Source organism: Apium graveolens, chromosome 8, assembly GCF_009905375.1.
Source record: "Apium graveolens cultivar Ventura chromosome 8, ASM990537v1, whole genome shotgun sequence".
In the NCBI taxonomy this organism is placed as follows: Eukaryota; Viridiplantae; Streptophyta; class Magnoliopsida; order Apiales; family Apiaceae; genus Apium; species Apium graveolens.
The window spans coordinates 230414144-230486232 of NC_133654.1; the positions used below are offsets into that span (position 1 = coordinate 230414144).

A 72089-nucleotide genomic window follows, 5' to 3' on the forward strand; every position below is an offset into this window, starting at 1 on the left:
CTGATGAGCCATCACAGTACTTCAAGCACATACTATAAAGTGAGAAGGAAATCACATAAATTAAATTACTACTTTACAAAAAGATAATGTTGGAAATATTTAAAGGGTTGCAACTGAAATACATAGAAGATAATGTTGGAAATATTGACTATTACAACAACATAGAGGCAATTATATAACATATTTAGCAAGCCAAGACCAAGATAACAGTTAACAAAACAAAACATGTAGGTAAACAACATGCAAATCAGAAACTGTAAGAACAAAGAAAAACAAAAGAGCGTACCAGTAACCCTAGCTTTAACACAAAAAGAAAAAACAGAAAACAATGGTGTGCAACAGGTACAATGCAGGAAGTAAAGAAAAAGCTGAGTCGCCAGGCCTTGCTCGAAGCCCTGACTGCTCTTGAAGAGATAGTTGCCCCCACCTATTGCGTTGGGATACTATGCAACAACTCCTCCAGGTTAAAACAGCTCCGAGCTTTGAGTTGACAACACCTCGAAAGCTCAACTTCGACAGGAACCTCACTTCGCCGGAAAAAACACTATCTGAATATGGGAGAGCAGAGAGTATAGAGAGGAGAAGAAGAATGTAGGGTGTGGTGTATAAAACTCGGCACCTTAGTCCTCTATTATAGTATAGGGTAAGTGTAACTGACCACCCCTTTTAATATCAAAATTAAACTGTACAATTAATAGATAAATCAAAACTGATAATTTTGAATTTAAAATAAAATTGTAACAGCTTATTCATTAATCTCTCACATTATATCAGATTTAATTTTAATATATTATCAGTTACAAAGTTATATAACAAATGTCCAGGTTCAATGAATCTGACTAAGCCCACTTACAAAGTGACTCAGCCCAATTCAAAAACCGAACCCAACCCAAACTGATAAATAAATTCTAATTAAAATATTAAATCACAAATAAATAAAATTCTCGCTCAGGTCGCCTTGTGTATGCGAGATATCGAGACATTCGTCCAAATCGCCTTTCGGCCTGATCCGGTGCGTGGCGGGACGGCGGCGCGTGAAGCACACAAGAACACAATGCACCATCACACACCTTGGTAGTTGTACACTACCTGTGTGTGTGATACTATATAAAGCCAATACCCTTTTATTTATTTTCAATGTGAGACAAAACACATTCTCATTTTTCAAACTCTTTCAAGCCACTAAATTTAACTCTAATTCTCTATGAATTTCATTAAAAAAATTCTTAAAACCATAAATGAAGGTTTAAGTTCACATATCATAAAATAACTTACAATCATTAGATTTTAGGATTATCATCAAGAACGTAATAAAACTATTATCTTAACTCCAATTTTTCTAACAGATAAACGGAGTTATTCTTGGTCGTTTATCCTCATGAAAACTAGAAGGCGGATAGGTTTAATTTTATAGAGTTTTATAGAGTTGACACAAATTGAATTATTTCTGCAACAAGTTGGCATACCTCTGTCTCCTGCTAGTCTGGTTCAATAATAATAATTTTCATTTATTAGACATGTTCAGTGGACTAATTTAATGTTTTGCATGAACTATAGTTAGAGGTTAGGATCATAAAATGGTCTAACAATAACCCCAGATTAAAATTGAACACCGAGTATGAGCACATTGCAATTTTGCTGATACTGGTTTAGTTTACACCCCTATACATCTATCTTCACCAAGCACTTATGCGTTACAATGTTGCTCTTTTATCTGCTAAATCTTTGGCCCACGCCGGTAGAAATTTTCTGGTGAATGAAACCTAGATGAATGTTAGCACTTTTGGTGGATAAATTCCTCCTTGTTGAAACCAGGATACATACAGAAAAAGTTAAATATTTTTTTTACTAATTTGGCTTATATGCCTTACAATTGAGTATCTCTTCTAACAAATTTCCGGGTGAGAACCCAGAAATAGATAAGCCCTTAGGCATTAATAACTTGAGCTATCTTATTGCTCAGAAGAGGTGGTCCCTCACCATATATCAATGTAATGTTAATATCAAACATATATTTCAAAATATGTATTCAAAAATTAAAAATTAATTTATGGAGTTTTATATATTTTTATTAATCCTATTACAACCAAATAAATATGTATGAATTATATTATATAAATTCATAACTTTTCATTTGGTTGTAATAGAATTTAAGAAAAATCTTTAGAACTCCATAAAATAAATTTTAATTTTCAAACATCTATTTAATATCTATTACTCCCTCTGTCCCATTCATTTCTATACATTTTCCTTTTTGATGTCTCATTCAATTCTATATATTTCAAACTTACCAAAAATAGTAAAAATTTAATAATATAAAAATTAACCACATCCATTACTTTTTCCCACTACACTCACTTTATTCATTAAATATTGATCGGTTCCACCACTTTACCCAACTGTATACTTTTTCTCACTAAAATACAATATTTCTTTCTCTCTCATCCCACTAATTGTCACATTTGGATTTGTGCTAGTCAAATTGACTTAAGTTTGACCGAAGTTTATTAATAATTTATAATTGAAAAAAAATAAAAAAAATTACATCACCGGAAAGTAGATTTAATCTACTTTAATATATAATTTTTAGTTTTTTAAAATAATATAAGCGTAATGTTTAAACTTTGGTCAAAAATCGGTCAATTTGACTTCTATAAAAGGCAATGTGACACCTAAAATAGAATGGAGAGAGTATTATTTTAATGAATTTCTTGTCCTCCGTGCATAAAGCATTTGTATAGAAATGGTTGGGACGGAGGGAGTATGATTTTAATAATTCAAATGATATTCTATTAAATTTGATAATATGATTTTAATAATTCAAATGATATTCCGTTAAATTTGATAATTAAACTAATATACTTTTAATTGAATGATCAATTTAATATTTAACCCAAGAGTGAGATGTTTAATAAAACTAGTTGTTTGTGATTGTGATTTATTTTGTTGTGTGAATGCTTTCTACATGTGTGTAAATCTACTAAATTATGAGTATTTCCCGGTTGCATGAAAGTAATGCTAATTTGTACAGACCATTCCAATTTTAATATTTCTAGCATTAAAGTAGTGTGTTACTCCTATTTTACATCTTATAGTTATTGGCATGGCTGTGGTTAGAGTTGAAGGTAACTGAATCATTTAATAATTTTTAAACTTACCAATGGAAATTATTTAACAAGTAGTATGGTATGTATAAGTATTAATAGGGTGCACATGAGGTATAGGAGAAAATTATATAAAAAGCAGGGACAGAGTTAGTTAGATGAGAACTAGTTTTCGGATTATATTTATGTGATTTTTTGGGTTGTATAGAAATTTTTATAAATATATTTTAATTTTATAAATATATTTTTATTTTATATAACACTGTCAAAATTTTAATAAATATTGTCATAATTATTATAGAACAATAAATATAGAAATATAATATTTGTGATTTGTGCATAAAATATGTGTATATTCAGTAAAAAAATCCTCATAATTTACTTTGTTTCTGTAATTTTTTTTATATTCATTTACATGACACATGCATTTTGAATAAGATATACAAAAAAAAGGATTAAATATCAGTTTACTCATTGGATATCATTTGGATCACCAAAATCATAATAAATATCAAATAGTTACCTCAAATTAAATATATGTTCGAGAATTAAATTTATTTTATGGAGTTCAAAATATTTTTATTAAATCCTATTACAACCAAATGAAATGTTATGAATTCATAGTATTTTAGATGATATTGGGAGATTTTTAAAAATTTATCTACTAATTATTTTTATTTAAATAAATAAAATGACTATAAAATTAAAAATAAATAGTATAACTTTTTAAAAAATCTTACTATATTATATAAAATACTAGAATTCATATATTTTCATTTGGTTGTAATAGGATTCAAGAAAAATATACAGAACTCCATAAAAAAAATTTAATTCTCGAACACATATTTTGAGGTATATGTTTCATATTTATTATGACTTTAGTCAAATGATACCCATTAAGTTTAATAATTAAACTGATATATGATCACTTTGATATTTAACCATACAAAAAAATATAAAAAATGAAATATTTGTATTCTCCCATTAGGTGTTCTCCATCAAATCCAATCTGTAAAAGGTAATCTAGACGCACAATTATGATATCCAAAATATTTTAGGTTATATGTGTGGAATAACGTACTGACACCCTAATGAAATAGAGAAGAGTAATAATATTTGATGAATATATGCAAGAATTTTTTAAGATTCTTTCATTATTATCACCTAAGTCACCTGGATGTGGCCGGCTAATGTTATCGTATTATTATTTAAATAAATAAACACAATTCAGAGTTTATTTGACCAAATTTTAAAAAAAAATGACATTTAGTAGAATAAAAGAAAGAAATTTGTGAATATTCCACACCATCAAACCATGTGAAACTACATTAATCTAAAATTACTTTTCCAAGTTGCAAAAAATAATTAATTATTTTTAACTTTTCTCTCCTATTAAAATTTTAAAGGATGGTGTTTAGCAAAAACTGAACAGGTTTACTTCCACCACAAAGTATGCAATATAATAGTAAAAGTTAACAAGAATCCAAATTAAAACATGTTTAATGTCATAGACTCATAGTTCATGAAGTAGTTACATACTGTATAACTTTCTCCTTTTTAACTCGTTTTAATAAAAAAGTACGAAAACTATTATAATTCTGATCAAGATGGAGGAAGACCAGAGACATTTTATGATATTGAGCAACTTAAGTTGCCTAACTAGTAAAACAAAGTAAACCTGATTCCGTGTTGCAGATTGTATTCAATAAAAAGAGTGAAAATAATAGATGATAAAACAGGAGCTATAAGTCCATAACTACAATATTAACACTGACCACCAAGCCAACAGACTCATAACAAGTACATTATTCAAAGACATTGCAGATGACTCTGGCAGTGGAGCAGACGGTGCAATTGCAGAATCCGGGCCAAAAGCAGCTACTTCATCAGGGTTCTGACTCGGGTTCGAAGGAATAGTTGGAATGGAAGAGCTGGCTGAAGGTACTAAACCACCAGAAGAAGGTAAAAGAGGTGCAATATCAGGTGGTAAAACAGTAGATGGAGTAAGAGGAGTTGTAGGCAACACTGCTGGTGCTGCTGCTATCGTCTCTAATCTGAGAGGATGAGACGATAGCGAAAATGTAGTTGAAGTCATGAAGACCATGACATTCAGTGTCACTATCATGAGATTTCCAAAAAAGGAAGCCATTTATTTATAAACTATATTGAACTGAAATCTACGAAGCACACTTCTTGGAGAACACAATAAATGTGCAATGAGTAGAGTCTGAGGGGGAAAGAAGGGAAGTTATGATAAAGAGAACAAAACATGGTATGATTATAAAATGATTCAAAGTAGGGACAAGATCAAGTGGATCGCACGGGGGATCCAATATGCTTAGCATGTTTGGAGAAAAGACAAAAGATCCATAGATTTAGTGGTTTTGGGAGAATAAATACACACATGACCATAGGATTCTCTCAACTTTCAATATTGAAAATGGAGAAAAACCTAAACAGTGTACCTCACCAAGAAAAAAACAGCTTAATATTAGTGATGCACTGCTGCTCAGACACATGAAAGATGCTTCCCAAAATGTTTATTATTGCATAGAAAATGGTCAAATTACCAGGCAGAAAGAAGACTTTGCAGAGTTGCAGCACTAAACTAAACTTCATACCTTGTAGTACTAGCTTTCAAAGGGAGGCCCTTATATTGAGTTGGGAAAGAGAGGAACAATTTTATATGTTTCATTGTTCACTTATACTCGGGAATCTGCAAACAATCTGGCGGAAATAACGCTGCAGTCTCATGATCCATGATTATGTAAAGGATGTCATATGTTCATTGAAATAAGTGTAACCACATAATTTACAATATAACATACAAACTTTTTATACATGGTGAAGATTATGCAGGACCAGCTTCTCATTTCTTTGCATATATCATATATGAGGATCTCATCTTCGTCCTTTTTGAAACCTTGATAAACAGGGATAAATAATCTATTTGCTTGATATTGACTACTGTAAGTTACATATAATGCGAGAAAATAATTGGGATCTTGATGAATAACTGATGGCTTTGCAGTTATGGACTCGATAACCCATAGAACATTTACTTTTAAACTCAACATTTACCTGAAATGGAAGTGCTGAAGTAGTGTGTTAAAGAAAAAATGGCGTCACACTACTGAGAGTAGGTTGAATTGGAAAAGGCATTTTAACTAGAGTCCAGGTTGATATTAAGATAATTAATCATGCATGGTCAATGTACATAAGAAATGTAAGCTACTAGTCTACTACTGCTCACAGTACTCTGTAAAATTTTGTCTGAAACCTAAAAGCGGACAAAGTTTTCATTTTTTTGACGTGCAAAAACAAATTAAGAGAAATTAATGAAAGCTGAATTCGACTAATTTTTGTTATATCTTAAATGGTGACTCTGCCAGCTTAATTAGATTTTCCAACTGCTGCAAGACCTGATGAAGTCCTTGCACCTAAAAAGAACAGCTTGCAACCGGATTAACAGAAACTGGATATATTTCTTCTTGGAGTATCTCCACTAGCTGAAACAGATGTTAAAATGCCTTGTCCTCCCCCACATATTATTCCTCAATGTTCAATTTGCTTGACAGGATTCGAGACTTGTGAGCATAATTTTAGTTGATGCACTTTCAGCAGTAGTATAATGAGGGCATGTCCATTACTAGTATCAAACTGGGAGGATTTATTAAGTGGTGTTATACTCTGTGGTACTGCAGATAGCGTGCACAAGGAAAATAGTTGCTTATCTGTTCGTAACGGTAACATTTTATGCTTTATGGACAGAACGCAATACTACTCAACATCATGTTGCTGGTCAGTGGTCACGCTGTAACTTCTACTTGTTTGCTCAGGGATATTCAGATACGAGATTTCTACTTGCGCATCCTGTAAAATGAAAATTCAGAGATATCCCGCCCTGCAATTCTGTCTATCAAATTATGTAGCTGAAGTGCATTTAACTGCTTATTGAAGTTAGTTGGCCAGGTTAGCAGAAGGGAATGCCCCTTGTTTTCACAATTTAGCCTATTTAGAGCATCTCCGACGTTGCTAACAAAATTGTGAAAGACAAATCATTAAATATATTAATTTTAAATTTTCTCTCACATCCATGTCACTCTTGATAACATTTATTAAAATTTTGCTCTGATAGTTAAGTAACTTTAAAGGTTGTCCATGTGTCCCCTCTATATTAATTTTATATTTAATTTAATATAAAAGTGGGTTGAGTAATATACACTTTAGATGATTTTTATGACTTTTTGCTAATCTAGGAAGTTAACAACAGGTTGCCAAATTTTAGCAACCTTAATAGACAACATCCCAATTCCGATAGGTAGGCAACCAAAAATGTCATGTCAGATAAATTTGGTAACCTCCCTCCAACCCTATTTGAAATGCTCTTAGTAAACTTAGTTGACAGGGCCGGTCCATGGCCAGGTCAACCAGGTCATTTGCCCCGGGGCTGGTTTGACAAGGGGCCCAAATTTTGATAAGCTCAGTTAGTAATTTTAGTATACTCCCTAATAATATCAATATGATAGAATATGAAAGTAGGAAAAGATAAAAGATTACCTGCTGCTACTTGTCACCTGAAGAAGACAAAGTGAAGTCTGAAGTGCGTGCGTGTACTGGCAAACAAAAAACAGAACAAAGGTTTTGAAAATATTATATAGTATTAATATTTATAAATATTATAGTCGTAGACATAATATAGTATATTATATACAACTAAAAATAACCCGTATGAGTTACGGGATCAATTTTTTTTATTAAATTTGTTTATAATTATATAATCAGCGAAATATATTGATTTTGTGATATAACCAAAATACGGTAAAATCAAGTAATATATCATTAAAAAGTACAAAGTTCTAAGGGAAATAGAGTTTTATATACATAATTAAAAATAGGATTACAACCTATATCAAAATATTAATAACCCGTACGAAGCACGGGCCTAGATCAAAATATTAATATTAAATAATGAGTATAGAAATTTATTCTAAATTCTAAATAAAATATATAATAAATAAAATTGTACGATTATTACAATTTTTCAATGTTATTGTATATTTATTATTATATAAAACTCAATGTTATTATAGAACAACAAAATCAATGTTATTATATATATGTTGTTCAAAAGACATTACTAATATTTTATAACGAAACTTTAGTCGAGTAATGACCAACACTATTGACGAATAATTTAACAAAAAATTAAATTAACATTATTAAGTAATCTCATATTAAATTTCTTATTGTTAGTTGAATTTGTGTTTTTATAAAATTTGTAATTGCATAATTTTTTCTAATAAAATATTCATTATGTATGTATAAATTTGCATTTTGTGCTAAGATATAATTCTGTAGATATGAATCTGGAAATTACAATGTATATACAATTACGTTTATATAAAAACAATATAAATATGTTGTATATAAAAATCAAAAAATGGTAAAATATTAAATATAGAATTATAAGTCATATAGGAATTAAAAAAAAGAATAAAATGGTATATTTAGAGCTATGCTAAGATTTAAAAAGGGGTGAAACCAAAAGTTCGTCAAACCGAAAAGAGGTGAAATCAAAGTATCTCTAAAAAGATGGCTTCCTTATTAATTAATAATAACAACGTATAAAGGATTCCATTTTATTATTTTAATAAAAACTAAAATAAATCTACGAAAAATAAAAATATCGTAATTATAATATAATTCCAATCTATATTTTTGTTATGGGTTAAAAACTAAGATATATAATTGTTGTATTTATTACTAAGGAACGTGAGTTTCGAGGCTCGATTTAACTGCTCTTATGTTTTGTGACTCAATCTGCCTTAACAAGATACCTACGTACCTTGCTGATTGCCAAGAATCAAGTCAAAAACGTAGTTCTGATTTGTGGGGTGAGACCCCTTATATAGATGTTGGTGGTCCTTGAATTGGACTTGGTATAGGAGACTTGGTAGCCAAGTCTCAGAATTAGAATGGACTTTGGAGTCCTAAATAGTAAGAAACTGATTCCTTATCCTTCTAGGTCCCTTAGAGGCTAATCTGCAAGGATTTATATCCTTATTGGGACTCTTCTCAATAGCTGATTTTTCTCATATTAATTAATTATGAAATTAATTAATATTCAGGATTTTTGGGCCTTCTTTGTTCCATCAGGCCTGATCTGGTCCATCAGGCCTGATCAATGTGTTAACCTTTTTGGTCTGAATGTCATACATCTTCTTATTGGGCCTAGCAGCCCAAATCATGTATAATTATTATAATATTTAATTTACACAATCAGGATTTATTTATCCCTATCATTTGCCCCCCCAACTTTTGAAAAACCGTATAAGATTTCACAAAAGTTAAGTTCATTCATTCCCTTACAGGGTATTGTTTTGCGTAAAGTGTGGAGCGACCTACACGTTTACAATGATTTGCCTTGTACGCGGCTTCAGGGTCGTTTAAAAACTTCCTTTATATTTTCTTACATTTTCCCTATTTTTAAGAATTTTCTGGTATTTTTCAGAAATTTTCCCTTTATTTCTGAGATTTTTCCAAATTTTCTGCAATTTTTCACAAATATTTTTAAATTTTCAGCCCCTTTTCGACCAGGATCCTAGTCGAAATTTCGACTGGATCCTAGTCGAATTTTGGGCCAGCCTTTCAATCCTGGTCGAAGGATTTCGACTAGGATCCACTACCTGGATTTCGACCAGGATCCTCGTCGAATCTTCGACCTGGATTTTGGTCGAAATTTGTGTCTTTCTTTGCTTCCTGGTCGTAAGGCTTCGACTAAGATTCACGACCTGGATTTCGACCAGGATCCTAGTCGAACCTTCGACCTGGATTTTAGTCGAGATTTCTGAGCTTATTTGCTTCCTGGTCGTAAGGTTTCGACTAGGATTCACGACCTGGATTTCGACCAGGATCCTAGTCGAACCTTCGACCTGGAATTTAGTCGAGATTTCTGTGCTTATTCTCGAAAAATATCGTGCTTGATTCAGGAATTCGACCTCAATCCTGGTCTAATTTACCTGGTTTTCGACTTCAATACTGATCTTTTTTACCCGTAATTTTCGGGTGTCTGTTCGAAAGAATTCGAATAGAATTCACGACCTGGAATTCGACCTCAATCCTGGTCTTTTTTACTCATAACTTTTGGGCACCTGTTCGAAAGAATTCGAATAGAATTCACGACATGGAATTCGACCTCAATCCTGATCGGTATTGGGCTTCTTCCTAATTCAATTTAGATTGGGCCTTGTTTGGGCCTTCTCTCTTTAGGGCTTTGATTTGGGCCTTGACTTGGGCCTGTATTTGGGCCTCTATTTTTCCAAATCCTAATTGGATTTGGGCCTTCTATTTTTACAAATCCTAACTGTATTTGGGCCTCCTATTGGGCCTCTTCCATATTAATCTGGACTTTAATATGTTAAAACACCTTCTTTAGAATTCTCGGGAATTTTTATTTATTTCCTTTGAAATTCCTTGTAGTATTCTGGAACGTTCCATTTCTGGGCTTTCTTTTTTGGGCTTTTAATCGTACTGGGATTTTTGTCCCTTCAACTTCACTTTTTCTCCTATATAAAGGAGTGAGTAGAGTCTATTGCTCCTCACTTTCTCATTTCTAACTTCTCCTTCTCTTTTCTTCTGTTAAGGATCTCAGAGAAATAACTGTAAGTCGGAGTTCTTTGAGCCCCAAAGCCTCCATTTAGCAAGCCAGCCTCTTTTAGCAGCATTACTTCAGGTAAACACTTTTCCCTTTTTTCTTCTTGTGCTTGTTTTTGCATAATTTGAGTTTAAAGTTGTCTTCTTATGTGCCCCCCCTTTTTTCAGATGGCTGATAAGAAAATGGCTCGTTTGGCCAAGATGAACGTGGCCAGAAAGTCCAATAAATTCTCCATTCGATCAAGGTACACTTCCTTGATTGATATGATCAACACCCCAGGGGATGAGTACCCGTCTGATGCGCATTTAGACGCGCACGACCACATCAGTGTTTTGCAGGATCCAAAGGAGCTGGACAAGTTGAGTGCTTGCTTCAAAATCAAGAAAACCTTTCAAGCTAGTTCTTGCGGGTCCGGCCGACAGGGCCTGTCAATGGAGGAAGGACGCACTATGTGTCTACAGGGACACTCTAAGGGCAGGTATCAGACTCCCCTTTCACCCATTTGTCCCAGTTTTTCTAGCTGATGTGGGCATCAACCCTTGCCAACTCCCTCCAAACTCTTGGAGGTTGATTCTGTGCTACTTGTCGCAATGCGCCAAGCACAACGTCCCTACTTTCGTTGCCGTTTTTAGAAAGATTTTTTAGTTCAAGAATAGTCCCGACAAGAATTCGGGGTGGGTTTCTTTGAATCAGCGCCCAACCGTTCCCCACATAGTGAATGGGAAGTCCATCCCTGACAATAATTTGGGGTGGAAGAAATATTTTCTATACGTTCTTTGGGAGGGCGGCGATTGGGGCACCCTCTTCCGTTCGTCTTTTGGGCTAGCTGTAGATGGGAGCCCTAACGATATAGTTTTGTCTGAGGAGGAGACCAGAGCTTTCATCCTCCTTACTCAAGATAATGGGACTTCCCACTCCTGGGATCTCATCAGGGAGACCGTTCTTGTAGAACGTGGCCTTTCTCCCGTTCCTAGAAAGAGTATGTTTCCTTCCTTCTCTAGTTGTCTTCATTTCTTCCATCTTTTACTTTGCTAATTTCTCAACTCACTTATCTTATTTGTTGCAGTGGCTGAGAAGATTGACGAGGCTACAAGGCCTAAAGACTTGGAGACAACCAGGATGAAACGTGCTGGGAAGGTCTTCAAAGACCCGCGCCTCGGGGATCATTTCTCGGAGTTCCTACTCCAGGCGAAGGAACCAGGAGAGTAAGGCCCCAACCAACCTTTACGTACTAAACAAAAACCAGGGGCTTTCTTCCAACCCGCTTGGGGAATCCGGGGCAAGGATTTGATTGTTGGCAACACAGCGCTTGCCAAGGAATGGTCTATGCATTCCATTTCCCTGGTTGACTATCATGACCTTGTCCTTCAACAGGACTTGGAGGCTAACGAGCTTTTCGGAGCTCGGGCTTTGGCGACGGTACGTCTTTTTATTTTGGCATTCATAGCTTTTTGCCGTAATTTTTCTCATTTCTCACTTTTGCTTTGTATCTTGTAGGCGAACGTCCATTTTCATTGGGCGATTCACCAAGGCAAGCTTGGAAAGTTGGCCGAGAGGATGCAAACAAGAAGCTGGAGGAGGCCAACCAGAGGATAGAGGCCCTTGAAGCCCAACTCGCCTCATCAACTTCTGACCTTGAAACGGCCCGGGTTGAGAATGTTATCCTCAAGGCTCAAAAAGACAAAACTTTTGATGGCTGGATGGATACTCAGGAATTCAAGGATTTAATGGTGGAGCATGACGCCCTCCTACATCCAGTCAGCTACAAGGAAGGCCGGGACGCTGCTGTGGAGGCTATCCAGGAAGAATTTCCTGAAGTTCTTAGACAATCTTCTTTCCCCTGCCCTGTGAAAGTTCCTGCACTTGGGGGCGTTGCAGATAAGTTTGTCGATCTGATTAAGGACGGCCCATCGGGGAGTCAAGGCCAAGGCCAAAAAAGGAAGGAGCTTGAATCCAGCTCTGAAGAGGAGGAATCTTCTTCTGAGGAGGAGCCTGAGCCCGTTATAAAGAAGGCCAGGGTAGAAGAGTCTCCAAAACCAGCATCCCCTAAGCCAGCGTCTCCTGCGATATCCAAAGCGTCCGAGGATAGTTCCGAGGGAACCTCTGCGGGGACTTCCGAAGAGACTTCCGAGGGACCGACTGAAGAGACATCTGAGGAGACTTCGGATAGTGGTTCCGAAGAGTCTGAGCCTTCCAAGGCCTAAGTTTTATGTATTTCTTCTTTCTTAGACAATATTGAACTTTGTAATTGACATTTTTATTATTTTCAGTTGTATTGCCCAAGTTATAATAAAAAGCGTTCGACTTAATCTTAGCCTATTAGATTGATTCATTGTATAAAATCTAAACATATCTTCTATATAAAAAATCCTGAGCAAGCAAAGCTTCAAGGTGCTTTTAAACCTACTTGTCACTCTGACAGGTGAGAATCGTACTTTAACTGTTCTACACATAGTAAACCTTCAGGTTTTGGGCATGCCAAGTTCTCGGGACTTCAAAACCATCCATAGTCTCCAGCTTGTAGGTTCCTCTACCCTGAACGCTCTTGACTTTGTATGGCCCTTCCCAATTTGGGGCAAGTTTCCCTTTTTGTCCTACACCAGAAGCTTCCACTTTCCTCAAGACTAAGTCACCTTGTTTGAAGAACCTTTCTTTAACCCTTAGGTTGTAGTAGAACGAAGCTTTTTTCTGATATTCCACTATCTTCGCATGTGCCTCATCTCGTACTTCATCAATTAGATCCAGGGCTAACCTTTGCCCTTCTTCATTTTCCTCAGCATTGAAAGCTTGAATCACGGGGGAGGAATGTGATATATCTACAGGAACAACTGCTTCTGCACCATATGCTAACATGAAGGGAGTTGCTCCAGTCGTGACTCTACATGTAGTCCTATAGGCCCATAGTATTGGGAGTATTTCATCCACCCAGTTATTCCTTGACTTCTCGATCCTCTTCTTTAGTCCATCCAGGACTATTCGATTCGCCACTTCCGCTTGCCCATTGGCTTGCGGGTGAGCCACAGAGGTGAATCGTAACTCAATTTCATTCTCCTCACAATACTTCTTGAATTCCTCATTGTTGAATTGTGTTCCATTGTCAGTGACTAGGATGCGGGGAATTCTATACCGGTACATGATATTTTCCCACAGGAATTGTGCAACTTGCTTAGTTGTGATTTTGGCCAAAGGCTTGGCTTCAATCCACTTAGTAAAATAATCAATGGCTATAATCAGGAACTTCCTTTGTGTCGTGGCCATGGGGAAAGACCCCAGTATATCCATTCCCCACATAGCAAAGGGGATGGGCGAGTTGATGGAGGTCAGCATCTCGGGGGTTGTCTAACGACTGGTGCGTGCTTCTGACAGCGATCACACTTTTTCATATATTCTTTGGCATCAGCCATCATTTATGTCCAATAGAAGCCTAAACGGGTTATCTTAGGAGCTAAGGCCCTGCCCCCAAGTGTTGCCCACATATGCCTTCATGTACTTCTTCAAGAGCCAACCGTGCCTCATCGTGCCTGAGACACCTCAAATAGGGAACCACGAAAGATCTTTTATACGGAATTCCATCTATCAAAGAGTATCTTAGTGCTCGAACAACCAATTTTCGTGCTTCAGTAGCATCGTTCGGCAACCAACCGGTTTGAATATGAGTCTTAATGGGATCTATCCACGATGTCCCCAGGCCTATAGGAGCTACAAGCTTAACATCAATGTTTCGTGTCTTCAGGATGTGGAAGTACACACTTCCTGAACTTTCCTCTATCTCAGATGAAGCAAACTTTGATAATGCATCTGCCTTAGCATTTTCCTCCCTTGGAATGTGCTCAACATGGCATTCATCGAATTGGGTCATTACGGCCCTTACTAGGCGGACATACTTAGCCATCGTATCATCCCTTGCCTCAAACTCTCCCTTCACCTGGGATATGACCAGCTTTGAGTCTCCACAGACTTTTAAGTTCTTGACTCTAAGTGTCCCCGCTAAGCCAAGACCAGCTATCAGAGCTTCATATTCTGCCTCATTGTTTGTGGTTGGGAAGTCTAACTTCATGGCATACTCAATCAAGAACCCATCAGGGCTTTGTAAAACCAAACCTGGCCCACTTGTATTTATTTTTGATGCTTCATCAAAATAGAGAACCCAATATTCTTTCTCCTTATCATCCTTTTCTTTGTCCCCCTTATCAACTTTCTTGTCCTGGGGTATGGTATCTTCCTGCCCCCCGACTTCTTGGTTGGGTATGGTACATTCCACCACGAAGTCAGCCAATTCCTGGGCTTTTATTATCGTTAGTGACTTATACTTGATGTCGAATTCTCCCAACTCTATTGCCCATTTGATCAGTCTCCCACTAGCCTTAGGACTATGGATTATATTTCTCAAGGGTTAATTTGTTAGAACCTCAATTTGATGAGCTTGAAAGTAAGGACGGAGCTTTCTTGAAGCCATTACCAGAGCTAAAGCAAACTTCTCAATGGTTGAATAATTCAACTCAACTCTATGCAGAATCTTGCTGACATAGTATACATGTTTCTGGATTTTCAGTTCCTCCTTAACCAACACAGCGCTCAAGGCACTCTCTGAAATGGCCAAGTACAAGTATAAGACTTCATTCAAAGTTGGCTTGGCCAACAACGGGGCCTGGGCCATATATTTCTTTAATTCCTCCAATGCCTTCTGGCTTTCCTCACCCCATTGAAAATCTTTGACCTTCTTTAAGGACTTGAAGAACGACAGGCACTTGTCTCCTGACTTGGAGATGAATCGTCCCAGCGCAGCAACCCTTCCTGTGAGCTTCTGAATATCTTTGACAGTTTTTGGTGGCTCCATGTCCAGGATTACCTTTATTTTATCGGGGTTGGCCTCGATCCCTCTCTTGGAGACCATCAATCCCAAAAAATTTCCAGATCCTAGTCCGAAAGCACACTTCGTATAATTTAACATCATCTTGTGGTACCTCAGGACCTCGAAAGCTTCCCTCAAATGGGTTATATGATCAGTCTTTACTAGATTCTTGACTAACATGTCATCAACATAGACTTCCATAGTCTTGCCAATAAGATCCTTAAAAAATTTATTTACCAACCTTTGATAGGTGGCTCCTGCATTCTTGAGACTAAATGCCATAACAAGAAAACAATAAATACCAAAGTCAGTGATGAATGATACCTTTGGAATGTCGTCTTTATGCATCTTGATCTGATTGTATCCACTAAATCCATCCATGAAGCTCAGCATCTCATGCCCAGCAGTGGCATCTGTCAAAGTATCGATCCTTGGTGACGGGAAACAATCCTTAGGACAAGCATCATTTAGATTAGTGAAGTCCACACACATCCTCCATTTTCCGTTAGCCTTCTTCACCATTACAGGGTTTGCTAACCACTCCGAAAATTAAATCTCCTCAATGAAACCAGCCTCTAAGAGCTTCTCCACTTCCTTTTTATAGCTTCTTGCCTTTCTGGAGCAAAATTCTTTTCTTTTATTTCACTGTCTTTCGATTTGGGTCCACATTCAGCTTGTGAGTAATCAGTTCCGGGTCTATGCCAGGCATATCAGCTGCTGACCATGCAAATACGTCATTATTTTCTTGCAAAAATTTCACCAACTTCCCTGTAAGGGGCTCCTCGAGCGTGGCTCCAATAAAGGTCATCTTCTCAGGATCTTCGGGGGCTAAAGGAATTGAAACCAAGTCTTCTGCTGGCTTTCCTCTTTTCTCATCATTCTCTCGGATATCCAGATCTTCAATAGGAAGAACCTTCCCCCCAACTCCATCTGCCCTCAAAGAGGCCACATAACAGCTTCTAGCCATTTTTTGATCTCCTCTCTCTTCTCCGATCCCATCCCGGGTGGGAAACTTCATAACTGAATGGTAGGAAGAAGGGACTGCCTTGAAGGCGTGTATCCCTGTTCTTCCCATGATAGCGTTGTAAGTCGAACTAGCCTTCACCACCACGAAGTCAAACATCTAAGTTGCTTGCCTTGGTTCCTGTCTTATGGTTGTTGGCAACTTGATTATCCCTTCTACGGGTCACTCCACTCCCACAAATCCATATATTGGCATGTCGGTTGGGGTCAATTGGGAGTCGTTATATCCCATCCTCAAAAAGGTGTCATGGAGCAAGATATCCACTGAAGCACCATTATCCACAAGGCCGGGATGTTCCCTATTATCGGGGTTATAACCAACGGGTCGTCATGGGGAAATTTCACACCCTCCATATCAGAATCATCAAAAGACATTGTTACTCCTATCCTGGCCCTCTTTGGGGCTTCCCCAACAATATGCATAACTTCTCGGGCATACGTTTTCCTAGAGTTCTTGGATAACCCAACAACAGTTGGTCCTCCAAAAATTGTGTTTATCACAGGCCCTCGAGGTCGTGGTCCTCCGAAGATTGTATTTATCACCGGTCCCCTAGGCTGGGGATTCCGTCCCTGATCGTCTTGGTCCCTCCTACGATCTTCAAAGTTCTTTCTTCCATTGTTATTTCTTTCCCCTCCATCTCCAGTGTACTTGTTCAACCTCCCTTTTCTAATAAGGAATTCAATCTCATCTTTCAGTTGCCTACACTCATCGGTGTCATGACCAATATCTTTGTAAAATCTACAATACTTGCTCTTATCTAATTTGGCAGGGTCGGCCTTCAAGGGCTTAGGCCAGCGAATATCTTGATCTTTCTCGATTTCCATTAGAATTTGGCTCCTTGGAGCATTCAGCTTAGCATACTCGGTAAATTTTTGTCCAGGTCCTCCTCTCTTGGGAGTTGAGTCAGGATTTTGCTCAGTTCTAGGATACTTGTCCTTAGCGATGTATTCCAGATCGGTCTTCCGCTTCTTGCCTCCAGCGGGCTCATTGCTCACGACTGTTTTTCTTATACTCTATTCGACCTTGATATATTTCCCTGCCCTATCTTGGAGCTGCAACATGCTTTCAGGGGGGCGTTTGGCCAAGGACATCTTGAAAAACTCATCGCTAGTTCCCTGTTGCAGTGCTATCATGGCTACCTTGTCATCAAGGTCCGGGACTTTTAAAGCTTCCTTTGTGAAATGATTCAGGTAGTCTCTCAAGGATTCCTTCGCTCCCTGCATAATGCTCATGAGGGATGCTGAGCTTTTCTCATGCACTCTCCCACTGATGAACTGTTTGTAAAAAAAGCCTGACTTAATTCTCTGAACGACCCAATAGAGTTTGGGGGAAAATGACTATACCACCTTTGAGCCATACCCGACAGGGTTTGAGGAAAGGCTCGACACTTAATAGCATCATTCACGGGCTGCAACAGCAGTGCATTAGAGAATGTCCTAACATGATTAGCGGGATCTCCCGTTCCATCATAAGCTTTGATAGTTGGCATCTTGAACTTCCTTGAGATATGGACATTCATTATTTCTTCAGTGAAGGGAGGAGTAGAATCATCAGGATCTCCAAGGGGAAGAAGATTGCTTGGATCAACCCTTGGGACAACAGACTCTCATCATAGCTTCTAGCATTATAGCTTTTACTTCTCAATACCCATTCTTTTACAGTTCGTAGTCATTACTATCTTCCGTACATAATACTATACTGGTTACACTTTTGCTCGTTAGCATTCTATAACCTTTTAATAATTGCGTCAACCTTAGTATCACGAACGCGTTAGATTCGGAATACCACTGCACTGATACTACTCCCTTCTAGCTGCTTCTATCTTTGAAAGCTTGATCCATCGTATAGAAGTAAAAGAATTTATTGAGAGATCACTATGATCATGAACACTTGTTATATCGCATAGTTAGTACAGAAGGTGACCAGCCTTTAGTACTTGACAAGCAATTAAACAACATGCGGTATCCTACTAGGCTTCTATCACACAGATAGATAGTCATTCGGCAATACCTCCCCTTCTGGAAGGGTTGTTCTTCTCAGCATACATGAAATGAAAAGAAGATAAAAGAACGAATTGAAGAGAATTATATATATATAGAATGATAAGTCATAAAGGAATGGGTAAAAAATAAAAATAATACACTTAAAGTTATAACATAAATCATAAAAGGTGAAACTAAAATGGTAGAACCAAAAAATAAGTGAAAACAAAGTAACACTTAAAAAGTTTATTAGTAAAAAAACGGGTAATATATATATATATATAGAGAGAGACAGAGAGAGGGAGAGAATTATAAGTCATATAGGAATCAAAAAGGATAAAAATAATATAATTAGAGTTATAACATGAATCATAAAAAGTGAAACCAAAAGGTGGTGTTACCAAAGAATAAGTAAAACCAAAATACCACTTAAAAAGAGGTTTCGTTATTAATAAAGAAAAATGGGAAAAAATAATATATATATATATAGAATTATAAGTCATATAGGAATCAAAAAGGATAAAATAAACTAAAATGGTAGATCAGAAACCAAAATACCACTAAAAAATTTTATTAATAAAAAACGGGTAAAAATAATATATATGGAATTATAAGTCATATAGGAATCAAAAATAATAAAAATAATATAATTAGAGTTATAACATGAATCATAAAAAGTGAAACCAAAATGTGGTGGTACCAAAGAATAAGTGAAACTAAAATACCACTTAAAAAGAAGTTTCATTATTAATAAAGAAAAACGGGTAAAAATAATATATATAAAATTATAAGTCATGTAGGAATCAAAAACGATAAAAATAATATAATTAGATTTATAATATGAATCATAAAAACTGAAACCAAAAGGTTGTGTACCAAAAAACAAGTGAAACCAAAGTATCATTTAAAAAGAGGATAAAAATAATACAATTAGAATTATAATATGAATCCTAAAAAGTGAAATCAAAAGTGGTGGTATCAAAAAATAAATAAAAACCAAAGTATTATTTAAAAAAAGGTTTTACTTATTAATAAAGTTATTAGGCCATCTCCAACCGTTGTGATCCAAAAATCCAAATTTGGATCACCAACTGATCTAAATCGTGATCCAAATTTCTGACCAATTCCAACAGTGTGATCCAAATTACTTTTTACATATAATAATATATAAATATCATATTAAGCAATTTTATCTTGAATTTATCATTTAATCATTATTAACAATTTATATAACATTTCATAAATTAATTAAATCAAAAAAATAAATATACATAAAAATATTAAAATTATGCACTTAATTTACGAAAAACACATTTATTGCAATAATTAATATACAAAATATCATTGATACACAGTAATTTTCCGAATTAGTATATTCATCTCACAAATGCTCAATTAATGTATCTATAAGTGCTATGTGCCTCTTTGTTTCATTATTTTTTATTTTTAATAAAATTATGTTTTCTCATTATTTTAAGTTTTATTTTAAAAATAAATTTTATTAACTATTAATTATATTTTGTTATTAATTATATAATTAAATAATCAAAAATCAATTTAAAATCTCATAAACTACAAATAACAAATTCATTATTTTATATTAAACCAAGTAATTGAAATTTGGATCACTAATGATCCAAATTTGGATTACCGTTGAAATGAAATTTGGGGTAATCTCCCCAAATTTGAATTTGTCCTTAATGCCTATTAATGCTAAGAGGATGAATCGCACAAAAGTTTAGCCTGTTTTTAAACTAGGCAATCAAGCCGATGAGTTTCGTTAATTAGTATTATATCAGTGTGCAGAATGGTAGATGTCCGACCGATGAGTTTGGTTAATTGGTATTATGTCAGTTTGCAGAAATTTAAAAGGAAATGGATCTTGTACTCTCTCTCATCAACACAATTAAATTTTACTGTTATATTAGTCCTATCACTACATTTTATAACAATATTTTATACATCTAGTGTTGCTCAATTTAATGGTCAAATTTTATATAAGACCTGTGTTGTAGCATGAAGTTTTGTGACCATTAAAGTAAAATTAATAGGCACAAAGTGAAATTGACCATCTGTTCCAATTTAAAAGTGTCCAAATAAATTTGATTATAACAATAATACTTATTTAGTGGGGTTAAATTTGAATTTCTGTATTATAAATAAATTTATATATATAAATATTCTAATTTCTAAAATTTTAAAGGGTCCATTGCACCCGTGGCCAAATGGGTGGGGTAAGGTTGGGTGTTGTTTGTAAAAATCTTACGGGTGAATTGATAGGCGATATTACGTAAACGACGAGTATTAACGACAATTAGAAAATTATTATGCATGAGCCGTTAGTCCATCTCACTTGAACGACAAGATTTATTAGGCTTAAACGATACTCAAGTGATCCCACCCACCCATTTCACTTACCAACGGGCAGCCCCACTACCAAACCATCTCATCACAGTACACACGTATTATGCCCGCTTTCGGCCATGGGCCCTAAACAGGTCCCTGTGGGTGCATTAAATAGCTGGACTCTTGTGTGTGGGCTAGAACCATGGATTTATATGACTTGGGCCAGCACATGCGGGCTGGGCTCGCAACATGCGAGCTGGGTTCACATGCGGGCTGGGCTCGTAACATGCGAGCTGGGCTCATGACATGAGAGCTGAGCTCAAACATGCGAGCTGGGCTCAAGTGAGGACATGCGAGCTGGGCTCACACATGTAAGGTGAGCTCATATTTGTCATTTGGGCTCTCATATGCGAGCCGAGCTCGGTTGTGCCCACGCGAGGTGGGCTCAGGTGCCTTCATGCGAGGTGGGCTTAGCTGCCCATACGCGGGCTGAGCTCATGAGCCCACATCTTATAGAAACAGAGGTAACATTATATTTATTATTTGAAGGCGGTGCGGGACGAGGTGACCAGGCCGGGTCGCATCGAAAGACTTTGTGTACAACATGGAAAGTGACTCATAAATGACTGAGTTGCTCGTAGATTTCGGGGTCGACACGGGTTGTTCCTACGATCACGGGAAGGATTGCGGAGATGCCGCGAGATTGTAGGAAGCGTGTGGAGCCGATCGAGATTTACGTGATTAATTGGCTGAAGGCCTGACTTTATCGTGGGCTTGGGCTGCACGGGCTGAAGAGTCCTAACCCTAGCCTACGTGACTTGTTCCCCAAGAACTACGTAAGGCTTGATCCCTATAAATAGGGTACGTAGGCACTTGTATGGGACATGAGTCGACACTTGACAGAGAATAACAAACCCTATTCTTTCTTAAGGAGTCCACATACAAGCTCAGCCACCACCAAACAACCTTCCTCCGCCCTCAAACACCGTCCTTGATCTTTGTTCCGCCCATTAACCTCCACAACATTGTTATACGAAATTCTCCCTATAACATTTGGCGCTAGAAGGAGGGGGTACGTTCATCTTAGGGAGAAAGATGACCAAAGAAAGCAAGCAAGCAACGACACCAGGGAGCGGAGGCAAGAAGGACCCTACTTTCGAACACACGCCCCCAGAGAATCAGGCGCCACCTCCACCAATTGCAACCGTGGACGGGCAGGCTGTGATGACGTATCTCGAAGGGCTGGCCGATCAGATGAATCAGATCAACGCCCGAATGTCAAAGGTAGAAAGAAGCTCGGTCCGGAACGCCAAGCGTAAGGCACGCCGCCTCAAGGTCTCACAGCGTAGCTGGAAGGGCAGAGGCCCTCAGAAGAAGCTGATCCACGATTTTGATGACGTGGCAACCGAGACCAAACAGAAGAAAGAAACATCACGCGAAAAGGAAGATATACCCCGAGGCCATGATGAGCGGGGCAGCCAGATCTCTACGAGATCGGGGCCGAAGCCAGCTTCATCTGAGGCAAGGTCAACTAGCGTGCTAGACCGAGTGGGTAGAAAACTAAGTGAACATGACCTCAGGCTCAAATTGGAGAATAGTAAGAAGGAGAGAGAAGAGAAAGAGCCCGTGGATAAAAGAGGCTCGAAAAGGGAACGGGCAACGACCCCTCCGGAAAGACGTCAACGCACCTCACCCAGAAGGGAGGAGCGACATAGACGCAGATACAATCGTGAAGAGGAGTCGCAGGACCGAGCTGGAGGAGGGGAACGCCGCGAACGACCTCAGGGCTCACATCATTCGAGTAATGCGGGAGGTGACAGAGAAGGAGAAGTTGTTAGAGTAAGGGACCTGAGAAGGATCTTAGATGAGATGGAGCAAGAGAAGAGAGGGCCCCCTGCTTCGGCTGCCCCCTCTCCGTTTACGGCTGCTATCCGATCATCCCCCCTACCTCGGGTGTTTAGGCACAACCCCGACCTTCTATTCAACGGCGAAGCCGACCCGGCGGAGTACCTTATTCAATTTAACACTGAGATGGAAGTCTATCAGGTGCCGGAGATGACCCGTTGCAGACTCTTCGCGGCGTCACTTAGAGGTAGTGCCCAACAATGGTTCTCCAAGTTGGGACCGGCTAGCATAAGAACGTGGAGGCAATTGGAGGACTTGTTCGTCAGACAATTTCAGTCGACCCTCCACTATTCGCCTCATGTGGCCACGTTAGCCAACATCAAGCAAAGGGAGGGGGAGCCCTTGGCAGAATACTTTCGTCGGTTCAACGCCGAGGTCCCCAAGGTGAGAGGAGCCAGTGAGGAGACCATCAAAAATTTCTTGATAGCAGGGCTGAAAGAAGGATCGAAATTTTGGAAGAGCCTCCAAGCGAGTGAGCCGAGGACCTTGGCCGAGTTCTATGAGCAAGCCGAACCCTTCAAGAGGGTAGAGAAATCGACGAGAGAGCTGAAAATCAGCGAAAGCTATCGAGACAAGAGGGACCGATCCTCAAGCCCTGACGAAAGGAGGAAGATATATCGGCGTAGTTCGAGCCCGAAAAAGTCTGCCCGTGGCAAAGAGACCACAAAAGATTCGGGGAGGCCTTATACAAGCAAATGGCAGACACACACTCCTCTGGTAGCCTCTATCGACCACATATATGCTACATATGTGGGGAAGGGGGTATTCAGGAAGGCAACTCCTCTCACAGACTACAATAAAAGAGACACTTCAAAGTATTGTGCATACCATGAGGCCACCGGACACGATACAGCTGATTGTAGACAACTAAAGGATGAGATCGAGACTTTGATTAGACAAGGGAAGCTTACGGAGTGGGTTGTCAAGGAGGTTCGAAGACACAGGACGGATTATCATACCGTCCCTCCTCCACCCCCAGAAGACAAAGAAAGGGTCCCTCGGGCTGGTAGTATTCATATTATTCTAGGCGGGTCTCACATTGGTGGAGACAGCCGGAAGGCGATGGACAGATATGCCCGGGAAGCAAAGGACAAGCCGCTCACCAACGTCAATCATCTAAGCCAAAGGCCCCCGGAGCTCTTTGAAAGGGAGGTCGATGATATCGTATTTAAAGAGAATGATGCAAAATGGGTGCATTACCCTCATACCGATGCCCTAGTCATAAAAATGAAGATTGGGACGGTGAATGTTCACCGAGCAATGGTGGACACCGGGAGTTCGGCTGATGTTTTGACTTATGATGCCTACAAAAAACTGGGATTATTGGATAGAGAATTAACCTCAACAGGTGGGCACCTGTACGGGTTCACGGGAGACTCGATCGGAGTGAAAGGGACAATTCGGCTCCCGGTGACCATAGGAGAGGAGCCTCATGTGGCCACCCAGATCGCTATGTTTACAGTCGTAGACCAGCCTTGTGCCTACAATGTTATAGTGGGCAGACCCCTTATGAGGGCAATGAGGATGGTGACCTCGATCCATCATATGACGATAAAATTCCCAACCCCCACGGGGGTAGGCATCTTGAAGAGCTGTCAATACGAATCCAGGGTCTGCTACAACCAGGCACTCAAAGCGGCCGAGTCAAGAAATGCCTCAAGGGAGGTAGCTGAAGCAGGTGAGTGCGACATCCCCATGGAAGAGGCAGAGGGCAGGAAAAGAATACGTCCTGAGGGCCACGAGACTTGTAATTTGATCTCAATTGAGGAGTTGCCCAAGAACTACTTCGAGCACATGGGAATTCATGTGGAACCACGCCCAGGGGCCTTACTAATGGAAGCATCTCAGCCCATCATGTTGATACAAGAGGGGATTGTAGAGGAAGCAAGTGATGAAGAAGAGAGCCCAGAACAAATCACTGCATCACTTAGGAGAGGGAAGTGGGCACGCAAAGAAACAACAATCACTATGGACCCATCCGACGGAATCACTCGAACTGTAACTGCGACCTTTGAACGCTTGATAAACCCGACCCAAGCTCACCAAACCGAGCTCAAGGATGCGGAAGGTTTAGCAATCACGGAAATGGAAAAAACTAGCGAAGCTTGAGCAGATCTAGACCCGAGAATGCCCTCAATGGTCGAAAGGGCCGGGGCCGCAGATGACACAATCCCGATCTTGGTAGACCCAAATGATCCCTCCAAGGTACTCAGAATAGGCTCTAACCTAAGTCCTGACTTGAGAGAGGATCTAGCCCGCTTCCTAAGGGAGAATTTGGATGTCTTTGCATGGTCACACTCCGATATGATAGGGATAAACCCAAATGACATATGCCACCGGCTCAACTTGGACCCGAAAAAGAAGGGGGTTAGGCAAAAGAGACGGCCGATTAGTGGAGAGTGGGCAGAGGCCCTCAGAGAAGAAGTGGATAGATTAATGGAGGCAGGACTTGTGAGAGAAGCCTTCTACCCCGTGTGGCTGGCCAATCCTGTGCTTGTCAAGAAGCCCAATGGCAAGTGGAGGACATGTGTAGACTTCACCGACCTGAACAAAGCTTGCCCGAAGGACAGCTTTCCTCTACCCCGAATCGACCAGCTGGTTGATTCCACGGCTGGGCACGCGCTGCTTAGTTTTATGGATGCTTATTCGGGATATAACCAAATCCCCATGTATGGGCCAGATCAGGAGCACACCTCCTTTATTACTGATCGGGGCCTTTACTGTTACATCGGGATGCCCTTCGGGCTCCTTAATGCGGAGGCAACCTATCAGAGGCTGGTGAATAAGATGTTCAAACATCAATTGGGGAAGACTATGGAGGCCTATGTAGACGACATGCTGGTGAAATCGAAAGAAGCGAGGGATCATGTCCGCCACCTGGCAGAAATGTTCCAGATCCTAAGGGAGTACAGAATGAAACTCAACCCCCAGAAATGCGTGTTTGGGGTTGAATCGGGGAAGTTTTTGGGATTTATTGTCAACCATAGAGGCATTGAGGCCAACCCAGCCAAGATACAAGCACTACTCGAGATGAGATCCCCTCGACGGGTGAAGGATGTTCAAAGCTTAACAGGACGAGTGGCTGCCTTAAACCGCTTCGTCTCAAAATCCTCCGATAAATGCCAAGAGTTCTTCAAAGCAATCAAAGGAGTGGGGAGGAACTTTAAGTGGACCGAAGAATGTGAGGAAGCCTTTCAGAACATAAAGAAGCATCTCAGTAGCCCTCCCATGTTGACCAACCCAAAAGCAGGAGAAACTTTGATCCTATACTTGGCCGTCTCCGACTTTGCAATAAGTGCAGTATTAGTCCGAGAGGAGGATGGTGTCCAGCTCCCGGTATATTATGTGAGTAAAAGGCTAGCCGATGCCGAGACTCGATACACAAGCCTCGAAAAGCTAGCGTATGCTCTGATTCTGGCCTCCCGAAAACTCAGGCCCTATTTTCAGGCACATAAGATAGAAGTGCGAACCTCCTACCCCCTCAGACAAGTGATGCATAGACCAGAATCTTCTGGTCGAATGTTGAAGTGGACGGTTGAGCTCGGCCAATTCGAGGTGGATTATAAGCCAAGGACTGCGATCAAAGGCCAAGCCCTGGCCGATTTTGTGCTAGAATTTCCCCCACATCAAGAAGTGGAGCCGGGAGCCCTTGTTGTTATACCTAGCACAGAAGAAGTTGGACTGGAGAGACAAAATAGTGCCCCATGGTGGAGCCTATATGTGGATGGTGCCTCTAACGGTGATGGAGCAGGAGCTGGAATCGAGCTAATCAGCCCAGAGGCTCACAAAATCAGACATGCGACCCATCTGGCCTTTCATGCAACCAACAATGATGCCGAGTATGAGGCCCTGATCAACGGTCTCAAGCTAGCTTTGGAAATGAAGGTCGAGAATTTGAATGTGTTTAGTGACTCCATGATTGTGGTCTATCAGGTAAATGGGGGGTATCAAGCTAAGGGGCCGAGAACAGAGCTTTACCTGAAGTGCGCACAGAGGATAATCGCAAGATTCAACGAGGTGAGGCTGGAACTAATCCCGCGTGGGCAGAATGAAGGCGCGGACGAGCTAGCTAAGCTCGGTTCACGCCGCGAGAGCACTTTTCTAGGGACCGTGCCCCTTGATATACAGAGGCAACCTAGTGTGCCCGAGCACGAGGTGGGCAGCCTCAATAATGAGCTCGGCCCCACGTGGATGACATCTATTCTAGCATACATAAGAGAAGGTTCACTTCCGGATGAAAAGAACGAGGCAAGGAGAATAAAATACAAAGCAGCCCGCTATGTGATATACGACGAGATTCTATACAGAAGGGGGTTCAGTGTTCCTCTTCTGAAATGCATACATGGGGAGGAATGCAACTACATCCTAAGGGAAGTACACGAGGGTATTTGTGGCAATCACTCGGGGGGTAGCTCTCTAGCTCAGAAAATCCTCCGTCAAGGCTACTACTGGCCAACGCTGAAAAAAGACGCCTTTGAATTCTCCCGAGCTTGTGATAAGTGTCAGCGATATGCCAATTATTACAACAACCCCGTGGCCTCTCTCACATCCCTCATGAGCCCCTGGCCCTTCTCCATGTGGGGAATTGATCTGATTGGGGAACTCCCGAAGGCCAGGGGAGGCGTCAAGTATGCGGTAGTTGCGGTAGACTATTTCACTAAGTGGGCAGAGGCCGAGCCCCTAGCCACTATCACAGCGAGAAAGCTCCGGGAGTTTGTATACAGGGCTATTGTATGTCGCTATGGCATCCCCTACAAGCTGATATCTGACAATGGGAAACAATTTGATAGCAAGGAGATGCGAGAGTTTTGTGAGCAGCTGGGGATTCAGAAGAGCTTTAGCGCAGTCTGCCACCCCAGAGTAACGGGCAGACAGAGGCTGTTAATAAAATCATTAAGCATACCTTAAAGGCAAAGCTTGAAGAGAAGAAAGGAGCATGGCCAGAAGAACTCGCCCAGGTCCTATGGTCTTATAACACTACACCCCGAACCACAACTGGAGAGACCCCTTTCTCTCTGGTGTATGGGTGTGAAGCTATGGTGCCCGTTGAAGTGGGAGCAGGATCTTTTCGAAGGGACAACTATGACTCAGAGGCAAACGAGGTCAATCATCGGCTCTATTTGGATATGATCGAAGAAACTCGAGAAGAGGCTCAGATCAGGATTGCGGCATATCAGCAGAGGACAGCTAGGCATTACAACAGTAAGGTTCGAGCCCGATCTTTCAAGGTGGGAGATTTAGTTCTGCGCCGGGTCATGCCAAATACCAAGGTGGTGAGTCACGGAGTCTTGGGAGCAAATTGGGAAGGCCCTTACAAGATAAAATCGGTGCTCTGGGAGGGAACCTACCACCTCAATGATATGCAAGACAAGTTGATCCCAAGAGCCTGGAACGCGGAACACCTTCGCAAGTATAATCAGTAATATTATTCTTTTCAGACTTAGTATTATCTTCAAATATTCCTAAGTCTCGGGGGGTAGTGCCATATAGGTGCCTCCCTGAGACCACAAGCATGTATTCCTTTCACTTCCCATTATCTATGAATAAACGATTGATCTCTATTTGTGCACTTGATATTTTAACTTCTGTTAATAGATTAAATACCCAGCAGGGGACCCCATCCTTGGGAACCCATGCGAGGACAGAACAGTTGTTTTATTAACATGTTAAATCAAGCTGGGCCCCGACCCGCTTGATGCCAAGAACATGAAACGAGCCGGGCCACGGCCCGCTTAGACAAATACGAACACATAGTAGATAAAAGATGTGGATAGAGATATAGGCCCGCGATGCGAGCTCATACCCTGGCCCTCAAAACCATAAATGCGACCCAGGGGGCCCAGCCCTCCATCAAACATACTCAAAATCGCATGATGTGAGGAGAAGACACATGCGAGCTCCTAGTGCGAGCACACCTACAACACCTGCGAGTCGATGCGGGCTTGTTCCACTTGGCATTCTCTTTCAATGGTTGTTTGATTTAAAGATAAAAAAAAAACCAGCTAGCACTGTAAAGACATACGCGGGCACAAAAAACTTAGACATTTTATACAAACAAAAGTTAAATAAGTTATGCCCCGAGGCAGAATATTTTAAATACAAACGCGAGGCGAGAGGGGTGCCCGCTTACCCAGTCAAAAGTCTAGTTCTAATCAAAATTACATTAAGGGTTATCAGCCTCTGCTCCCTCACGATTTTCACCAGCGACCTGGGCCTTCTCGGCCGCGAGCCGAGCCTCCTCAGCAATTTGGGCATCCCTCTCCATCTCCAGCTTCAACTTGTCAGCATGCCTCGCTGTGCTCGCACCCAGAGCCGCCCAATCGAAGTCAGGAACCTTCTTCATAAAGACTTTCATGAAATTCCTGGCCCCCAGGTTCCTAGCATCAGCGAGGGCGGCCTCATGGCCCTCGGTCAGGGCAGAAACTGATCCCTCCAGCTCAAGCACCCTCTCCTCGAGGGCATCCTTCTCCTTCTTACATGCCTCAGTAGCCAGGTCATGAGCCTCCTTCTGCTCCCTTAGGGCCTTGTCGTGAGCAGCATTCAGGTTAACTATCTTCTGATTATAGTTGTTCACCAGCGTAACTTTCTCTTGCCCGTGCTCAGCGACCTTACTCTGAAGGGACTTGACTTTAGCCTCGAGCTTTGTGTTGGTCTGGCTGAGGGCTCGCATCTCTCGAGCCTTAGATAACTGACGATAGTATACTTCGGCCGCGGCTCGGGAGAGTGCATCCTGGTTAACCTCGAGCGCAGAGGAAGACCAATCCTTTAAATCCTGCTCGCTGATGTGACCTTGGGCGAGCCGGCCGAATGTGGTCGCAACCGCATTGGCAGAAGAAGAAGAAGGAAGAGGAGCATCAAAGGGAGCAGCTTTCTTTGGCTCAGGCTCGCCAGTTTTTCCTTCTTTACCTCTGTGCCTCTTTAGTCGAGGAGAGGGCCCTGAATCCTTGAGGTGCTCAGAGAGAGTAGTCATGCGGGCCGGAGGATTGGCCTGAGAGCGAGCCCTTATGCTCGCAGCTGCGGGCTGAGCTGGGCCCGAGGCCGCAGCCTGCTCAGCCTCTTCCATGAAGGGGATAGGAGAGATGGCCATTTCTGAAAAAGAAAACAACAAAGCAATAGATTAGTCACAGCAAGATGCAAAGGAAAGAAGTAATGCGAGCAGGTGAAAAATACAGAGAATTAAAGTGCGATGTAAAACGAGATGCATGCAGGAAAATAAACGCGAGCACACAAGCTCGCGCATGCGAGCAGCCAGGCCCGGACGTGCGGGCCCGATATTCTTACCCTTTCTGGATCTCTTCCTAGATTTCTTCTGAGGAGTCAGCCTCACTCCTTCCTTCAAAAACCCACATGCGACCAGATTGGTGGTCGTTATGAGTTTTCGGATGTCCCGGTCCGCCTTAGGAAGGTTTAGAAGACTGTCCGCGTTTATCTTTTCCTGTCCCACAAGGACAGTGCGAGGCGGGGTGGCTGGAGATAAAAGAAATTTTTGTTAAAAGGAAAGAGCTATGGTAGAAGAGACGAGAGCGGGCAGGAGAAAACTTACATGGATTATAATAAAAATGAGTCTGGACTCGAGGCACCTCGTGGATATAGAAGTAAGGGCTTTTCCACTTCCCTGAGTTGCTCGGCCCGTTGTGGATGAGGTTCTTCTTGTTGAAGCACGGCCAGACAGAGAAGTAGAAATATCCAAAGTCGTTAGGAGAATGCTTCAAATGGAGGAAGTAACCCAGCTGCCTCGCGGTTAGAGAAGGGTACCCGCATTTGTGGTACATGATGTACAATGCGAGGGCGGCCCGGTATCCGTTTGGATTGATCTGAAGGGGTGCGAGCTGGAAGTACTCGCAAACATCTTTAATGAAGGGATGGAGAGGAGAGGAGATTCCCAGCCTTAATAGGAAGGTGGACAAGACCATGTGAGGCACCCTACCTCCATTCTCCGAGTGATTGAATCTATAGCATCTCATATGAGGTAGGGGCAAGACAATATGGCCCTCGAGCTGAAACTGCTCAATGTGCTCGGCCAGATGTTTCTGAGTCAGCGAGGTAGGCAGGTCGCGACAAGCGAGCACCTTAACCTCCTCGTTTGCAGTTGAGCTCTCCTCCCCATCAGGAATGATCTGCCTTTTGAAAACAATCTCACCCTCGAGCTCGGGCTGGGCAGGAGGCACATAAGGCTCAGGAGAGGCCGCGGGGACATAATTATAGTTACAAATCTTGTACTGACTTGTAACATCTGCCACCTCCTCGCTCTGAGGAGAGTCATAGGACCAATGCGAGCCGTCCTCTTCACCCTCGAGTCCCAGGATGGGATATTCAGCAGCTACAGGCTCTTTTCCTTTCTTCCTGGTGTCATAGTATGCACTCCCCAGGTCGCTGTCAGTTGATTCTGAGTCAAGGTGAATGTGGTCGAGGTGGTTAGCTGCTGCTTGCCTCAGACGAGCTGCCCTCTCTTCAGCCATTTCTCTTAAAATCTCCTCGGCTCGGTCTTTATCCAAGGGAGCAGGCTCGCGGTTTAGCAGCTCTTCTACCCCAAGGGAGGCTGGAATATGAGAGAGGTCCACGGGCCTATTTCTCCAATTATATATATTCTTCTCCCTGGTAAAATCCTCAGGGTTCGGGTCGAGGTGAATATCAAGCGAGCCGGATCCAGCTGCTCGCATCGAGTTCTCAACTCTGGCAATGTTCAAAGCCCCTTGAGGGGTGATAGCTGAGCCGGGAGAGATAGGTTGGCTAAGACGACCAGAAAGAGAGGTCAGCTCGCGTTGGAAGTCCTTGGAGCCTCGCTGCTCAGGAGGGTATTGGTTTAATGGAGATGGAGTAGCTGAAGAGCAAGTCGGGCTAGCAGAGGTGCGAGCCGGGCTCGAGGAAGAGCGAGATGATCCATAGGAGCGGGCTGAAGACGCACTCGACATCTGTAAAAGATGGTGAAAATTAGTGTGTGGCCCTAAAAAAAAAAAAAAAAAAAAACAAGTATGGGATCGCACCTAAGTGTCCTCACATCTCACACGGGATCGCACCTAAGTATCTAAACGAGCAAAAGGACTCGCATCGCGCGTTGTGGTTGTGTGTGAACTCGCATCGAACAGGTGGTGTGTGCTCGCATGGTGTGCGTGAATAAAGCATGAATAAAAAACGGGCTCGAATCGAAGAGTACCTGTGGGAGAGGTGTATGAAGATCCTGATGAATCTGGTCCTGGAGAATATCGCCGCCGGTAAACGGTTCTTGTTGAAATGATAATCTTCGCCGTGGTAGATCCTTGAGCAAATTGAGCAGCAATTCAGGAAGTGTTCTTGGAAATGTGAGAAATGAATTGAAATCTCACATATTTATAGGGGATAGGAGAGAGAAAGGAGGAGGCGACACGTGTCGTCATCTCATAAGATGACACGAATCCCCACGCCAGCTGTTCAACGGCTGTCAAAATGAATGCAAAGATGAAAGGCATGCGAGGCGAGACACGCGAGGCGGCTTGGTGCGGCCTGGTGGGCTCACACTTGCGAGGCCATAAAAAGATTAGAAAATACCTAGCCTCAAGATGCGACCAGGAATTTTGGGGGGTAGTTGTTATGCCCGCTTTCGGTCATGGGCCCTAAACAGGTCCCTGTGGGTGCATTAAATAGCTGGACTCTTGTGTGTGGGCTAGAACCATGGATTTATATGACTTGGGCCAGCACATGCGGGCTGGGCTCGCAACATGCGAGCTGGGTTCACATGCGGGCTGGGCTCGTAACATGCGAGCTGGGCTCATGACATGAGAGCTGGGCTCAAACATGCGAGCTGGGCTCAAGTGAGGACATGCGAGCTGGGCTCACACATGTAAGGTGAGCTCATATTTGTCATTTGGGCTCTCATATGCGAGCCGAGCTCGGTTGTGCCCACGCGAGGTGGGCTCAGGTGCCTTCATGCGAGGTGGGCTTAGCTGCCCATACGCGGGCTGAGCTCATGAGCCCACATCTTATAGAAACAGAGGTAACATTATATTTATTATTTGAAGACGGTGCGGGCCGAGGTGACCAGGCCGGGTCGCATCGAAAGACTTTGTGTGCAACATGGAAAGTGACTCATAGATGACTGAGTTGCTCGTAGATTTCGGGGTCGACACGGGTTGTTCCTACGATCACGGGAAGGATTACGGAGATGCCGCGAGATTGTAGGAAGCGTGTGGAGCCGATCGAGATTTACGTGATTAATTGGCTGAAGACCTGACTTTATCGTGGGCTTGGGCTGCACGGGCTGAAGAGTCCTAACCCTAGCCTACGTGACTTGTTCCCAAGAACTACGTAAGGCTTGATCCCTATAAATAGGGTACGTAGGCACTTGTATGGGACATGAGTCGACACTTGACAGAGAATAACAAACCCTATTCTTTCTTAAGGAGTCCACATACAAGCTCAGCCACCACCAAACAACCTTACTCCGCCCTCAAACACCGTCCTTGATCTTTGTTCCGCCCATTAACCTCCACAACATTGTTATACGAAATTCTCCCTATAACAACACGTATATGAATACAATAGATGGAGTACTAGATGATGAAATGTCTGCATGTATTACCCTACTAGGAAGGTAGGATTTTTGACATTTAATTTGGATTTTAGTTGAGGATAATTAAACTTTTAATACTTTTTAACTTTTTATATTTTTCTTATACTTATGTTTTGTATAAGATAAAATTTGTAATTTATGCCTAATATATTTCGATTTAAGTTACAAATATATAAGGGGTCGTTTAATCTAAAATATGATATCAGGTTATAATCAGATCAGTTTAGAGTTGAATGTGAATAAACTAACAAATCTAATATCATGTATTTGATCAAGGGTTTAAATTAATATTTTTAATTTCATGACCTTTTTTTCTAAATTATATTTTGGGGTTTGAGCAACAAATATCAAATTTGTTCCAAGACAAATGTAGGTATAAGATATGAATGAGATAACTTCATACCTAGTTTCAGAATTTGCCATCCAAACAATTTCATAACGAATTGAGAGTTCAAAGTAGATTAGGTAAAATTATTCATCAATTATCTACGAATTCTTGAGTTCGAGTCTCACCAGTATAAAAATACATACTAAAATTGGCGAACCAAAAGATTTCATAATGAATTGAGACTTTAACCCCTTACTTCCGAGTTTTAAAAGGGAACGAAAGCAATTAAAATGTAAGTAAATTAGTTTCACTTCTCTTTATAATCATGCTCCCGAATTTTTAAAAGGAGCGAAAGCAAGTGTTTATGAATATATATTTAACAATCTTTCGCTCCAAAACTTTCACTACAAAAATGGAATGAAAGTAATTTATCTCCAAAACACTTCCTTCCTTCCCATTAAAAAACTCGGTAGCAAGCACTAAAAGTAGATTGAATAAAGTTATTATCAATTGTCTAGGAAGGTTTTGGTTCGAAATACATAAGTATTTTGACACTTAAAATAAAATAAAAATATATAAGAGTATTTTTGGACATAAAAAGAGATCAAGGATATATTAAAAGGTAACTTTTTTCTTATTTAGCAAAGAAGAAGATGAAAAAGGTAACATTTTCCATTTAAAAAAAAATATTCAATTATCCAAATAGTATATTATTTAAACCGAAAAATAAATCCAACTGAATATTAGCGGGCCTACTGTGCATATCCATATACACTGTATGTATGTGTATATATCTCACCTCCACTGCTACACACCTACAATGCTGGCGTGCGGAAAAAACAAGAGAAAAAGAAACCACTTTCTTTACCAGTCAATCACTATGGAGCTGGTAAACTCTCTTTCATATAATTCACATTATATACTTACATAAATATTATTGTTCTTTTTATTTGCTTAATTATATACTAATTGTTCAAATACCCACCTACCCTAAAGAACTAAACTAGTTTTCACCAACTTTTTCTGCTCAATTTTCCCATTTTTTACTTTTTATTGACCTTAATTCGTGGCCTTTTATTTGCATTTCAAGACCCTTGTTGAAATTAGCTTAAAGTTTTGATCTTTACCCATTTTCTTGATTCTTGATTTGATTTGTTAGGCTGTTGAGGCTGTGAAGATGGGAAGTGATGGAATTAGAAAGAATTCAACCCTGATTTGTGCACCATTGATGGCTGATTCTGTTAATGAAATTGTGGTTCAGATGAATAGGGCTAAGTCTAGTGGTGCTGATCTTGTCGAGATTCGATTAGATAGTTTGAAGAATTTTAATCATGTAGTGGATGTTCCTTCTTTGATTAAGCAATGCCCTTTGCCTACCCTTTTTACCTATAGGTTTGTGACTTAATTCTTGATTATATTTTTGAATGCTGCATATTTTTTATTCTACATGTTGTGTATTCATTTGTGTTCATTGATGTTGCGTATCGGATTATTTGAATGTAAGTAGGATGTTGCATTGATGTGAAATGTGTTTAGAGTATTGTTTGGATTGTTTTACATGGAATTTAGTTGTCTCCTGGGGGACAAAGTACTTCTATTATGTTTTAGTTATTGGAGGATTTTGAGGTGAATACAAAATGCTTAAGTATCATGATCATTTAGTGATATAATTGCTGATTGGATATCGGGTTTAGGCTTGCTTGCACTAGAAAAGTAATACAAATGCCTACATTGCAATCATCCTCCACACAGCTTACATAATATACATACAAGTAGAAGTCCATAATAATCAACCAAGGTTGATAGCGTTCTAGCATATATGAAACCTATCTTTTTGTCATGTAATGCTGGTTCTATATTTTATATTTTTAGGGGGTCCTGATGACTAATATGCTACCCCACCAGTAAATCAGTTTGTAGTTAGTAAACCTTGATTCACCAGGTTAATTGTCTACGAGGTGCATTTATGTGTTTATTATACTGTAGTACCCATCTTGCAAATATCAACACAAGCATACTGTTTTCTTGCTTCTTACAAGTTACAACTATCCTCTTAATTCCCGATAAGAATTTTATATGAAGATACATGATATCTGTATACAACAAAATTTTCACTTATTGTAGCTCGCTATTAAGTACCAACTTTAGAATAACGCAGAAACAGGGATAACAACTTGCTTCTTTGTTTTCATTGGATCATCTTCGACAAGTTTTCTATGCAGATGGTTTATGTTTTAACTTCATTATCTGTTGTTTGATAAGTTGATTTATCGTTTGTTTTTATTATTTATTTCATTATTTTTTATGACTACATATTATTTGTGCTACCCCAGTTAGATTGGATGAAAGGCATTTCTGACTCAAAACTAACTATGAGCTTGTTAAATGATTGTCTTTATAGACCTACATGGGAAGGTGGTCAATATGATGGTGATGAAGAAAGTCGATTGAACGTGCTTCATTTTGTCATGGAATCAGGAGCAGATTACATTGATGTTGAACTAAAGGTTACTTTCTTCTTAATGTAGTAATTATTTTGCAGTTTCGCAGACTAGCACACCTTTCACTGCAAAGCAATCGAAAGGAAAGAAAAAAGATATTTATGTAATCATGATATAGTATCAGTTCAAGAGGAGGAGTGCAATAATCTCAATTCTGGTGGAAGATTGATGAGAATAGACAAACCTACAACAGTTTAAGATCCCAAAAAGTTGTGTGAATAGTTCTTTTCCTTTCAAATTAATAATGTGCATTTTGTCTCAAAATTATGGTCTCATTTTGAAATATTGACCCAGAGTGTTTTATTTTCTATCAATTTGGTTAGTATCAGTGTTGTTAAAGGCGCGCCGAGGCGCACCATTAGCGCATAATTCTTACCGAGGCGCAGCGCCTTCAATGATGAGCGCGCCTAGACCCCTGAGGCGAGAGGCGCAAAAACAGTCAAAATATTAAAAAACAGCCCTAAAACCCAACTTTTTTTGAGCCCATAAGTGTTTAGAAATCCATGTTATCAATAATAACAAACATGAAGACATTTCCTTACATATACATGTATATTCTACTTCGTTTCTTCTCCGTAAAGCTGCGTGTGTATCATGTATTTATATATTGTGTGTGTGTATACAATTATATATATATATATATATTCTTACGGTTATAGTGTTATACATATTAATATACCATGTATATGCTTGTTCTTTTGTGTTTCCAGTTACATAATGATATATGTATGATTTACACCGTAAATGAGCAATGGCTACCGAAAAAAGTTATAGTAAGAAAACTTATACAACATGAAAGTTCCTTTAAGTTTCATATTCCTATTTGTGGTGTTTTTGCAGAATTCTATAATGAATAATTCTTTTTCTAAGTAAATTCGTTTCACCTCGATGAGGCGCGCGCCTCGCCTCGCGCCTCATCGCCTAGGCTCCAAGGGACCCTAGCGCCTCGGTGCGCATCTCGCCTTTAATAACAGTGGTTAGTATATAATTTTAAAACATTAGGTGGCAGTATGCTAGTATGCGTTTAAATGATTTTTATAGAGTCCCATCATGTGTGAACTTTACCTAATTTGGTGCATTCGAATTGCTCGAAGGTTAGACTTATTAATTTACCATTTTGACATGAAGGCCGCTGAGAGGTTTAACAACTCAATGCGTGGAAAGAAGCCTGCAAAGTGCAAAGTCATCGTTTCTTCTCACAACTATCAATATACTCCATCCATTGAAGATCTTGGAAACCTTGTTGCTGCTATACAAGCAAGTGGTGCTGACATAGTGAAAATTGCCACTACTGCAGTAGAAATTACCGACGTGGCTCGTGTTTTCCAAATAACTGTCCATTCTCAAGTAAGCGGCGTAAGTCGAATGTCCAATTTTTCTTGGGAAACACCAATTTTTGTTCTTACTTTGACTTTAGTAATTATATTTTTTATGTTATCCATAGTAGAGTAACCTATAGTATTTATGGGGACATACTGTACATTGAGATTAAAGCTTGTTAGAGTTATCTAATATTCGTCAAAGGGACTTCTTTTAAACATGTCACATTGCATATAAAGATTATTTGGTATTTGAATCAACCTCATTAAGCTGAAGTCACTAGTATAACAAGGTTTTTAGAAGATATAATCAATTATCTTACGTATGATAATTGAACACCATTACACCAGTATTTCTTTGTTGAAGCTGACTTATTAAATGAACACAGAGTGTTTGCAAGTGTTTATTTATTGTTAATCTAGTTGATTATCAGAGTATTCTGTATGGCTAATGCAGAGGATATGTCATTGTTTTAGGCGGGTTAATAGTAGCTACATTAGCTTGACTGACAAGATGAAATCATTCAGTGAAGTGAGGGTTATTAAAATAAGATTATAAGAATAAGCTCTGGGTAGGTTATTTCCACCAACAAATACTTTTCTATGTGAAGATTAAATCTGCTGTACCATCTGAATGTTAATTTCTTCATAAATAACATAATTATACTCTCGTATAAAGTATTTGCCTGTCCTAGAAATTAATACCAGATACTATAATCAAACCTTCTGTCATAGGGTTTCATCTCATATTTGTCAGAGAGAATATCCTTGCGTTTTCTTAGATTACTAACAAATACAAAACCCGAACATGTCTCTGTAATTAATGCATGCTTACAATTTAAGTATTGACATTCATACCTCTCTTTTTACATGTTATGAAAGTATATTAATTTATTATTTTTGACCTTATATTGTTCTATCCAGACTATACATTTTTCAGATATTTTTAAATGTATATGAATGTTTCGACTGCATTTTTTGTAAAACCCATGTATTTCCACTATATAGTTTATATATTTTGCAACAGGCTCCAATAATTGCAATGGTCATGGGTGAGAGAGGATTGATGTCACGGATACTTTGCCCGAAGTTTGGTGGATATTTAACTTTTGGTGCTCTTGATTCTGGGATAGTATCAGCACCTGGACAGCCTACAATTGCAGATTTACTGAATCTGTACAATTTTAGGCAAATAGGGCCTGATACGAAAATATTTGGTATTATTGGGAAGCCTGTTAGCCACAGCAAATCACCAATTTTATATAATGAAGCATTTAGAGAAGTTGGTTTTAATGGAATTTATGTACATTTGCTGGTGGATGACGTAGCTAGTTTTTTCCAAACTTATTCGTCCACAGATTTTTCTGGTTTCAGGTTAGTCTGAAGAAGTATAGTATTTGTTTTTTCTTGGAAAGTAATCCCTTTATATTTCGAATCTTAAAAAATTGATTTGCTTATCTTCTTTTTTGGTCTTTTCTGGTGCTTAAAATTTCACTACTGCTCATTTTGGGTTCAGTGATCATCTTCGTGTCTTTCATTTATAATTATTGGTTAGTGAGCCTTCTTTATAATATGATTAATTAAAACTTATTCTGTCAGTTGTACAATTCCTCACAAGGAGTCTGCACTAAAATGCTGTGACGAGGTTGATCCAGTTGCAGAGGTAGTATATCAATGAATTTCTAGTCTATGGGATGGAGCTGATATCAGTATCTATTCTATGTACTACTGGATCTTTTTCTTCTCTAGTTCCATTTAAGTGTAAATTTATTGTTCAAGTTTTCTGTCACAGTCGATTGGAGCTGTTAATTGCATCATTAGGAGGAACAATGGGAAGTTATTTGGCTGCAACACAGACTATGTTGGTGCTATTTCTGCTATTGAGGATGGCCTTCAAGGTTTATTTACTTCTCGAGCTATAGAAAAAATAATTATCTTTAAATTAAATACTCAATTGTTGGACTCCACTCAAAATTTTCTCAGATTCACAGCATACAAATAAGGCAACTGGATCACCCTTGGCGGGAAAACTTTTTGTTGTCATTGGTGCTGGTGGTGCTGGCAAGGCACTTGCATACGGAGCTAAAGAAAAGGGAGCCAGGGTCGTGATTGCAAATCGCACTTATGGTTAGATTCTATGCTCTCTGACTTGCACATTGCATCATTAAAAATATGTTATTACGAGTAAACTAATATGTGGCTCTCTTCTTCTGCTACTTGTAGTTGCAAGTTTTTTTTTTCAATTCTTTTGTATGCTATAATGATAATTTGAGAATTAGTGTTCTGAGTTTCCCCCATTTATTTCTGCAAGAACGAGCTAAAGAACTTGCCGATACAATTGGAGGACATGCTTTATCTATTTCTGAATTGGATAATTTCCGGCCAGAGAGTCATATGATTCTTGCCAACACTACCTCCATTGGGATGCAACCAAATATTGATGAAACACCTATCTCTAAGGTCTGCATTACTTTCAGATTCCTTCTCCTTTTAAACTCTTTAAAATTGTACTTGCTCGACATAGTTAGCTTGATAGAGGTAATCGCTTCGGCACATGGCACATTAATAGGAAGGTGTTATTAATAGTTTGTAATGAACTTCCTAACAACATTCCTGCTATGGCAACCACCTGCATTATTAGTTTTTTCGGTTTTTCTAGTGTATGCCCATGGACATATGCTAAGAGTTAGTGCTTGATGAGGTGTCCACAAAATATTGGTGGAGAGCTCATTAATAATGATGGACCCCCCCTGCATGCACAAAAATCTCCACCAATAAAATTTTTACAACTCATCAATCACACTTTCTTAGCATGTGTTCATGGACACACACTAGACAAACCCTAATTTTTTTTGTCATCATTGTTAATTAGTTGTGCAAAAACCTGAACAGTAACTAGTGTAATGTTGGATACCTTAATATTCATAAACTAAAATCATGTCGGGTTTTCATGATTGTAGACATGGATATGACTAGCTCTCTTCTTCTGCAGGAAGCTCTGAAATCATATGAACTAGTATTTGATGCTATCTACACCCCCAAAATCACAAGATTATTACGTGAAGCAGATGAATGTGGAGCAAAAATTGTTACTGGGGTGGAGATGTTCATTGGGCAGGCATATGAGCAGTATGAGAGATTTACCGGGCTACGTGGTAAGTCAAAAAAAATCATACGGTTTAATTCATGTATTGACAGTTTCATTGTATCATTGGCCTAACTAATGTTTCACCTGCCTTGGTTTAATGTAATCCTCATTCACAGCACCAAAGGAACTATTTAACAAGATTATGTCGAATTACTGATACAGGTTTGTTTGGCCGAACCCTTTCGGCAACACCTATATTTTGTCGACCATTTTGATTATCATTTTTCTTCCTGACTGAACTCAGTCATCTGGCACTTAACTTGTTACAAAGTTAATCTGCTGGTCATGTGTTGAGCAAGTATAGCTTATGATCCTTAATTGGTTTCCATAATTTTATGCAGAATACAGAGTATTGTTAACCCATGTGGAAGCACAGTTCGCTTCGTTTTGTTCCAGAAATGCAATCAACAGTGAGCCCCTTATTCCATGATAAGCATAGAGACACCAGTTGTAAACTTCAGCTGTCGATAATACAGCCTCTAGTTTCGATAATCATTCTTTTGACCACAACCAAGTGTAGAGTTATACATCTACTACTTAGTAGTGGAAGCTATTTGTTGACATTATAATAGTGTACAATGTATTTACTTATATGATTATATCACAAGTTTGGGCTAATTTCAGGACTGCTCCCCCCCCCTTCTATGCTCTTTTTACTTCTTAATTCTTATGGTGTGTGCCAATAATCTAGCTCTGCTACTACATGCCCTTTCTCATTTTAAAGAAAACTGGACGCATATTCAAAACTTAAAAAAATATACAATTATATGATTGTAAAACTTATAATTTGTAATTATTTTTTTATACATGTATCATGTATGAATGGGTTTAAAAGAATCAATTTTTTTAGTCAAAAAAAGAATCAATTTTTCAAAATTATTGAATTTTTTTAATGTAAAGAAAATAATGAATGTCCACTTCCACATATGCCTTTGTTAATAACACTCAAATTTTGTTTTTTATTTCTGCCATTATATATAAGTTGTGTACTTTTGAATTATGTAATATTGTAAAATAAGAAATATTTTACGCATATTATTGTAAAATTATATATCATTATTTATTTTTAATTTATTGTTTTTGAAAGAAATTTTAATTTAATTGTTAAAATTAAATTGATCTCATCACATCTATTCACATCTCAATTAATTATGTGTAGACTTATGCAAGTACTTTGGGAACCAGTTGAACTTGTCCGAATTTTAACATTTCCTAAACATTGATGGGTTTGTATGAATCAATTTTATTAATTTCATGCAATCCTATCTGGTTCAAATTACAACTAGGCTCAAGAGTCTTGCAAGAGCAGGCCACATTGTCCACGCACGCAAGGTGTTTGATGAAATGCCTTACAGAGACTTGGTTGCCTGGAACTCAATGCTAAGCAGTTATTCTCATCTGGGTCTTTATAAAGATGCTCTTTCATTGTTCCACTATATGAGAATCACCAACATTAGGCCTGACCACTTCACATTCACCTCAACTCTGAGTGCTTGTGCAGGCGCGGACGAGCTTCGTTACGGACAAAAGGTTCATGCATTGGTAGTTGTTTTGGGATATTCTCAGTCATTGCCTGTTAATAATGCACTTATTGATATGTATGGCAAGTGTTTGAGCCCGTTGAGTGCCGGGAGAGTTTTTGAGGAGTTGGGGTTAAGGAATGAAGTGTCGTGGTGTTCATTAGTGTTTGCTTATGTCAATGCTGATGATATTAGTGCTGCGTATAGTGTTTTGAATAGTATGCCGAAGAAGGTGGATATTGCTTGGAACAGTATGATTGCTGGTTGCGCTAGAATAGGTGACATTAAGTTATGTTTTTCTTTGTTTAAAGATATGCTAGGGGATTTATGTTACCCGGATCAATGGACACTGAGTGCTCTAATGAGCGTTTGTGGCGAGGCTCGAGAATTTCTTTTAGGATGTGTGGTGCATGGGTATATTGTTAAGAGTGGGTGGGCATTGGCTGTGGAAGCTAACAATTCCATTCTTAGTTTTTTTGCAAGGTTAAGTCATCATGATGGTGTTCTCAAGATGTTAGAGTCTGTTGAATATCGTACTCAAGTCTCGTGGAATGCAATGATAGATGCTTATATGAAAATAGGAGACACACAGAAAGCTTTTTATGCATTTCAAGAGGCACCTGACAAGAATATTGTATCGTGGACATCTATGATAAGCGGTTATTCTAGAAATGGACTTGGAGTAGAAGCTGTATGCTTTTTTCGTGACATGATTAGAAATAGCCTCCAACCGAATAATTTTTCATTAGGAGCTGTTTTACATGCATGTTCTATATTGGCAACACATGGGCATGGTAGTATGGTTCATTGTTGTTCTTTTCGCATTGGTATGCACACTACTGCTTATGTAGGAAATGGTCTAGTTAACATGTATGCTAAGTGTGGTGACATAGAGGGTTCTAACAAGGCATTTGATGATATTTTTGTGAAGGACATAATCTCTTGGAATACAATTTTGCTTGCTTGTGGAATGAATGGATGGGCCAGTAAAGCTCTTCAAGTTCAAAATAAAATGGCTGTATCCGGTGTAAAGCCAGATAAGGTGACCTTCACAGGCTTGCTGATGACTTGCAGTCATTCAGGACTTATACACAAAGGACGTGCTCTGCTTAAATCAATGTCAGATTATGGACTTTCCCCCGATGTGGATCATGTGACATGTGTAGTGGATATGCTTGGTCGAGGCGGTTACTTAGAAGAGGCAAGAGAGGTAGCTAGTCTATATCTAGGAAAAGATAGCATGAAGATCAGCTCAGATGAGCCTCTTTTTGGAGCTTGTTCCTCACATCACAATGCGGAGATGGGAGCAGAACTAGGGGAGGCTTTAAAATCCTCTGAGCCTGAAAATGCAATGAGTTATGTGGTCTTGTCAAATTTGTATTGTGCAAGTGGGCGGTGGAAGGAGGCAGAATTAGTAAGAAAGACGATGTCGGATCAGGGCGTGATGAAAATGGCTGGTTGTAGTTGGATTGAAATAAGAAACGAGGTTACAGCTTTCGTGGCTGGTGGGTTATCTTCACATCCATTTATGGATGAATTGTATAGTACAATATACATTCTTGAATATCAAATGAAGAATCCATGTGCTGTTATTTAGGCAGGTGTGTGCTTTCCTGTTTTTGAATATAAATACTTATTTGACTAACATAAGCTAATCTAAATTGGCTCATGTAAACATGTTAGTTTTGATTTGTTCAACTTGTAAAAAAATATTGAAAATGCAACTACATAAAACATGCTGGTTTATAGAACGGGATATAACGTCTGGCTTAGTTATTTATTGAGATTTGAGAGGGGGAGAGGGGTATAGCATTATAGGATATATACATATCTATTTCCTCTTATTATGCCTTTTTATCGTATATGCTATTTTAGGCTATCTTAATTCATGCCTTTACTGTTCAAATAGATTTTTCCCTAATTTAAGCAATATTATATTATTTGATGTCATTGGTGAAGAAGATGGAGAAAGAAAATACAGACACAAAAATGTATATTATATTCACGACTATATAAAATTATATGCTACTAGTATTAAGAAAATAGTAAAATTTTGGGATCCTAAAAACAATTGGCCCTTTTGGTTGTGGGTACTAATCAGCATTGCTCTTCTTTACTTCTGAGTTCTGATAATATGGGGAGAAAGTGGAAGTGCTGAAAATGGTGGTCGATAAAACTTAAGGCTACCGTGAAATGAAGTTAAAGGGAAAAGTGAGAGTTTGGCTCAATTTTTGTTTGGTCGGATTGATTTGTTTTCAACTAGAGAGGATTTGATTATGTGCAACATTTTCTACCTTCACATAGGCACATGTAGCCGAGTTGGAGTAAAGTTAACGTTTGTGCAATTTTTCTTGTTCAATGATTTAAATGCAAGTTTTTATTAGTCTAGCAATATAATTGCAAGTTTTTACATAGTCCCATAGTCACCAAGTGTCATTTGCCGGAGTTTGCCACTAGCAGTGCAGAATCATCTTGGGGTGAAGTCATATAAATGCATGCGTTGGTTTGATAACTTGATGCTTAACATTTGCTTCTACCGGGCATGTCCCTCTTTGCCCATCTACTGTCTACACAAGGACTCGTTATTCTGTTCGCAATTCGCAAACGAGTTTGTCTGATTCCATAAGATCAATAACAGGATCAGGGACGTCGAGTTTCACTACTTCATAGGGACACAGGGTCATATTTAAATTTGAATGGGACGAGTTTATTACCCCACGGAAGTCACGTGAGGACCTCAGACCCATTTTTCTCTTATTATTTTATTATCAAACTGTATGAAACAATATTGTCGGTAGGACAAAAAATGTCCTGCACAAGTAATTTTATTATTAATATTAATATGTTTTTAGTTGAATAACCGATTCCAATTTATTAAACCACACTGATGAGCCATCACAGTACTTGAAGCACATACTATAAAGTGAGGAAGGAAATCACATAAATTAAACAACTACTTTACACGAAGATATAATTCATGCCTGTACACAGCAGCTTAAGGCAACACAAAAGCATGGGAAATCCCCTCACTGTCCTGAAGTAGCATCACTGTGACCAAAATGCCAGTTACAGCAGCTCCCGATCATCGTGAACCATTTAAAGGAGGAGGAAATTATAGATTCAATTTCATAGGAGAGGGTATAAACGGGAGTGAGGCTTATGGTGGAATCATTACGCACCACTCTAAACTTGAAGAAGATAAGAGTGTAGTTGTAGACAAATGATTGCCTCACAGGAGAGTACCCGACTGAAGACAACATTTCTTTGGTGAGGAAAGCTGGCCCTCAGTAAAAGTGAACCAGAATGCGGTTTTTGGTAGGGTCTGGAATCACTGTCATGGACGGTGAGCACTTGTACAGTTCTCGAGAATAAGAAAGCGTCTTCCAAGGTCCAAAAATATCAGTATTGGTGGTCTCAACATGAAGACCCTCAGGAGAAAAGTTGACATTTCCAACTGAGTAGATATCTCCCGTTAAAGAAGGTGGTGATATATAACCCTGTCGAGTTATCATGGGAGGCGCTGGGCCCCACTTTCCATGCACTATAATTTGATCGTTGTTCAGATCCGTGTAAATATGCTATCTGGAATGAAGATTAGTATTTTCAGAAAAGTGACAAGAACCTCCAAAGATGAAGATGGATTTACCCAAAGCCACCATATGACCATATTCGCTAACCCAAGCCAGTGGAGGCAAGCAATTAGGATATAATTTGTTCAGGTTCATATCCACTATGTGAAATTCTTGCAGTCTCTTTCCTTCACCAAATAGAATTTCATCATCATTCTCATCGTAATTTACTGACCGAACCAGAATCAATCTTTCATTTCCTTGTTCAATACACACTCCATTTGCACGTACGGAACTAGAAATTCAAAATGGGGTGGGCTTGATAAAGACACTTTCACATTGATCGTACAAGTTTTACTTGTGATTTTTATATATTTGTTGGTTGGATTTTCACATAGTTTCAGTGAATTAGACAATTATTAGCTTAAATGGACTATACAAAATTTGGTTTTACATGGGCTTTAGATTTAATTGGGCTGCAAAATAAGAACACATGTAACTACTAATTTTTCTCCCCAAAATCTACCTGGGCTTAAGCCCACGTTAGCCCTTCTTTGGTTACGTCCCTGCACGTTTTATTCCTCTTGAGGGAGAAAACCACGGAATGGGGCATAGGGCTTTTTGATTGAACGATAACTCACTGATATTAATATATTTAGGACTTTTTTGAAAAATACAAGTCTAAAAAATATTTTTGCAAAAAATATGTTATTTTTTTAAAAAATTTACAAAAATACTTACTAATTTGCAAAAATACTATTTTTCAAAAAAAATTGCAAAAATACGGTTTTTTAGCACCTGGAATCAACTGCATGCAACCTTAGACGAGTTTATGCAACTACATGCAACCTCAAATCAATCAAAAAAACTTTATTTGCATATCTGGTTGATTTTCGTTTATTCCGTATTTTTGCAAAAAAAATCAGAAGATAGTAAAATCGCAAAAAAATTTAGAAAAGTTAGTATTTTGGTAAATTTTTTATAATAAGGAATAAACAAAAAATATATTGTTGATATTATTTGGTATATTTGTTGAGTAACCAGCTCATCTAAAACCTTAAGTTGTTAGAGAAAGGCCTCAATATGATCATATATTTAACACTTCCCCTCACTCGAAAGCCCATTTATGGGTCGAAGATTGGAACACCGGCGTCCATCTTTGGGGCATTAATTGCCTTTAGTGTCCATATTAAATTGTGAGAATGTTGGGAGTGGCTGGGAATCAAACCTTAGTCCTCCCGCCAGCCTAAACTCTGATACCATGTTGAGTAACCAGCTCATCTAAAATCTTAAGGTGTTAGAGGTTGGCCCCAATAGGATCATATATTTAACAATATTTAAATTTATCTATCTATACTCGTATTGTATATCATAAATAATCCTAGTTTTTTGCCTTGCAATTTTGCATTAACTTGTGAGCAGCTGGGTCTGGGCAGGCAGGGTCAAATACATTACTTGGACACCAAGTAAAATTTTGCTTATAAATATCAGATTGAACTCTTGTCCCTTGATATTCCCTATACAACCATGGATTACGAAGCGGCACTCTTGAAAGTCTTGAAAACGATTACCTCATCACAAAAAAGACAACCTTCCAGACCTCAAATTAATGTTCAACTTATGTGGTTTTCTCTAATCTCACAAAACCTCCTGGGATAAGTGGCCAAATTTACCGCCAGACCTAATTCTGTTGATCATGCAACGCATAGGTTGGTACGATGTGTTGATCAATGTCAAACGAGTGTGTAAATACTGGTATGTGCTTTCCAAAGACCCGTCGATATGACAAGTTAATGAATTCGGACAAGATGTATTAGCTACAAAACTCAAAAAGGATATAGGAATTCCTACTTATGAAGAATATAATGTTAATCAAGTTTCATTGTCAAGAAAAGCTATGTTTGATTATTGCGATTATATAGCTTACATTGACAGGAAAGTGTAGAAGGGCCAGAGTGAGCGAGTTAGACGCGTTATGCAGAAAGGAGAGATTGAATGTGTTGACAATACCCGAAAAGTTGTATAAGGAATTTCAGAAATTGGAATTGGAGGTCAGAATTTGCAAGTCTAATGAAGCAAAGATGTATAGTATGACCTTTCAACCAGAATTGTTAGAGAAGATAAAGAAATATCAATAGGAAATAATGGATCAGGATATCAACCGTTTGGTAGGAGAAGAGTTATGCACTTAGAAGGATGATCAAGGTATTCTCAGATTTTCTTCAAGGATTTGGATTCCACCAGTGAAAGAGTTAAAGAATGAAACTCAGTAGGAAGCTCACAATTCACAGTATTCAATCCATACAGGAAGTACCAAGATGTACAGAGATTTAAAGGATAATTATTGGTGGCTAAACATGAAAATAGAGATTTTGGAATGGGTTAGTAGATGTTATACGTGTTAAAGAGTTAAGGCGGAACACCAGAGACCAAGTGGATTATTGCAGCCGTTAGAGATTCCAGAATGGAAGTGGGAGCACATTGCTATAGATTTTATATTCGCTTACCAAGGACGAAAGTGAACCACGACGCCATTTGAGTTATAGTAGACAGACTAACCAAATCAGCTCATTTTCTGCCTATTAACGAAAGATTCTCACTGGACAAGTTGGTTCACATGTATTTAAAGGAAATAGTAGTTCATCATTGAGTCCTTGTGTCTATTGTATCTGAACGATATCCATGATTCAATTCAAGATTTTGGAGAAATTTCCAAGAATGTTTGGGAACCAAGTTAAATATGAGTACAACTTATCATCCACAGACTGACGGTCAAAGAGAAAGAACAATCTAGAATATTAAAGATATGTTGCGTGTTTGTGCTATTGATTTCAAAGAAAGTTGGGATGAACATTTGCCCTTAGAAGAATTTTCTTACAACAACAGTTATCATGCCAATATCAGAATGCCTCCCTATGAAGCTCTTTACGAACACAAATGTCGATCACCTGTATACTGGGATGAAGTTGGAGAACGTAATATACTTAGACCAGAGTTGGTATAACAGACAAAAGAAGTTGTTGAAGTCATTTAGAAAAGTTTAATAGCAGCGCAGGATCATCAAAGGAAATATGCAAATCAAGCTAGAAAGGACATGGAATTTGAAGAAGGAAATTTAGTATTGCTAAAAGTGTCACCGTGGAAGGGATTATTCAGGTTCAGAAAGAAAGGAAAGTTGATTCCTAGATTGGACCTTTTAAAATTTTGAAGCATGTCGGCAAGGTAGCATACGAATTGGTGTTACTCCCCCCCCGCATATGGAGCATATTCATAATGTCTTTAATGTGTCAATGCTTAATAAGTATAACCCAAATTCTAGGCATGTAATCGAGTACGAGCTGATAGAACTTCAGGCAGATTTGTCTTATATTGAGAATCCAATACAGATTTTAGAAAAGAGAGACAAACTGTTAAGGAGTAAAGTTGTAAATTTAGTAAGAGTATTATGGAGAAACCCAAGGGTTGAAGAGTCAACCTGGGAGCTAGAAAGTGATATGCGTAAAAAGTGTAATATCCGGGATATATCGTGTAATTATTTTGCTAATAAATAATTATTATGTATGTTCAATATTTATTCAGTGAATTATTTGTTAAGTGTTAAATATGTTTGGATGTTAAAAAAAATAATATTAATTGAGTATTTTAATTTTTATATGTCCAAAATAAAATTTAGATAATTGTCATATCTTCCTAATTATTTTTATGTTGATTTATGATTTTATAGGAAATATATGGATTTTATAAAATCTTTTTCCGAGTATTTAAAAACTATTTTATATAATCGGGAACCAACCGACGTCATCCATTTTTACGTTTTTATAACCCGAAACTCTTCCAAAAACACCTTGCTAACCTAATTGCAATATTCCGAGCATTTTCCATATTTCGACTTTTTCGATTCGGCGTACGGTTTGTCCTGCGCGGGTCCCCGCGCAATATTTTCGATACATTTTTCGTTTCGATAAATCAATAAAACTTATATTTTCGATAAATGGGATCTTTTTATTAAACTATCACAATTATTACCTCGTAATACGTGTAACCAAGCACTGAGACCAAGACCGCAGTACAAATTGTACTAGTTTAGACAATTATCCCGAAAACCGGTATCGTTTAGATCAGTTTTTATAAATAAACGTACCATTTTATATCCGGAATGATCCAACGGGATACTAATTTTCCGTAATTATAAATAGCCTTTACCGTATTTTATTCCGTATCAAAAATCATTTGCAAACAGTAATTATATAATTTTCCAGAGAAAATTCATATATCCATAAACCTTTCTGAGAATCAAACAGCAATTTGAAGGTGTTAGTGATCTCTGTTCTCAAAGCTTGAGTAACCAAAATGAAGGTCTCAGAGTGTTCTATCAGTTTCTTCAAGTTTCAGAACTGCGGAAATCAAGGTTTATTTTCTATATTTTTATTTATTTTCGAATTATTTTGATTAAAAATATGAATTTTTGTTCGGATGATTGTTTGAATGATTTGATGATTGCATGTTGTAGAGCTTGTTTTCCTGATGATTTTGATATATTATATGACTGATTTGGAGTTCAATAACATGTTCAAAATTGAGTTTGATTTTCGAATTTTGAAATTGAGTTCAAAATTGAGTTTGATGTTCAAAACTGATTTGGAGTTGTATTTCCAAAGTTACGTCGAGGCGAACTTCTCGGCCAAATTCCGGCCAACTCAGGGATGGGTTGTGTGATTTAATGGCATGGTTATGTTCCTGGTATTGTGTAGTTATGATCTGGAGGTATTGGTGGAGTGAAGACACCGGAATCGTCTTCTCCGGCAAGACGGAACGTTTTCCGGCGACCCCCCCTGTAAAATTACAGTTTGGTACCTTAACTATTGGGGACGATGCAGATTAGTCCCTGAAGTTTCCAGAAGTTTCAAAATTAGGATTCCTGTTTTAAAAATATTTAAAAATTATATTTTCTAATTATTTTAATTATAAAAATTCGTTTTTAATTTCTAAAAATTCCAAAAATGATTATTTTAATTCCAAAAATTATTTTTAATTCAAAAATAAATCTGAATTAATTAGTTAATTAGTTTTAGTTAATAATTAATTGATTAATTGGTCAATTAATTCGAAAATTAATTGATTAATTGATTTAATTAATTATTAATTTATTTTAATTAATTATTTAATTAGATATAATTATTTAAAAATGATTTAAAAATTCTGAAAAATAGTTTCGAGCTTTAAAATATTATTTTAAATTGTTTTCAAGGCTCGATAATTATTATAAAATTATTTTGAAGCCAGATTTGGCCAACCGAACCCTGTTTATTACCCTGAACTTGATCCAACGACCCGTTTTAATTCCGAAAATTGTTTTAAAAATAATTTTAAATACCCGAAAGCCTGTGTATAACCCGAGACTCCTTTACAAATATTATGTCATTGATTATTTGACGTGTTATGTGCTATATGTGACTTTTTATTTGACTGTCGATCTATGTGTTCGATGTTTACTTATTTATAGCATAACTTTCAATCCATTAATCGGATCTGGGTAAGATGAAGGGTAGATAGAAGTGTGTATCGAATAGAATCGTATAAGTTGAGTATTGATAGATGCTTATGATATGTGATCAGAAGAGGCAAGGCGTAGGATAGGGAAACAGATAGTCGAGGAGTAGACGTTTGTGATTGGAAGTTAGCGCAGTATAGCAAGCTAGTATCAGGCAAGTGTTCTGAACTTTCTCGAGATATATTGTAGATGATTAATAGTCCTATTTTATATTGCAAGTGCTTTAAAGCACTGAACCCTAAACCCTAATTGCAGTTATTGATCTTGAGCCGTAAACCTTATTCTTTCTAAATCATTGATTGTTGTATACCCAAATACGTACCACCAATATACGATACTACTTTACAAATAGATACAAACTAAATACCAAACACTGAACCGATTTACTTACATATTCAAATCACTGTATCTTGTGCTTTGAAATACCAAATCCTGGTAACCCTGAAACATTGATTCCTTTATTATCCAATTCTTTCATTACCTAACAACTAAGCTTTAAAAAAAATGCCATCTTGATCCTTGTGAAGATCGAAACCATTTCATTATTGAACATCCCATGTTATTTAAGATTCTATTTAATGCTTTACATTGTTTATCTTGTTGTTATGTTAGAATTGGATTGTTTTTATAAAATTGTGGACCAGATTCGTGGTCAGACCATATTAATGGTCAAGTTAGGCCAATGTGTGCCTTCGATCCAGTAGTTAGAGTAGTGCTGTGTGATTTGCTCGGGGTTAGTGCGTGACTGATCAACAGCCTAACCTTGTTTTTAAAATAAAATTATAATATCCAATTCTAAATCATAATTCATTGTTCACTTGATATCATAACCCTTTTCACTTGATGATCATTATTCTCAGTCTTGTCATTGTGACTTGCTGAGCTAGTTAGCTCATTTGTGCAATGTTGTTTATGTTCTTTTCCAGTTAAGAAAGAACTAGTTGGTAGCGAGGATCCCCAGTCCAGCGCGAGAGCTAGGGGTTTAGGTTGATCGAGTTAAGTTAGTAGGCATCTTTTGAGATAATTTAAGTTTGTAAAAGTTTGTAATAATGTTTAATACTCAGTTCTGAGTTTGAATAGTTGGGATTTAAACGGTTTGTAATATAAGTGTGTGTTTGGCTTGTGTACATACTTTAACCTGTTGCGATCCGTGGTAGTTGGTAAGTAGGGTTATTGCATATTATTATTATCTTTATTACTGTTATAAGCAGGTTATATATAAGGTGTGTGTGTGTGTGGACCCCAAACATCTGACCCGGGTTTGGAGGGCACCACAGGTTTGGTATCAGAGCTACAGGTTATAAGTCACAGACACAAGCCTAGGTTGACGGGAATGGGTAGAGGGTTAGGATTATAAGTAAGAAATAGAAAAATAGAACGTCGAGAGGTTGAGTGCTACGGTATAATAGGTATTGGTATGATTCGCGTCGTGGTTCGAGATTCTTATATTGCGATATGATTTCAGATATCAGCGATGGCCGACTCTTTCATCCCCGTATCAGCAGATCACTCAGAGCCCTCAGTTGGAGTACCATCTTCAGATCCACGTCCTATTGTTCCACCAGTGTTGGCTATTTTACCTCCACCTGTGTTGCAGCCCATACCATTGCAGGCTATTCCACCCCCAAACATGAGGCCACCCATCAGAGGACCCCCACCAGCTGATTCAGATTCCACTGGGTATTCAGTTGCGGGTGCCCCATTTCAGTCTACATTGCATCATGTTCCTTATTACCGGTATGAGGCTCTTTTATTGGAGCGTGATTCCCTGTTGGCACAGATCCGAGAGCTGCAGCATATCATCAGGACTACAGATGTTGATCGCGGTGTGAGGGAGCTTTGAGAGGAGATCCATGTGACACGCAGGATTCTTGAGGCTAGGCTACATGGAGCTACATTACCTGGTCGAGGCCCTGATGCACTTATGGGATGGGCTAGTGAGGTGATGGAGGACTCTGAGAGGCTGGGAGGACCAGAGTTTCCTTGGAGTTAGATACAGAGATGGAGATGTTGATCAGTGCTGTTGTGGATGTTTAGTATGTACAGTATTGTGTAGTATGTATCAATAGACTTTTGGATTGTATTTATAGACTAGATCTACTGACTAGTGAGTAGGTTGTTGTACCCTTTTGCTTTTATTTCTGAAACATCTTGACGCTTGTACTACTTAAAACTTTTGATCTATATATTAGTACCTTTCCTTTTCAGCATTGTCATTTACTTTACTTCACCTATTTTACTTTACCTTATTTATTGCACCATTTATACCCCTGTGATACCATATACCCTATTCCCATAACTGTTTTTATTCTGTAAAGAAGCATGCAATTTACTTAGTTCAACTGTTACAACTGTTTAAAAAAAAGAGATATTTCTGTTTTACAAAACTTTTCTTTTATGCAAAGGATTTGATTTAAAAGCTAAATAAGTTGTTTGATTCTTTACAGAAAAATGCCTCCCAGAAGAAATACCCGCACCGACACTCACAATGAAGAAACCAACAAAAACAACAATAATAACCAAGATGATACAAACCAGAATACAAACCCAGGACCCATAGACCCAGCAATAGCCCAGATTCTTCAAATCTTGGCCCAACAAACAGTTCACCTGGCACAATAACAACAAAGACAAACCAATCCCCAGGTAACTTTTAAAACTTTTCAGGCGGTAAACCCACCAGAATTCAAGGGTTCCTTAGATCCGATTGAAGAAAATATTTGGTTAAAGGAAATAGAGAAGTCATTTGCCTTAGTGAAGGTGAAGGAAGAACAGAAGGTTGAGTTTACGAGTTATTACTTGAAGAATGAGGCCACCTATTGGTGGGAGACTGTGAAGACATTGGAAGGTACAGATGTTATTACTTGGGAAAGGTTTAAGGAATTGTTTTTAGAAAAATATTTCCCCCAGTTTGTTCAGGTTCAGATGGAGCTAAAGTTTTTAGAGTTAAAGCAAGGAAATATGTCGGTGGCGGATTATGAAAGTAAGTTTGAAGAGTTGTCAAGGTATGTGCCGTCATATGTGGATACTGACAGGAAGAAGGCTAAGAGATTCCAGCAAGGTCTAAAGCCATGGATCAGAGGGAAGGTAGCCATTTTTGAATTGGATACCTATGCAGGAGTTGTACAGAAGGCCATGATTGCAGAGACAGAGAGTGAGATGTCACAGAAGGAAAAGGAAAGTAAGAAAAGGAAATTTGAAGGGAATGAAGGTCAGTCACAACCAGGGAAGTTTCCAAATTTTAAGAAGGGCAAGTTTCAGCCAGGGAGAAATTTTAATTTCAAGAGACCAAATGCAGGCGACGGAGGCCAGGGCAACCGTCCAGTCAATATGAATCAGCCAAATCAGTTAAGGTTAACTTTTCCAGATTGTCAGGTATGTGGGAAGGAACATAGAGGATTTTGTAACAAGTTGAATGTAGTTTGTTTCAAGTGTAATCAGAAAGGGCACTATTCGAGGGAGTGCCAAAATCAGCCAGTGAGAGAGCCAGCAAACAAGGATCAGCCTATCCGGAATCCAGCAGTAAAGGTTCCAGCTATTGGATTTAGGTGTTTTAAATATGGGAAGCCAGGACATATAGCAAGGGATTGCAAGACACCGGCCCCAGTCAGTAATGCATTGAGAATTATGGGATCTACCCCACCAGTGAATGAGACTCCAAGGGCTAGAGTTTTTGACATGTTTGTAAAGGACACTATCCAGGATACTGATGTCGTGGCAGGTACGCTTAATGTGAATTCTTTATGTGCCAAAGTGTTAATAGATTCGAGAGCAACTCGAGCATTTGTTTCACAAGATTTTGTGAGTAAGTTAAATTGTCCAGTTGAGTATTTAAATAAAATAATGACTGTGGAATTAGCAAATCAAGAACGTGTATCTGTTAATCAAGTTTGTGGGAATTGTGAGATTGAGATTTCTGGTAGTAAGTTTTGTGTAGATTTGATACCATTTAAGTTAGGAGAATTTGATGTTATCTTAGGAATGGATTGGTTATCTAAGCACGATGCCCAGATAGATTGTCAAAATAAGAAGGTAATGGTGAAGACGCCAGACGAGAGGATAGTAACATTTAAGGGCCAGAAACAAGCAAAGAAATTCGTAATTATGATTCAAGCCAAGAAGTTACTACGACAAGGATGCGAGCATTTCATTGCTTATGTGATTGATAGAAGTCAAGAGCCAGCAAAACTTGAGGATATTCCAATAGTTAATGAATTTCCAGATGTGTTTCCCGATGAGTTACCAGGACTTCCTCCAGATAGAGAAATTGAGTTTGCAATCAACTTAGCACCTGGAACGGAACCAGTATCCAAGGCCCCGCACAGAATGGCGCCCGTTGAGATGAAGGAACTAGAAAAATAATTGCAAGAGTTGTTAGAGAAAGGAGTAATCAGACCTAGTGTATCCCCGCGGGGTGTACCGGTACTATTTGTCAAGAAGAATGATGGAAGCATGAGACTGTGCATCGACTATCGGGAGCTCAACAAGCTTACGATCAAGAACAAGTATCCGTTACCCAGAATTGATGATTTATTTGACCAATTGAAATGAGCCGAGTACTTCTCTAAGATTGACTTAAGATTGGGATATCATCAACTAAAGATTAAGCCAGAGGATATACCAAAGACAGCTTTCAGAACAAGGTTTGGACATTATGAATTTTTAGTGATGTCTTTTGGATTGACCAATGCCCCGGTAGCGTTTATGGATTTGATGAACAGAATTTTCAAGGAATATTTGGACGAGTCTGTTATTGTGTTTATAGACGATATTTTGATTTATTCAAAGATAGAAGAGGATCATGCAAAACATTTGAAAACAACTTTGGAGATTTTAAGGAAAAAGAAGTTATATGCTAAATTCTCGAAGTGTGAGTTTTGGCTACAGGAAGTTCAGTTCTTAGGACACATAGTCAGTAATGAAGGAATTAAAGTGGACCCAGCAAAGATTGAAGCAATTACAAATTGGGAAAGACCGAGAACACCAACAGAGGTAAGAAGTTTCTTGGGATTAGCGGGATATTATCATCGATTCGTTCAAGATTTCTCAAGGATTGCAACACCATTGACAAAGCTTACACGGGAGAATGAAAAGTTTATATGGAACGATAAATGCGAAGAAAGTTTTCAGGAATTAAAGCAAAGATTAATCACGACACCTGTTTTGTCACTTCCAGGTGATCAAGGAAATTTTGTAATCTATAGCGATGCTTCTCATAAAGGACTCGGATGCGTTCTGATGCAACACGATAAGGTGATTGTGTATGCGTCAACGCGACTGAAACCACAAGAACAGAAATATCCTACTCATGATTTGGAGCTAGCAGCCATAGTTTTCGCTTTGAAAATTTGGAGACATTATCTATATGGAGAAAAATGCGAGATTTACACAGATCATAAAAGCTTGAAGTACATATTGTGACGACCTCAACCCCGGGGTCAGGAGTTGACGTCATCAACAACAATAACAATTATAAATCAATCTAAAATATAATTACGACCCCTTTTACCAAGACCTTTTCCAGGTTTAAGTATGACTCAGGTTACTCAACTAACACAACTCAAACTTACAACAATCATCTCGACGCAGCTAACTTAACACAGCAACTCAACAGACCACCCTTGGTCTAGCACAACCATCTCAGAGGAGTCCGACACGAAAGGAACTGGAACTCTGCCCGAATATCACCGAAGAATCTCCTAGGCATTTGCAATATATATATAAAACATTCTGCAAGGGTGAGCAATTGCTTGCTCAACAGCACCACTATATGAATAACAAGTATAACAGTTTAAAGTAAAACAGTTACAGGAACAAAATTCATAACTTGCCAGAAACATGTAAAACAGTTATAAACTGGATATCAAAACTAGCATGCTCTGTAAAACAAGATCAACAGTCGTGTGCTGTGCATAAAAACCATAGTTCAATTTTTTAGCATGCTATTCCATTTTCAAACCTTCCGTTTCACGACAGGAACCATAACCATCTGTCCCGTTACGGGGACCCAAAGCCATTTGTTCCATTACTGGAATCACCAAAAATCATAATCATATATGTATTGGATGTTATCTAGGGACGGCTGATCAGGCCTCCACACAAATTATCTAGGATAGTTGGCCGGACTATCACACAAAATGTCTAGGAAAGCTGATCGGGCTTTCACACAAAATCACCGGATCCGCAGAGACTAGCTAGGTCTCTAATTATCTATGCTGGACTAATCGGTTATGTAACGCGCGCAACCGAATTAGCCACTTACACAACGTTATCCAATATCTGATTCATTTTATCCAGTTTTAGAATCACTTTTACCTATCTCTTGTTAGAAATCGATTCTATCACAACACACTATTCAAAATCTCTTTTTCATTTTTAATCACAGTTTAGAGATAGATATTTTCAGAAGTTACTTTTCCCCAAAAACACATATTTAACAACATTTTCAAACACAGGGGATACGTAACTTAAAACGTTTATGTTCCATTACGAGAATAAAACATTTAGTTATTCACATATACTGAATCATAAAAGAATGGTCAGGGGTACTTGCCTTGCAGAGCGATACAACTATCTCTGATTGACCTTGAACCGATTCGAGACACTCAGCTTTATCGCTTTACTGTTTGACTATCCTGGATCCGACTTCAACGCCTAGGTCCTTCGCTTAGGAACCTCGCTGCGCTTGTCGACTGATCACTAGATTATCTTTAGTTCGATATCACTTTTTGAGTCCTTTGACTAATACCTACAGAGTCGAAATACCCTACGTTAGACGTCTAGGTATGCTTGACATATCCTCAATACCAATTCTACCCAACGATATTCAAACCCGACTCGTAATTATGTATATTATAATAACATACACAACAGTTAGGGTTCACAATCTCGAAAAATCGGTTCGGTGTTCATTTTCAGAAAATACGTATACTCGATATTTTATGAAATTAGGGTTACTGGATTTGGAAAAATATTTCATCACATCGTACAATCAAGTTTCGGAGAATAGGATTATCATATCCTTTGCAAAATATTCTATTATAACACACCGGCAGGCTTCGCAACATACTTATTTATAAATATGTATATACATACGTTCGACTAGTAACCCCGCATTAAGATTTATATTTATAAAGCGATTTATATATTATAATACAAATAAATGAATCGATTGGTAATTTCGGTAATTATAGGATATGTTCCCGAATTTTCAAAATAATAATTTCTCAAAATTTGGGCAGCACCTCCTTTATTTATCGGACTGCCAGTCGATATCATATCGACACCAAACCCAATCACAATACAACATCAATTCAATCACATCCCAACGACTACAATCCAAATTAGTTTACACAACTATCGACTAAATCATTACAGCTGATAATTACACTTTGTACTAATTATACTTAATAATATTATTTTTATTTTAATAATAATAGGACTCAGAATAATCATCACGGTCCACCGTCGGCTCACTATTGTTCATCGCTGACGGCGGCGAAATTCGCGGTACCCGATTAATTCGGGTGCCCATTACGAATTCCACCGATTATTTTCTTAAAAACTTCGAATAACCTAAACATCAATAACCCGAGGAATTTTCAGAGAATCATTCGGGTTTTTCTTTATTGTTAAAAAAAATAAAAATAACTCCGAATAATCCCAAGAAATTGTCAGGCTAATCAGTATAACCAACCAAATAACTATACATACACCCGCGTGTATACACACGCCGGAAAAACAATCGGACAAAATAACAACGGGCAGCCCAAGATACAAATGGAACATGATGGTATCCAGACAAGAACAAGAAGCGCAACACAGATAATTGCATCACGCACCCAGGACAGGTAACCCACACGCCACCACAGTCGCCTTGCCGGAAAGCAAGGGACGGCGGCGATAAGAAACATAAGGAAGCAGGCGATCCAACTTACCGGAATAAACAGGAAGAAAAGAAGAGGGGTAACAGGGCATGATCAGGAGGAAGAGAATGGGGAGGGATCGAGAGAGAGATTCCCATCGAGTGAGAGAGCCGAAAGATTAGAGATGAAAGGGAGAGACTACAGGGGTGGGAACAATCTATTATTTATTTTATTGTTTTCTATATAGAAAAATTTCAGCAGTTGACACGTGTTAGCAGATTAACAGAATTATAACACGTAGCAATAAGGATTGATACGAACTTCCCGCGACCCGGTTTTTGTCCCGAGATTCGAAATTAACGGAATAAGGTGCGAATAAAACAGCCTCCAAAAATTACGAAAATAGCTTTAAAATATTACAAATATCCCGAAGTTTATAAAAACATAATTTGTTGAAATTTTAAAATAATTTCTGAAACACAATTCATACCCGTTTTTATCAATTAAACGAATCGACGCGCGGGTGAAACTAACTCTGAAAATTCCCAAAATAATTTTAAAATTCTCAGAATAATACGAACTTGATAACATATAAGTTTCATAATTTTTAAAGATTTCCATAATTAAATATGGATTTTACCATTAAACACACTCAGAAAATCATTTAAAAATAAATAATTAATAAAATATTGATTTCTCAATTTTATAAATAACTAAAAATAATTATTGAAATTATAAAGTCATAAAAACAATTTTAGATACAATCCAAGTATTTAGGGAAATAAAACTGCAATAATACCATTTTTAACAACGACACAAAATCATACAATTCATTAATTAATCACGTAATTCAATTCCATATACTAGTAATCACATACACATAGTGACAGAGTAATAACCCACTAAACCCACAAAAATATTTTATTTAATTATTTATTCCATAATTACACATTTAAATAATAATAAAAGTATACGGGTCGTTATACATATTCACACAGAAGGAGCTTAATATGAGGCAGAGGAGATGGTTAAAATTGATTAAGGATTACGACTGCACGATTAATTATCATCCCGATAAAGCAAATGTTGTGGCAGACGCGTTGAGTCGGAAAGAAAAGTTAAATGTGTTATCAGTGGCTGAGGAGATATATGCGGAATTTCAGAAACTGGAATTGGAGATTAGAGTTTGCAAGCCTGATGAAGTGAAATTGTATAGTATAACTTTCCAGCCGGAATTGTTAGAAAAGATAAGGAAGTGTCAAGAAGAGGTAATGGATCAGGACATAAATCGTTTGCTAGGTGAAGAATAATGCACGCAAAAGGACGATCAAGGTATTCTTAGGTTTTCTTCTAGAATTTGGATTCCACCAGTGACGGAGTTGAAGAATGAAATTCTACAGGAAGCTCATAATTCAAGGTATTCAATCCATCCAGGGAGTACCAAGATGTACAGAGATTTAAGAGAAAATTTTTGGTGGCCAGATATGAAGAGGGAAATTGCGGAATGGGTTAGCAGATGTTATACCTGTCAAAGAGTTAAAGCAGAGCATCATAGACCAAGTGGATTGCTATAACCATTGGAGATTCCAGAATGGAAGTGGGAGCATATCGCCATGGATTTCATAGTTGGATTACCAAGGACAAAAGCTAATTATGATGCCATCTGGGTTATAGTGGATAGACTTACCAAGTCAGCTCATTTTCTGCCTATAAATGAAAAATTTTCTCTCGACAAGTTGGTCCATATGTACCTGAAGGAAATTGTAGTTCGTCATGAAGTTCCTGTGTCTATCGTATCCGATCGAGATCCAAGATTTAATTCGAGATTTTGGAAGAGTTTTAAAGAATGTTTGGGAACGAGACTGAATATGAGTACGGCTTACCATCCACAGACGGACGGCCAGAGTGAAAGAACGATCTAGACAATTGAAGACATGTTGCGTGTTTGTGCTATTAATTTCAAAGGAAGTTGGGACGAGCATTTACCCCTGGTAGAATTTACTTACAACAACAGTTATAACGCCAGTATTGGGATGCCACCCTATGAAGCCCTTTATGGACGCAAATGCAGATCTCCAGTGTATTGGGACGAGGTAGGAGAACGCAAAATACTTGGACCTGAATTAGTACTACACACAAAGGAAGTTGTTGAAGTTATCCAGAAGAGATTGATAGCAGCACAAGACTGTCAAAGGAAATATGCAGATCAATCAAGGAAAGACACGGAATTCGAAGAAGGGAATTTGGTATTACTGAAAGTATCACCGTGGAAGGGATTAATGAGATTTGGAAAGAAAGGAAAACTGAGCCCAAGATACGTTGGACCTTTTGAGATTTTAAAGCACGTTGGCAAAGTAGCTTACGAGTTGGCGTTACCTCCGCACATGGAGCACATTCACAATGTTTTTCACATATCGATGCTTAAAAAGTATAATCCAGACTCCAGGCATGTAATAGAATATGAGCCAATAGAGTTTCAGGAAGATTTGTCATATATAGAGAGTCCGATAGAAATTCTAGAGGAAAGAGAGAAAGTATTGAGAAATAAAGTGGTAAAGTAAGTAAGAGTATTGTGGAGAAACCCAAAGGTTGAAGAGTCAACCATGGAGTTAGAAAGTGATATGAGAGCAAAGTACCCTCATTTATTTTCTTAGGAGATTATGAGGACATAATCCTTTTAGGGGGGGGGGGTGAAGGATGTAATATCCGAGATATATCGTGTAATTATTTTGCTAATAAATAATTATTATGTCTGCTCAGTATTTATTCTGTGAATTATTTGTTAAGTGTTAAATGTGTTTGGATGTTAAAAAAAATAATATTAATTGAGTATTTTAATTTTTATATGTCCAAAATAAAATATAGATAATTATCATATCTTCCTAAATATTTTTATGTTGATTTATGATTTTATAGGAAATATATGGATTTTATAAAATCTTTTTCCAAGTATTTAAAAACTATTTTATATAATCGGGAACCAACTGACGTCATCCGTTTTTACGTTTTTATAACCCGAAACTCTTCTGAAAACTCCTTGCTAACCTAATTGCAATATTCCGAGCATTTTCCATGTTTCGACTTTTTCGATCCGGCATACAGTTTGTCCTGCGCTGGTCCCGGCGTAACATTTTCCATACATTATTCGTTTCGGTAAATCAATAAAACTCGTATTTTCGATAAACGGGATCTTTTTATTAAACTATTACAATTATCACCTCGTAATACGTGTAACCAGGAGCTGAGACCAAGACTGCAGTACAAATTGTACTGGTTTGGACAATTATCCCGAAAACTGGTACCGTTTGGATCAGTTTTTATAAATAAACGTACCATTTTATATCCGGAATGATCCAACGGGATACTAATTTTCCGTAATTATAAATAGCCTTTACCGTATTTTATTACGTATCAAAAATCATTTGCAAACAGTAATTAAATAATTTTCCAGAGAAAATTCATATATTCATAAACCTTTCTGAGAATCAAACAGCAGTTTGAAAGTTTTAGTGATCTTTGTTTTCAAAGCTTGAGTAACCAAAACGAAGGTCTCAGAGTGTTCTATCAGTTTCTTCAAGTTTCTGAACTGCGGAAATCAAGGTTTATTTTCTATATTTTTATTTATTTTTGAATTATTTTGATTAAAAATATGAATTTTTGTTCGGATGATTGTTTGAATGATTTGATGATTGCATGTTGTAGAGCTTGTTTTCCTGATGATTTTGATATATTATATGACTGATTTGGAGTTCAATAACATGTTCAAAATTGTGTTTGATTTACGAATTTTTAAATTAGGGTTAATAACCCGTATGAATGTTCTTAATTGAAATTTAGGGCTTTTTGATTTAGGGTTATTAGCTGTTGACATATAGTGGGTTGTGTTCCTTATGAAATTTGCAATCGATTGGTATATAGCTCGTTAACAGAGGATTCGTGAATCGAAGGGAGTTGTATTTCCAAAGTTACGTCGAGTTCGCCGGAAACCGGCGAACTTCTCGGCCAAATTCCGGCCAACTCATGGATGGGTTGTGTGATTTAATGGCATGGTTATGTTCCTGTTATTGTGTAATTATGATCTGGAGGTGTTGGTGGGGTGAGGACGCCAGAATCGTCTTCTCCGGCAAGACAGAACGTTTTCCGGCGACCCCCCTGCAAAATTACAGTTTGGTACCTTAACTATTGGGGACGATGCAGATTAGTCCCTGAGGTTTCCAGAAGTTTCAAAATTAGGATTTCTGTTTTAAAAATGTTTAAAAATCATATTTTCTATTTATTTTAATTATAAAAATTCGTTTTTAATTTCTGAAAATTCCAAAAATTATTATTTTAATTCCAAAAATTATTTTTAATTCAAAAATAAATCTGAATTAATTAGTTAATTAGTTTTAGTTAATAATTAATTGATTAATTGGTCAATTAATTCGAAAATTAATTGATTAATTGATTTAATTAATTATTAATTAGTTTAATTAATTATTTAATTAGATTTAATTATTTAAAAATGATATAAAAATTCCGAAAAATAGTTTCGAGCTTTAAAATTTTATTTTAAATTGTTTTCAAGGCTCGATAATTATTATAAAATTGTTTTGAAGCCAGATTTGGCCAACCGAACCCTGTTTATTACCCTGAACTTGATCCAACGACCCGTTTAATTCCGAAAATTGTTTTAAAAATCATTTTAAATACCCGAAAGCCTGTGTATAATCCCAGACTCCTTTACAAATGTTATGTCATTGATTATTTGACGTGTTACGTGCTATATGTGACTTTTTATTTGACTGTCGATCTATGTGTTCGATGTTTACTTGTTTATAGCATAATTTTCAATCCATTAATCGGATCTGGGTAAGATGAAGGGTAGATAGAAGTGTGTATCGAATAGAATCGTATAAGTTGAGTATTGATAGATGCTTATGATATGTGATCAGAAGAGGCAAGGCGTAGGATAGGGAAACAGATAGTCGAGGAGTAGACGTTTGTGATTGGAAGTTAGCGCAGTATAGCAAGCTAGTATTAGGCAAGTGTTCTGAACTTTCTCGAGATATATTGTAGATGATTAATAGTCCTGTTTTATATTGCAAGTGCTTTAAAGCACTGAACCCTAAACCCTGATTCCAGTTATTGATCTTGAGCCGTAAACCTTATTCTTTCTAAATCATTGATTGTTGTATACCCAAATACGTACCACCAATATACGATACTACTTTACAAATAGATACAAACTAAATACCAAACACTGAACCGATTTACTTACATATTCAAATCACTGTATCTTGTGCTTTGAAATACCAAATCCTGGTAACCCTGAAACATTGATTCCTTTGTTATCCAATTCTTTCATTACCTAACAGCCAAGCTCTAAAAAAAATGCCATCTTGATCCTTGTGAAGATCGAAACCATTTCATTATCGAACATCCCATGTTATTTAAGATTCTATTTAATGCTTTACATTGTTTATCATGTTGTTATGTTAGAATTGGATTATTTTTATAAAATTGTGGACCAGATTCGTGGTCAGACCATATTAATGGTCAAATTAGGCCAATGTGTGCCTTTGATCCAGTAGTTAGAGTAGTGCTGTGTGCTTTGCTCGGGGTTAGTGCGTGACTGATCAGCAGCCTAACCTTGTTTTTAAAATAAAATTATAATATCCAATTCTAAATCATAATTCATTGTTCACTTGATATCATAACCCTTTTCACTTGATGATCATTATTCTCAGTCTTGTCATTGTGACTTGCTGAGCTAGTTAGCTCATTTGTGCAATATTGTTTATGTTCTTTTCCAGTTAAGAAGGAACCAGTTGGTAGCGAGGATCCCCAGTCCAGCGCGAGAGCTAGAGGTTCAGGTTGATCGAGTTAAGTTAGTAGGCATCTTTTGAGATAATTTAAGTTTGTAAAAGTTTGTAATAATGTTTAATACTCATTTCTGAGTTTGAATAGTTGGGATTTGAACGGTTTGTAATATAAGTGTATGTTTGGCTTGTGTACATACTTTAACCTGTTGCGATCCGTGGTAGTTGGTAAGTAAGGTCATTGCATATTATTATTATGTTTATTACTGTTATAAGCAGGTTATATATAAGGTGTGTGTGTGTGTGGACCCCAAACTTCTGACCCGGGTTTGGAGGGCGCCACAAAAAGTACCCTCATTTGTTTACTTAGGAGATTCTGAGGACATAATCCTTTTAAGGGGGAAGGATGTAATATCCGGGATATAACATGTAATTGTTTTTATCAATAAATAATTATTTTGTGATTATTATATGAATTTTGGTGAATTATATGTTAATTGGTATCTGTGTTTGGATGTTTATATGTGGTAAAATATAAGAATTTTGATTTTTATATGTCTAAAATAAAGTATAAAATTTTTTTTAATTAATTTATATGATTTTATAAAGGATTTATAGATTTAATAAATTATTTTTCCGAATAATTAAAAACTATTTTGTATAATCGAGAATCGTCCAACTTCAACCATTCTTACGTTTTTACAACCCGAAAGTCTCGGGAAAACTCCTTTCTAACCTAATTTGATTATTTTGAGCATTTTCCATATTTTGACTTTTTCGATCCGGAGTACCATTTTACCTGTAGAGTGGGTGAATACAGGTTATGCAAACAATTTGACAAAGCTTTAACAGAATCAACAGTCTTTATATTCACAGATAAAAACTGATTACAAAAGTACTCTCTCAAAGGATGAATAATTATCCTTGAGAGCTGCTAGGTTATGCGAATGATATACAAATGTTGCAGTGCTTATAGCATGAACCTAATCTGTGCTTTATATAGAGCACAGTTACACAATCAATAAGGAATCCTTTTCTATTACAAGAAGGAAACCTATTACATATCCATGTACAATTGCTTTCGAGATAAAGTCCTTCACCTCCTTGAATTTATGTTTTCCTTTTCCTTCTCGAATATCTACTGAAGTGACAAATCCTGATGACATCATCTACTGATCATCAAGTACTGATATAAATAATGATGACATCACTCTTCAGTAAATACTGATATAAGTCCTGATAAGAACTTCTGATAGTTTCTGTCCAGATATCATCAATTATATCTAACAATATCCCCCAACTTGTGCATTATGAAAATATGTACAAGTTCCAATTGATGATGTCAAAACTATCTAAATACGAAAATCAAGTAAACATATTCATTCTTACTTCAGTGAATATCAGACTTCACTCTTCATTCTGAACTCTAACACAGTCTGGAAAATCTTCAAGAAACTTCCTACGCAGATTTTCTTTCATTACATCCAAATACCATTGCATCCTCTATTTGTGTTCTTTCAGTTCATATGTTGATTCATAATTCTAATAGATGGCAGTCCTGAGTTCATGTAACTTTGAATTTCCAAGAGATAGATCATCCAATTCCAGAAATCCAATCTTCTTTCCATCAGGATTAAAAGTTATGACTTTACTCCTTAGACTCATTTCTATCTTGGCTCCTCAAATAGGCATATCAATAGCATATTCAGTTTGATCAATGTACTTTGAAATGTAGTTAGATTTGTAAGGCATTCCTCTATGCTTCATCTGTATCAAGTTCTTTATGAATGCAGACCATCTGGCGGTTCCATGATTGATTACCTTGAGAATTGTAGCAATAATTTCTAATTCCTGCCATGGTCTGTCTCTTAACTGTTCTTGAGTCAACCTTAATTTTCTTCCATACTACAAAAATAAATCATTTTATCTCCAACAAGATCAATAACAATTTGAACTGATATGATCTTCTATAAGTCTTCAAGCATCACATTATCTCCAATTTATGTCAAATTAGCATGCTTCCTTAAAGTCAAAGCATCTCCTACAAATGGATCAACATTCAACCTTCCCAGACCACTTGTGATTCCCAGTTTTCTAGAATGAGAACTTCCACTTTAAATCTATTTTAATGTTTCAGAAGAATCTCTTCTAGGTGCAGGTTTCTTGCATCCCCATAGCAGCTTCTTCTTCTCTTCAAGAGTTATTTCTGGTTTATCAGAAACTATATCTTCAGAATTAGGATTTAATAATTCAGCTTGAATTGGGTTTGAAAAATTATCAACATGAGTAGGATCAGAGGTTGTGATTGGTTGAATAACTTCTTCTTCTTTATTAACTTGAGCAATATCAGGGGTTAATTTTAATTTTTTAGCCTAGTCAACTCCATGAATCTTCGACTGACTTCTTCTTCTTCAGCAATTTTATCAGTATCAAAAGATTGAGCAACTTTATAGATTGGATCTATCAGTATTTATGATTTACTTGCCTTAGATACTGATTTCTTCTTTGCAACAGCTTTGGCTTTAGGCTTTGAATGCTTGGACTTCTCTCCCATCTTCTCTTTCCCTTTATGACTCCTGTCAGCAGTTAAGATAGTTTGGGATATAAGAGATCTTTCATCCTCTGCCCGACTCACCTCCCTTATGACTACCCCTTTGGTTGTTCTGTTAAAAGGATCATCTTCATATGAATCTTGAGAGATAACAACAGTATCAGTATTTGTTGTCTTCATGGAATTCTTGAAATCTTCCTCCAATTACCTTAACTGTTCTAGATCAATTCCAGGATTTTCTTTCTCAAAGATTCTTCTACTCGCCTTAAAGTCAAATGCTTGAATCTTTGGATCCTTGTAGAATATAGTTGTCTTTTTTCCTTTTACTTTCAGTGTTTGAAGATACTGACTTGCTTCTGCACTAGCTTCTATCTCTAAAATACCTTGGTCTTTATCAACAGTTGTGACTTTAAAAGTTTGTTGAGTTGTTGTGGTCACTGTTAGTTCTTTAACACTTCTTTCACTTCTTTTACTTTCTCCACCTAGTCTAGATTGAGACCTAGTGATTGCTTTTGATGAACCACTAATCCGTTGAAAGTATCTTCTTAGTAGTTTATCCGTTGAAAGTATCTTCTTAGAAGTTGATATTGTTTCACTTATGCAAAATTACAAGGCATCTAATATTTACAATTAGTCGGCCTATTTTGCAAATCTTTCTAGTAGTCAACATGACTTAGAATTCTCTACAACTTCTAAACTTCTAAGACATTACACTATACAGAAATGTGTTACAAAACTTATTGAAATATAAGCTACTATATCAACGGATGAACAAGTACGGTTATCCGTTGATAGTTACAAAATCACTTAATTAAATCTACTAAGGTGCTTTGGTAAATTATCATCAAGCCTACAACATATTCCTAACAATCACTTATTCTTAAATTATTTAATTATCTAGAAATGTATTGAATATTTACATATATATATTTGTACTTTTAGTTTTAGGTTTATCAACATATGTATCATGCTATGCACATCACACTGCTTCCCAGCTTTGTTTTGTTTTTAAAGTAAATTACTACTTTACCGAAGACGATCAAACCATACCATCAAAACTCCCTTACTCTAATTATAGACGATCAAACCATACCATCAAAACTCCCATACTCTAATTATATATAGGATATAATTTGGTCACTAAAAGATCAAGTACATACAAATTTCAATTTTCAATAAGAAGTTAAAAATAAAGTGAAAACAATCACAATAAACTCTAACAATTGCATTATTTTTGAATTAAATTTTCTTTAAATTATCAATACTTAAGTTCATAAATTTATATTAATCAGGGCTCGTATAGAAATAGTTATCGCTATACGATAAAAGAAATGAGCAAACTTAAAACTATAAGTATTATGGTCATGTTTGTTTCATGTTACCCCATCCGTCTTACTGGATTCTTTACATGTTTTTTTCTCATACTTGACACACATTTTAATACTACTATAAAATATAGTTTTATAATTTATTTTTAGAATTTTCTTTTCAGTATAAAGGTTTAAACATTATATCTTTATTTAAAAGAAAAAAATATTTAAAATTATATAGGGAACCATATTTTACGGGAGCCTTAAAATGTGTGTTGATTCCCCGTCCCCAATTGTAAACAACCTAGTGGGACTGAGAGAGTATTAAGTATGAGATAGGTTAAAATCCTTTAAATATTTTAATCCCATATTTGGTGAAGGGTTATACAAGAATTATAATCATTTAAATTATCGTATATCATGTTTGTTTTGTTGGAGTAGAGGATAGGATTATAATCCCCTCTAATACTTGGTGAAAGTATGTATTGTATTATACCCTCTAACAAGTCATTTTTTAATAAATTATAATCCCCTTATTCAAATGCCAGTGACTATCTGTAACATCTCACATCAATAAAAATAAGAGTATTTGGGACATTTATAGATACATGTAAGCAACTAATGTGTACCAAATTGCTAGTTTTTTCGGACTGACATGTGGTGGGTTGTTGGACCCAGTACGCATTCAGTTGTGGGCTTGAATTTTATAAATGGTATCAAAGCCGACTCTCGAAAGCTTGATGCGTCAAGTTGCCGGAGGTGGGGAGACGAAGGCTGGTGGTATTATCTCATAATGGACAGAGATCCGGAGATGGGGATACAAAGTCAGCTGGGATTATCCCACAATGGCAAGAGAGGAACTCTCTTGGTCTTATGGGCCGTCTTCCCGGGTCTGACGAGGACGTCAGGAGTTTAAGTGGGGGAGTTTGTAACATCCTAGTCCCACATCGAGTAGATTTGGGAATTCTATTCAGTTTATAAGGAAAAATACTACTACTACTATTTGCACCAACAAATCATGATCTTTTTGGGGTATGTGGTGGGTTTGTTGTTTACCCAAGTTGGTTGCATTTAGGTCAGTAGGCTCTGGTTTATTTCGAACTCGGAATTAGGACTTGACCCGATTTTCGAATAAGGCTCGGGATTTGACCCGGGCTGTCACACTATCCCTCAAAACAAACATAGGATAAAATTTTAAAGGATTATAGTCAAATCCTAAACTTAATCATTCTAAACAAACATATTATAGTATTATTTAATTTATAAATTTAATATTGATGGGACTGGTTATCCCCAAAATTATAATCCCAAGATTATAATCCAATAAAACAAAGATGGTCCCTGAGTTTAATAAAGTATGAAAATTTTGTTGAGTCTAATTTTATCAAGATTCTAAAATGCCTGATATTTAAAACTGGAAGGCCGCACTTTACAACAAAGTAGATCATTATTTATATAGGATATAAAATACTTTCTGTTGACGAATTAGATCGAGTTAAATTCAACTTTTATTAAGATTATTTACATTTATTTTCCTATTATTATTTCTAAAATTATGTATATTTAGCATTAAAATCCAAATGTTTTAATCGAATTGGACTTTTTACGGAAAGGGTCCTATCTGACTTGGAATTTGGGTCTCCGTCTTAGTGACAGTGGAGAGTGAGAAAAAAATTATCAATATGAACTATCATGAATACACGTGCAAACACATTTGAATTCATATAATTATATATTTATGTATTGATCGTTGGTACGATTATGAGTTCATATCATATTTTTAATTTCATTATATGAAAGTTGATAATTTCACGAAAATCTTAGGTATTAACTTTATATGCACCTTTGAGAATTCCTTATTTTCAATATTTATTCTTTTTACATTTGTAACAACCTCTAATAGAAAATTTCTTTTTTGTTAATATGGATTAAAAGTTGTTAGGTCACACAACACTGTAGAAGGGGGTTGAATACAGTATTTATACAATCAAATCAATTTAACACAGGTATGTAACAAAGATCAAGTATATTGAATAAACTTTGTTACAATAAGAACTGTTGTTCTCTCTCAGTGATGAACAAAAATCACTAAGAGCTGTTAGGTTACAATGTATAATCTTCTCGATAATGATAACACATCTAGTGTAAACCCTAAGTCTGTGTTTATATATTACACAGTTACAAGATATATTCTAATTGATATGGAATATAATTCTGTCTCCTAAAATATATCAATCAGATATCTTCTACAAGTCTTCCAGTCTTTTAACTCTTTCCATGCATATCTTCTATTGTTTTTGTCTCGATGTTATCCTGTTAATTAGCTTCATTCCTTAACTGAAAGTCTTCCCGCACTTAAGTTCTGATATGACCTTAAGTTCTGATATTAAGTCCTGACTTCCAGTAAGTCCTGATTTCAGTAAGTCCTGATTTGTCCCGTTGTTAAGTTCTGAAAACTAAACACAAAATATATTAGACATGATATCTCAAATATATTTAAAAATCTCCCCTAACTTGTAAATTATGTAAAATATACCAGTTAATAGATTTGATGATGTCAAAAACATATAAGTACAAATGCAATAAGAGTTTAACTAGATAACTAACTACAACTTACAGTCCTTGTAGCTTTTACCAATCTCATTGAGTCAATCTGAATCCAAAATGATTCTTGACAAAGCTTGATATCAGCTTCTCTTCTTTATTCCTCAGGACTTGAGATATTGTAGTCTTGACTTGCTTCATCTCTTCATCTTGACTTCCAATCTGGTAGATTGCAGTCCTTAAAATAGAGATATGGTTTCTTTCGAAACCATCACCCAGTCTTATTACCTTTGGACGAGAAGAATCTTCATTGTAGCGCATATATTTCTCATTCAGTAACACTTCAAGCTTAGCAGAATCCTTCTTCATTGGAATTTCACTTCCATCACCTTCAACTATATTAGGAATGAATTATGTAACCCTTGAACCAGAAATTCTAGCTTTATCTCTTATGGTCTTCAATATGAAATTTGACCATCTCCTGGTAATATCAAACTTTACCTCTAAAAGGTAATGAAAGAATTGAAGTTCTTTTAGGGATTTGTTTAGCACACCTGATTCTGACATTTGATATGTCCGTCTATCTTCAAGAAATAGAATCAGATTTTCTTTGACATTGTGCTTGTCATGAGCATCCAGTACCACTTGAACAGAGATAACCTTATC

At 37.6% G+C, this 72089-nt stretch overlaps 3 protein-coding genes across 4 annotated transcripts; all 3 read left to right on the forward strand.

The window, feature by feature from the left end:
* Positions 1-25900: 25900 nt before the first annotated feature.
* Positions 25901-28884, forward strand: LOC141680425 (uncharacterized). Its single transcript, XM_074486654.1, has 3 exons — positions 25901-26206; positions 26426-27244; positions 28873-28884. The coding sequence occupies exons 1-3, from the start codon at positions 25901-25903 to the stop codon at positions 28882-28884; spliced, it is 1137 nt and encodes a 378-aa protein (XP_074342755.1).
* A 5616-nt stretch (positions 28885-34500) lies between these two features.
* On the forward strand, positions 34501-41330 carry LOC141677865 (bifunctional 3-dehydroquinate dehydratase/shikimate dehydrogenase, chloroplastic-like). 2 transcript variants are annotated; one of them, XM_074483956.1, is made up of 12 exons: positions 34501-34633; positions 34904-35136; positions 36146-36251; positions 37374-37601; positions 38592-38938; positions 39164-39227; positions 39357-39462; positions 39548-39691; positions 39876-40024; positions 40557-40719; positions 40829-40874; positions 41054-41330. In XM_074483956.1, the coding sequence occupies exons 1-11, from the start codon at positions 34523-34525 to the stop codon at positions 40867-40869; spliced, it is 1692 nt and encodes a 563-aa protein (XP_074340057.1). In that variant the 5' UTR covers positions 34501-34522; the 3' UTR covers positions 40870-40874; positions 41054-41330. The 2 variants fall into 2 exon arrangements, with proteins under 2 accessions (XP_074340057.1, XP_074340058.1); XM_074483957.1 differs by having other exon boundaries at positions 37374-37592.
* Positions 41331-41752: 422 nt separating this feature from the next.
* LOC141676888 (pentatricopeptide repeat-containing protein At2g36980, mitochondrial) lies at positions 41753-43981 on the forward strand. The gene has a single exon (XM_074482614.1). The coding sequence runs from the start codon at positions 41967-41969 to the stop codon at positions 43827-43829; it is 1863 nt and encodes a 620-aa protein (XP_074338715.1). The 5' UTR covers positions 41753-41966; the 3' UTR covers positions 43830-43981.
* Positions 43982-72089: the final 28108 nt, after the last annotated feature.

Bases quoted from the DNA above. Each gene is read 5' to 3' on its own strand.
- LOC141680425 (XM_074486654.1), top strand. From the start codon at position 25,901: ATGAGATCCCCTCGACGGGTGAAGGATGTTCAAAGCTTAACAGGACGA. The intron at 26,207-26,425 runs GTATATTATGTG...GGCCAATTCGAG, and splicing joins AGGATGGTGTCCAGCTCCCG to GTGGATTATAAGCCAAGGAC.
- LOC141677865 (XM_074483956.1), top strand. From the start codon at position 34,523: ATGTATGTGTATATATCTCACCTCCACTGCTACACACCTACAATGCTG. The intron at 36,252-37,373 runs GTTACTTTCTTC...TTTGACATGAAG, and splicing joins ACATTGATGTTGAACTAAAG to GCCGCTGAGAGGTTTAACAA. The intron at 38,939-39,163 runs GTTAGTCTGAAG...TTATTCTGTCAG, and splicing joins ACAGATTTTTCTGGTTTCAG to TTGTACAATTCCTCACAAGG.
- LOC141676888 (XM_074482614.1), top strand. From the start codon at position 41,967: ATGCAATCCTATCTGGTTCAAATTACAACTAGGCTCAAGAGTCTTGCA.